Source organism: Chrysemys picta, chromosome 2 (assembly GCF_011386835.1).
Source record: "Chrysemys picta bellii isolate R12L10 chromosome 2, ASM1138683v2, whole genome shotgun sequence".
Classification (NCBI taxonomy): domain Eukaryota; kingdom Metazoa; phylum Chordata; order Testudines; family Emydidae; genus Chrysemys; species Chrysemys picta.
The window spans coordinates 408,108-478,694 of NC_088792.1; the positions used below are offsets into that span (position 1 = coordinate 408,108).

General features: G+C 52.9%; 1 protein-coding gene across 1 annotated transcript; it reads left to right on the forward strand.

Moving 5' to 3' along the window:
* The first annotated feature begins 42,040 nt into the window (after positions 1–42,040).
* Positions 42,041–60,481, forward strand: GBX1 (gastrulation brain homeobox 1). Its single transcript, XM_005289729.4, has 2 exons — positions 42,041–43,691; positions 59,661–60,481. Exons 1-2 carry the CDS (start codon positions 43,232–43,234, stop codon positions 60,179–60,181), a joined length of 981 nt encoding a protein of 326 aa, XP_005289786.1. The 5' UTR covers positions 42,041–43,231; the 3' UTR covers positions 60,182–60,481.
* Positions 60,482–70,587: the final 10,106 nt, after the last annotated feature.

Sequence of the window (70,587 nt, forward strand, 5' to 3'; positions counted from 1 at the left end):
GATAATCCTCGACAATGCCTCCGTAACATTTTGGATACGGGCTCCCGGCAGGCAGCATATCTCCCGAGATGAAATGTCAGGGCGACAGATGGGCGCCTCCGTCCCCCTCAGCAGAGAGTCTCCGACCACCACTACCCTATGTTTCCTATTCGCAGTGGTGGCAGCAGACCTCCCAGCCTTAGGGGTACAAGGCTTCTCCTCCTTTACTGTAGGGGGTGATTCCTTCTCTCCTGTATCAAGAAGAGCATAACGGTTACCTATTACCACGGCAGGAGGGTTCGGAGCAGGGGTGGAGCACTGCCTGCTGCCAGAAGAAACCTGCTGCCAGTGTCCACCCTGAGCCATCTCCTCCTCCACCAGTGGTGTGTCAGCAGTCCTGTGTACTGGGACAGCTACCTCAGCTGTCTCCACATGGACACTGTCCAGGAATTGCTCGTGGATTCGGATGCTCCTCAACCTAGCCACCTCCTCCTGTAGCTCCCCCACCTGCTGCCTGAGAGATTCCACCAGCAGGCACCTCTCACATTGGATGGTCCCCCCAGCCTGGATATCAGTAAGTGGAAATAGCAAGTTACAGTCTCTGCAAAACCACACCAGGATCTGGGTAGAAGCATCCATGCTCATGCGCTCTGTCTGGCGACAGGCGCAGGTGGAGGAGACAGAAGCAGTGCTGGCACAGGTGTTGCGGGTCTTCCTAACCATCGTAAGCCTCCCTCTGTCAAACTCCCGTCTGCAGCCCCCTGTCTGCACAGACAATCCAGGAAGTTTTTGGAAAGTGTAGGGGACCATTTCCTGGTGCAAGTGCTGGAGGAACCAACTAGGGGCAGAGCTTTTCTTGACCTGCTACTCACAAACAGGGAAGAATTAGTAAGGGAAGCAAAAGTGGATGGGAACCTGGGAGGCAGTGACCATGAGATGGTCGAGTTCAGGATCCTGACACAAGGAAGAAAGGAGAGCAGCAGAATACGGACCCTGGACTTCAGAAAAGCAGACTTGGACTCCCTCAGGGAACAGATGGGCAGGATCCCCTGGGAGAATAACATGAAGGGCAAAGGGGCCCAGGAGAGCTGGCTGTATTTTAAAGAATCCTTATTGCGGTTGCAGGAACAAACCATCCCAATGTGTAGAAAGAATAGTAAATATGGCAGGTAACCACCTTGGCTTAACAGTGAAATCCTTGCTGATCTTAAACACAAAAAAGAAGCTTACAAGAAGTGGAAGATTGGACAAATGACCAGGGAGGAGTATAAAAATATTGCTCAGGCATGCAGGAGTGAAATCAGGAAGGCCAAATCACAATTGGAGTTGCAGCTAGCAAGAGATGTTAAGAGTAACAAGAAGGGTTTCTACAGGTATGTTGGCAACAAGGTGATGATCAGGGAAAGTATGGGCCCCTTACTGAATGAGGGAGTCAACCTAGTGACAGAGGATGTGGAAAAAGCTAATGTACTCAATGCTTTTTTTTGCCTCTGTCTTCACAAATAAGGTCAGATCCCAGACTACTGCACTGGGCAGCACAGTATGGGGAGGATGTGACCAGCCCTCTGTGGAGAAAGAAGTGGTTCAGGGCTATTTAGAAAAGCTGGACGAACACAAGTCCATGGGGCCGGAAGCGCTGCATCCGAGGGTGCTAAAGGAGTTGGCGGATGTGATTGCAGAGCCATTGGCCATTATCTTTGAAAACTCATGGCGATCGGGGGAGGTCCCGGATGACTGGAAAAAGGCTAATGTAGTGTCCATCTTTAAAAAAGGGAAGGAGGAGGATCCAGGGAACTACAGGCCAGTCAGCCTCACCTCAGTCCCTGGAAAAATCATGGAGCAGGTCCTCAAGGAATCAATTTTGAAACACTTATATTGATAAATATGATAAAATGGAGATATCCTATCTCCTAGAACTGGAAGGGACCTTGAAAGGTCATTGAGTCCAGCCCCCTGCCTTCACTAGCAGTGTCCAAGTACTGATTTTGCCCCAGATCCCTAAGTGGCCCCCTCAAGGACTGAACTCACAACCCTGGGTTTAGTAGGCCAATGCTCAAACCACTGAGCTATCCCTCCCCCACTTAGAGGAGAGGAAAGTGATCAGGAACAGTCAGCATGGATTCACCAAGGGGAAGTCATGCCTCACTAACCTAATTGCCTTCTATGATGAGATAACTGGTTCTGTGGATGACGGGAAAGCAGTGGATGTGTTATTCCTTGACTTTAGCAAAGCTTTTGATACGGTCTCCCACAGTATTCTTGCCGCCAAGTTAAAGAAGTATGGGCTGGATGAATGGACTGTAAGGTGGATAGAGAGCTGGCTAGATCGTCGGGCTCAATGGGTAGTGATCAATGGCTCCATGTCTAGTGGGTAGCCGCTTTCGAGCGGAGTGCCCCAGGGGTCGGTCTTGCGGCCGGTTTTGTTTAATGTCTTTATTAATGATCTGGAGGATGGTGTGGACTGCACTCTCAGCAAGTTTGCAGATGACACTAAACTGGGAGGAGTGGTAGATACACTAGAGGGTAGGGATCGGATACAGAGAGACCTAGACAAATTAGAGGATTGGGCCAAAAAAAACCTGAGGAGGTTCAACAAGGACAAGTGCAGAGTCTTGCACTTAGGACGGAAGAATCCCATGCACTGCTACAGACTAGGGACCGAATGGCTAGGCAGCAGTTCTGCAGAAAAGGACCTAGGGGTCACAGTGGACGAGAAGCTGGATATGAGTCAACAGTGTGCTCTTGTTGCCAAGAAGGCGAACGGCATTTTGGGCTGTATAAGTAGGGGCATTGCCAGCAGATCGAGGAACATGATCGTTCCCCTTTATTCGATATTGGTGAGGCCTCATCTGGAATACTGTGTCCAGTTTTGGTCCCCACACTACAAGAAGGATGTGGAAAAATTGGAAAGAGTCCATCGGAGGGCAACAAAAATGATTAGGGGTCTGGAGCACATGACTTATGAGGAGAGGCTGAGGGAACTGGGATTGTTTAGTCTCCAGAAGAGAAGAGTGAGGGGGGATTTGATAGCTGCTTTCAACTACCTAAAGCGGGGGTTCCAAAGAGGATGGAGCTCGGCTGTTCTCAGTGGTGGCAGATGACAGAACAAGGAGCAATGATCTCAAGTTGCAGTGGGGGAGGTTTAGGTTGAATATTAGGAAACACTATTTCACTAGGAGGGTGGTGAAGCACTGGAATGGGTTCCCTAGGGAGGTGGTGGAATCTCCTTCCTTAGAGGTTTTTAAGGCCCGGCTTGACAAAGCCCTGGCTGGGATGATTTAGTTGGGAATTGGTCCTGCTTTGAGCAGGGGGTTGGACTAGATGACCTCCGGAGGTCCCTTCCAACCCTGATATTTTATGATTCTATGAAAATATCCCCCCAAGTCCCTTCACCCCCTTTCCTGGGGACACTTGAGAATAATATACCAACCAAATAGGTAACCAAGGTGAACACAGACCAGACCCTTGGGTTTCTAGGACACTAAAAACCCAATCAGATTCTTAAAAACAGAACTTTATTATAAAGAAAAAAAAGCAAAAGAGAGGCACCTCTATAAAATCAGGATGGAAGGTAATTTTACAGGGTAATCAGATTCAAAACACAGAGGATTCCACTCTAGGCAAAACTTTAAGGTTACAAAAACAGGAATAAACCTCCCTGTTAACCCAGTGAAAATTTACAAGCTAAAACAAAAGATAATCTAACGCATTTCCTTCCTATTACTTACAATTTGTAATCTTAGATGCTTAGTTCAGGTATGGCTTTAGGAGATGTATTTTCCCTGCCCTGGTTCCTCGCTGACCCAGAAAGAACAACAAAGGGACACAAAACAAAAACCTTCCCCCACAGATTTGAAAGTATCTTCTCCCCTTATTGGTCCTTTTGGTCAGGTGCCAACCAGGTTATCTGAGCTTCTTAACCCTTTACAGGTAAAGGAGGGATTTTATGCTATCCTTAGCTTTATGTTTATGACTCACCAGTAAAAAAATATACACTTTATTTCCAGTCTGAATTTGTCTAGTTTCAATTTCCAGCCATTGGATTGTGTTAGACCTTTCTCTGCTAGATTGAATTGCCTATTATTAAATTGTTGATTAAACACTGTAATCACGTCATCTCTTAAGATAAATCGATTGAGCTCTTTGAGTCTATCACTACAAGGCAGCTTTTCTAATCTTTTAATCATTCTCGTGGCTCTTTGCTGAACCCTCTCTTATTTATCAACATCCTTCTTGAATTGTGGGCACCAGAACTGGACACAGGATCCCAGCAGCGGTCACACCAGTGCCAAACACAGAGGTAAAATAACCTCTCTGCTCCTACTCGAGATTCCTGTTTATGCATCCCAAGATCACATTAGCTCTTTTGGCCAGAGCATCACACTAGGAGTTCATGTTCAGCTGATTATCCTCCATGACCTGCCAAATCTTTTTCAGAGTCACTGCTTCCCAGAATAGAGTCCCTCATTCTGTAAGTATGGCTCACAGTCTTTGTTCCTAGATGTATACATTGATATTTAGCCATATTAAAACACATATTGTTTGCTTGGGCCCAGTTTACCAAGTGATCCAGATTGTTCTGAATCGGTGACCTCTCCTCTTCATTATTTACCACTCTCCAATTTTTGTGTCATCTGCAGACTTTATCAGTGATGATTTTGTTTTATTCCAGGGCCACCAACTGATCCCTGTGCAACCCCACTGGAAATGGACCCACTTAATGGCAATTTCCTGTTTTACAGTTACATTTTGAGACCTATCAGTTAGCCAGTTTTTAATCCATTTAATGTTCATTTTATATTGTTCTAGTTTTTGTTAATCAAAATGTCGTGTGGTACTGTCACCGACCCAGCTAGGAACCCAGCTTTGGAACAGTCTCTGGGGGCCCCGTCACTGTGCCAGACCCCGTGGGGGTCCCACTCTACCTCCAGGGTGAGCCACACAGCTTCACCACCTCCTTAGGCAGGACCTCTGGGGCTGCAGCCTCCCTGTTCCACCTGTGAGCTCCATTCAGTGAGTCCTAGGGAGCAACGCACCTCCACTGCCGGCATCTGCAGGGACATTCACACAGAACTGACAGTCAGGTTTATTAGTCATCTGGAGCACAGCATATGAAATCTTTGCTTAGCATGGAGAAAAGAAAGTTATGGCACGGACCATCCTGGTCAGCACAGAGCCCAAAGCCCCATTCCTCTGACCTCTCTTTGTCCCAGTCCAGGTGGGCCAGATTTTTTCCCAGCAGCCCACACTTAACTTCCACTCCTCCTCCCGAGCTCTTTGCTCTCTGTCTGGGGAGATTCATCTCAGCCTCTGTGATGAATGAAGGGGGGGGGGGGGGAGGGAGGAGGGTGGCTCCCTTTTGCGGACCCAGCCAGCCAGTTAGCTATAAAATCCCTCTTAGTAGTTGTTTTCTACTAGCTTTACCTGTAAAGGGTTAAAAAGTCTCCCTGCATAGGTAAAAGGAAGGGAGTGGGCACCTGACCAAAAGAGGCAATGGGAAGGCTAGAACTTTTTAAAATTGGTAACAAACTTCCCCTTTGTCCGTCTGTGGTTGTTCTCCGGGGCGAGGGGAGAGAGCAGCGATGTTGTAAAAAGCTTTGGGCCAGGTACGAAAAATCATCAGATCACATCTAGAAACTACTCATTGAAACCCTAGAGATGTAAGTAGATCAGGAAATGTCTAGGAAGACGTGATTAAGTGTATTTCTTTATGGCTTGTGGATTCCTCTGTGCTAACCCCAGGTGCTTTTGTTTTGTTTATCTTTAAGCTGGACCTCAAAAAAGCTATTCTTGATTCTTAATTTTTGTATTTGCTCTTTTAAAATCTAGGAATAGCCTGAGTTTTCTTTTTTTTCCCGTTTTTTCATAAAATTTACCTTTTTTAAGAACAGGATTGGAATTTTGTGTCCTAAGAGGTTTGTGCACATGCTGTTCAATTAGCTGGTGGCAACAGCTTTGTTTTTCTTTCTCAGCTCTTCCTGAGGGTGGGTGTGTGTGTTGGGGGGGGCTTGAGGGTACCTGACAGAAAGGAATTCCCAAGTGTGCCTTCCTGGGCTCTCAAAGGGGTTCTGCAATTGGGTGGTGGCAGCATCTACCCATCCAAGGTCCGAGAAAAGCTGTAACCTTGGGAGTTTAATACAAGCCTGGAGTGGCCAGTATTAAGTTTTAGAATCCTTGCAGGCCCTCACCTTCTGCACTCGAAGAGCCAAAGTGAGGAAATCAGCCTTGACCACCTCCCCTCTGAGAGGGGAGAAAGTCCATATCTCTCTGGGTTGTTGGTTGCCAGGTAGCAATGTCTCAACAATTGGATTTGCTCTTGTTTTTCCAGAGGCGCACATTGATTTGACACCTAAGGCCCCAGACGCCTAGGAGCCATTCACACCTGTGTTTTATTCTGCCCAGAGAGCAGTTTCCCCCCTCCCTCCACTAGGTAACAATTCAGCATATAGGGGAAACTGAGGCACGCATGGCTTTATAAAATTACAAAAAATTCCCACTTTATCACAGGTACCAAGTCAAATGCTCTACAGTCTTCCAGTCCAGCCCCCTGTGCAAAGGGAGGAGCAAGTAAACCTAGACCAGCCCTGACAGGTGTTTGTCCAGCTTGTTCTTAAAAACCTCCAGAGATGGGGATTCCACAACCTCCCTTGGAGCCTGGTCCAGAGTTTAACTAGACTTATCATTAGAGAGTTTTTTCTACTATCTGACCTACATCTCCTTTGCTGCAGCCTAAGCCCATTGTGTCGTGTCGTACTTTCAGTGGGCATGGAGAATGATTGATCACTGTCCTCTGTATAACAACCCTTAACAGTCTTCACATATGTGATCAGGTGCCCCCTCAGTCATCTTTTCTCAAGATAAACACGCCCCATTATTTTAACCTTTCCTCATAGGTCAGGTTTTCTAAACTTCTTTAGTTGCTCTCCTCTGAACTCTCTCCAGCTTGTCCCCATATTTCCTAAAATGTGACAGCCCAAACTGGACACAGTATACAGTTGAGGCCTCACCAGGGTTGAGCAGAGCGGGACAATTACCTCCCATGTCTTACATACAACACTCCTGTTAATACGCCCCAGGCTGATATTAGTCTTTTTTACAACTGCATCACATTGTTGACTGTTATTCAGTTTGTGATCCACTATAAACCCCAGATCCTTTTCAGCAGTGTGACCGCCTGGCCAGTTATTCCCCACTTTGTAGTTGTGATTTGATTTTTCATTCCTAAGTGAAGTACTGTGCACTTGTCTTTCATTGAATTTTATCTTGTTGATTTCATGTAGCAAAGCACTGACTCACCGGCATGGCGCCTCCTGCTGGTCAGTCCGGGAATTAGCTCATTCAGCTCAGGAGCGCCCTCCTCTGGCCGGTTTCTATCCCTCAGTTACCTGCCCTGTTGTCTCCACAACCTCTAGCCCCGTGTCCCTCCTGGACCCCAGTGCCCCTTACCTTGGGGTGCTGCCCCACAGCAGTGTCCCCACACTCTGGGGCTCCTCTCCCAGGGGAACCCCAACCCCCTATACCCACCTTGCCTCAGTGGCTACTGCCGGTCATCATCTAGCTCCTTCTCTCAGGGGCAACATGCGTCTGAAATGGCTGCTCATCACTGGCAAGGGGGGTTTGACCTGTTGCCTTTTCTTGGCCTGGTCGCCTCCCTGCAGCCCTAGTACCTCCTCAGGACTTTGCTGCAAGGCCACAGCCTGGGAGGTCGCCAGGCCAGAGCTCCCCAGCTCAGCCTACCCTTTCCCAGTACTGCTCTCCCCAAGGTACCCCTGTCTCTACCAGGCAGCCAGGTCCTTCCTGCTCCACTGCTGGACCAAGACTCACTTCCTTTTCCCCAGCAGCCCTTCTTACACGGGCCCTGCTTGGCTGCCTCAAGCCTGCTCGTTACTGGCTCCCGGAGCAGCCCTTTCCCAGGGCTGTTGTTAACCCCTTCCAAACTGGAGCGGGGTGACCGCTCCGCTATACTCCCCCCCTCAAAATCCCATGCCTGGGAGTAGGGGGTCCTCTACCCTGTGCGACCTGGAGATGTCCCGCCAGTTGCCCTCGCTTCTCTTCACTTTCCTTCAACTGGGGGGAGAGGTAGATACGCTGGAGGGTAGGTCTAGGATACAGAGGGACCTAGACAAATTGGAGGATTGGGCCAAAAGAAACCTGATGAGGTTCAACAAGGACAAGTGCAGAGTCCTGCACTTAGGACGGAAGAATCCCATGCACTGCTACGGACTAGGGACCGAACGGCTAGGCAGCAGTTCGGCAGAAAAGGACCTAGGGGTTACAGTGGACGAGAAGCTGGATATGAGTCAACAGTGTGCCCTTGTTGCCAAGAAGGCTAATGGCAATTTGCTCTGTATAAATAGGGGCATGGCCAGCAGATCGAGGGATGTGATCATTCCCCTCTATTCGACATTGGTGAGGCCTCATCTGGAGTATTGTGTCCAGTTTTGGGCCCCACGCTACAAGAAGGATGTGGAAAAATTGGAAAGAGTCCAGCGGAGGGCAACAAAAATGATTAGGGGTCTGGAGCACATGACTTATGAGGAGAGGCTGAGGGAACTGGGATTGTTTAGTCTCCAGAAGAGAAGAATGAGGGGGGATTTGATAGCAGCCTTCAACTACCTGAAGGGGGGTTCCAAAGAGGATGGAGCTCGGCTGTTCTCAGTGGTGGCAGATGACAGAACAAGGAGCAATGGTCTCAAGTTGCAGTGGGGGAGGTCCAGGTTGGATATTAGGAAAAACTATTTCACTAGGAGGGTGGTGAAACACTGGAATGCGTTACCTAGGGAGGTGGTGGAATCTCCTTCCTGTACCACAGTATTCTTGCCGCCAAGTTAAAGAAGTATGGGCTGGATGAATGGACTGTAAGGTGGATAGAAAGCTGGCTAGATCGTCGGGCTCAACGGGTAGTGATCAATGGCTCCATGTCTAGTTGGCAGCCGGTTTCAAGCGGAGTGCCCCAAGGGTCGGTCCTGGGGCCGGTTTTGTTTAATATCTTTATTAATGACCTGGAGGATGGTGTGGACTGCACTCTCAGCAAGTTTGCAGATGACACTAAACTAGGAGGCGTGGTAGATACACTAGAGGGTAGGGATCGGATACAGAGGGACCTAGACAAATTAGAGGATTGGGCCGAAAAAAACCTGATGAGGTTCAACAAGGACAAGTGCAGAGTCCTGGTGGTGGAGTCTCCTTCCTTGGAGGTTTTTAAGGCCCGGCTTGACAAAGCCCTGGCTGGGATGATTTAGCTGGGAATTGGTCCTGCTTTGAGCAGGGGGTTGGACTAGATGACCTCTTGAGGTCCCTTCCAACTATGATATTCTATGATTCTATGATTCTATGATACCTGTTGGGTTCCGGGAAGTGGGCGGCCGAAGCCCGCCCGCTGCTAAAGGATTCCCCCGCCCCAGCCTAAGGGGAGGACCCACAGGGCCTAAAACCCAAATGATTACGGGGGACAACTAATGTAAAAACAGGGACAGTAGTGCGGTCACAGGGTCAAAAGAAGGGAACCTGACGGGGACACCGAGCAGAGAACCCCGGACAGCGCCCACTGCTCCTCAAAGGCGTCAAGGGAGCCAGTGGACGCCGCCCAGAGGAACTCTGCCCGGATACGTGAACGGACAGAGGATCGGAAACAGGCCCCACAGGAATCTCCTTCCTGTAGCGGGGTGGTTCACCAATACGAGCCCTGACAGGGTTAAAGCCACCCCTGGGAGAGGGCTGAGAGAAAAGCTGGGCTGATTGGGAGGCAGCCTCAGCTGGAGGACACACCCCAAACAGACCCAGCTGGCCCTATAAAGGTCAGGGCAGCCAGGAGTTTATAGGCTCTCTCTGGTCTGAGAGGAAACAGGGCCTGGCTGCTTGCCTGCAGAAAGGGTACTAGGAGTGAAGCAGGGCTGGGGAAAGCCAGAGGCGCTCCTGGCTGGCAAGTCCCCAGGCTGCAAGGCCTGGTTTAAGGCCTAAAATGGTACTGGGTGGTAGAGGAAGGCAGCAGGTCCGAACCCCCTTGCCTGTGATGAGTGGCTTATACTGCAGTCTGCCCCAGGGAGTGGGGCTAGATGGTGACTGGCAGTAGCCCAGACTGAGGCGAGGTGGGGTTAGTGGGTGGGGGTTCCCTTGGGTGGGGAGACCCAGAACCTGAGAGTGTGGGGTAGGGTTACCATACGTCCGGCTTTTCCTGGACAGGTCTGGCTTTTTGGGCCTCAAATCCCCGTCTGGGAGGAAATCCCAAAAAGCTGGACATGTCTGGGAAAATAGAGAGGGAGGGCCCGGCAGTGCTCGGCTGGGGCCGGGGCTGGGGGTTCTTGGCCGGAGGCCGGGAGCCAGCGCCCCAGGGCCCAAGCCGGGCGGGAGATGCCGGGGCCAGAGCCTCTTGGCCTGGGCCGGCCGGCCGGCCGCCAGAGGGAGACGCTCGGCCGGACAGGGCCGTGCTGCGCTGCGCCACGCCCCAGCCCCAGCTTACCTGCTGCCTCCCTGTTTCAGGCTTCCTGCGAACATTTGATTTGTGGGAAGCAGGGGAGCAGGGGGTGGAGCGTTCAGGGCAGGGGGCAGAGTTGGGGCGGGGACTTTGGGGAGGGGCGGAGTTGGGGTGGGGCTGGGGCAGGGAAGGGGTGGGGCTGGGGCCCCGTGGAGTGTCCTCCTTTTTTAAAATTAAAATATGGTAACCCTAGTGTGGGGGTACTGTCGGGGGGCAGCAACCCAGAGAAAGGGGCACCGGGATCCGTGAGGACACGGGGGCCAGCGGTGAGCAGGACACCGGCCTGCAGCGGGTGCTCCAGGCTGGAAAAGAGCTAATTCCCAGACGGTACCAGCAGGAGGCGCCGCAGGGGTGAGTCCTCCCGCTTACACTTCCTTGGAGGTTTTTAAGGCCCGGCTGGACAAAGCCCTGGCTGGGATGATTTAGTTGGAGTTGGTCCTGCTTTGAGCAGGGGGTTGGACTAGATACCTCCTGAGGTCTCTTCCAACCCTGATATTCTATGATAACTTCAGGCCCAGGTCTTCCTTCTCCTTGTGGGCTTTCTGCAGCTCCCCGTCACCTGTCCAGTGGGCCTGTTCCACGTCCGTCAGCCGCGTACATAGGCTAGCATCCCGTGGCCCCTCTAACCTCGGGGTCTGTGTCCCCGTCATAGCCTGCTCCCTCACAGCCTGGGTCCTGACCTCTCGCTGGGCCCCCTCTGTTTGAGTTCCTCTGTCTGTGACCTCCCGTGGGGCATGGTTCCCCGGCAGGTCTACCACCATCACCGCAGCGTCAACCCTGCCGGCCTTTGACCCCCCTGGGTCCTTAGGCACCTCTTCCTTCACCCCTCGTCCTTTGAGTGGGCAGTGCCTCTTAATATGGCCCTGCTCATGGCAGCCAAAGCAGGCTTCCCGCCTCTTCGCTACCTTGGGCCTTCGCCTTGCGCTGGGCACTCGCACTGCAGGTGTCCTTGTCGCCCACAGGCCCAACATGTCCGTTGCCACCTGGATTTCCTCACCCAGCGGGCTCTCCGGTGGTCTTGCCCCTCCCTCAGTTCTGGGTGAGGCTTCCTGCCCCCATCCCAATAGAGACAAGTCTTCCACACATGCCTTCGCCTTCCGCTGGCGTAACAAGCCCTTCCCTCTGTTGCTGGCCTCCTGGCCCTGGCACTAGGCTTTTCCCACCACTCTCTGTGGTCTCCTGGATTCCTTCCTCAGGAGTCTTACATGGGCCCGCTGTTCATCAAGCACTGCCCCATCTGTTCCTGCAGGGCCCAATACATCTCCCGTTGTCCCTCCTGGCTCTCCTGGATCACCTGTACCAGGGTATCTAGTTTTCCCTGCTACTCACCAGTCCCCTTTCTCTGGGGCACCGATGCTGGAGTCCAGCCAGGGACGGCATAAGAGCCCTCTGTGGAAGCAGAGCAAGACCTGACAGGAATTGAAAGGGAATTTTAAATGCAAACAGTTTGTTAGGCTAACTGTAATTTTAATAATGCAAGATTTGTAGAAGCAAGAGTTGTGTAAGGCAAGTAAAAAAAAAAAACCTGTAAAAAGTTGTTGCGACCTTGTGTAAATTGTATGTAGACTAAAGTTTAAATAAGCAAAAAACACAAAATATTAAAATAACCTATGTATAAACAAAATGCAGCTGTTGCTCATTATTGTTTGTAACAAAAGGTATAAATGCTTGCTGTAATTGTTTACCTGTTAAGAGACCTCTTTAGCTTTTTTTTTACGCAATTGCTTAAAAAAATAAAGTATTTAACTTGCTGTACCCAAACAAAAAGTGAAAACTTTGTTATTCTCCGACAATTTGGGGGCTCGTCCGAGATGGCAACGCCCGCAGAGGCACCAGCAGCTGCTACGAATCGTTCCCCTTTGAACCCCATGGCGCCACAATAAAGGTAGGAGACCTTTTGAAATCTCTATTGGGGTGTCGGAGAAAAACTGTCCGTGGGGCCGTCGGTCCCTGTTGGGCTCACGCCATCCGAACTTATTGACTGTGCAGCAAAATCAAATGCAAAGCGGTTCTGAGAATTTGTTTTGCCGCCCCCAATAAGGTAATTTTATGCGGTTCTGGGAAACTTAGTTTGGCCGCCCCCATATGCATAAATAATGTATTAGGTATACACTGGTGCTAAGGGGTTTTTACTGCCTCAAGGGGGGTTGTTACCACCTCATAGTGTATTGAGTCTGGACATAAGGTATAAATGCATCGTGGTATTTAAAAATAAAGGCCTTGGGGTGTGTGTGTGTGTGTGTGTGTGTGTGTACACCAGTGTAAATAAAAGTTACCACAAGACGCCCAGAGTACGCTGCGAAGTCTTTTGGCTCGTAACCAGAACTACTCTAACGCAAGCCTGGTAACTAAAGGATCTTTTAAAAGGTCCGACCCACGGTGGGCTAACTCGGCCTGGCATCATCCGGCAAGAAAGCTACCTGGGTCTAGGAGTGTGTGAACCCATCTTCCCTCCCCTTTCCTCTCTCATCCACTGTAACCCCTAGGTCCTTTTCTGCAGAACTGCTGCTTAGCCACTCAGTCCCTAGTCTGTAGCAGTGCATGGGATTCTTCTGTCATAAGTGCAGGACTCTGCACTTGTCCTTGTTGAACCTCCTCAGATTTCTTTTGGCCCAATCCTCTAATTTGTCTAGGTCACTCTGGACCCTATCCCGACCCTCTAGCATATCTACCTCTCCTCCCAGTTTAGGGTCATCTGCGAACTTGCTGAGAGTGCAGTCCATGCCATCCTCCAGATCATTAATGAAGATATATGCCGCAGGCCGCCTGGTGGGAGGAGCCAGGAAGGCCACGCGCCAGAAGTAGAGAGGTGGGACAGGAAGGGGAACTATAAAAGGCTGGCCCAGTTGCTCAGTAGGGAAGAAGCCACCGGAGATGATAGATGCTTCTTCCCTGCTGCTGGAGGTGAGCACCAAGGAGAACGGCTGTTGCCCCAGGGACCAGCAGGAGCTTCCAGGGAGCCCCAACGCTCTCGATGCAGAGTAGCTGCTACTGCTACCCTTGGCAGTGTACCTAGAGGAGATTGAGAATGACCTCTCTGCCTCAGATCCGTACCTGGATCCCGCGAAGGAAGCAACCCAGGGGAACCAAGCAGTAGTCTGGTGGGGAACAAGCCGAAAACCAGGTCAGCGTGTTGCAGGCAGGTCCCCGCTGACCTAGTGGCAGACTGCTCCACCACTGGGTTGGGACACGGTGGATTTGGGTGGGCCTGCGTCCCCCCTGCCAACCCACCCCTGGGGTGGCAGTACTCCCCCTCTGTAAGCCAGAAGCCTGTGCTCCTCAGATCAACTCGTTGCCTGAGCCCCATAGATTGCATGTGGCACTCACCCCAAACCTGAGACCCATACACTGTGTGTTGCTTGCCACAAACCCGTGCCCCATAGACTGGACTGGGGCTACAGCTTTGCCTGATTGAAGGTCAGATCCCTAACTGTTTCATAGATTCATAGATTCTAGGACTGGAAGGGAACTCAAGAGGTCATCGAGTCCAGTCCCCTGCCCTCATGGCAGGACCAAATACTGTCTAGACCATCCCTGATAGACATTTATCTAACCTACTCTTAAATATCTCCAGAGATGGAGATTCCACAACCTCCTTAGGCAATTTATTCCAGTGTTTAACCACCCTGACAGTTAGGAACTTTTTCCTAATGTCCAACCTAGACCTCCCTTGCTGCAGTTTAAGCCCATTGCTTCTTGTTCTATCCTTAGAGGCTAAGATGAACAGGTTTTCTCCCTCCTCCTTATGACACCCTTTTAGATACCTGAAAACTGCTATCATGTCCCCTCTCAGTCTTCTCTTTTCCAAACTAAACAAACCCAATTCTTTCAGCCTTTCTTCATAGGTCATGTTCTCAAGACCTTTAATCATTCTTGTTGCTCTTCTCTGGACCCTCTCCAATTTCTCCACATCTTTCTTGAAATGCGGTGCCCAGAACTGGACACAATACTCCAGTTGAGGCCTAGCCAGCGCAAAGTAGAGTGGAAGAATGACTTCTCATGTCTTGCTCACAACACACCTGTTAATACATCCCAGAATCACATTTGCTTTTTTTGCAACAGCATCACACTGTTGACTCATATTTAGCTTGTGGTCCACTATAACCCCTAGATCTTTCTGCCATAGTCCTTCCTAGACAGTCTCTTCCCATTCTGTATGTGTGAAACTGATTTTTCCTTCCTAAGTGGAGCACTTTGCATTTGTCTTTGTTAAACTTCATCCTGTTTACCTCAGACCAGGGGTAGGCAACCTATGGCACGTGTGCCGAAGGTGGCACGTGAGCTGATTTTTCAGTGACACTCTCACTGCTTGGGTCCTGGCCACTGGTCCGGGGGGCTCTGCGTTTTAATTTAATTTTAAATGAAGCTTCTTAAACTTTTTAAAAACCTTATTTACTTTACATACAACAATAGTTTAGTTATATATTATAGACTTATAGAAAGAGACCTTCTAAAAGCGTTAAAATGTATGACCAGCATGCGAAACCTTAAATCAGAGTGAATAAATGAAGACTCGGCACACCATTTCTCAAACGTTGCCGACCCCTGCCCCAGACCATTTCTCCAATTTGTCCAGATCATTTTGAATTATGACCCTGTTCTCCAAAGCAGTTGCAATCCCTCCCAGTTTGGTATCATCCGCAAACTTAAGTGTACTTTCTATGCCAATATCTAAGTCATTAATGAAGATATTGAACAGAGCTGGTCCCAAAACAGACCCCTGTGGAACCCCACTCGTTACGCCTTTCCAGCAGGATTGGGAACCATTAATAACAACTCTCTGAGTACGGTTATCCAGCCGGTTATGCACCCACCTTATAGTAGCCCCATCTAAATTGTATTTGCCTAGTTTATCGATAAGAATATCATGCGAGACCGTATCAAATGCCTTACTAAAGTCTAGGTATACCACATCCACAGCTTCACCCTTATCCACAAGACTCGTTAGCCTATCAAAGAAAGCTATCAGATTGGTTTGACACGATTTGTCCTTTACAAATCCATGCTGGCTATTCCCTATCACCTTACCACCTTCCAAGTGTTTGCAGATTTCCTTAATTACTTGCTCCATTATCTTCCCTGGCACAGAAGTTAAACTAACTGGTCTGTAGTTTCCTGGGTTGTTTTTATTTCCCTTTTTATAGATGGGCACTATATTTGCCCTTTTCCAGTCTTCTGGAATCTCTCCCATCTCCCATGATTTCCCAAAGATAATAGCTAGAGGCTCAGATACCTCCTCTATTAGCTCCTTGAGTATTCTAGGATGCATTTCATCGGGCCCTGGTGATTTGCAGGCATCTAACTTTTCTAAGTGATTTTTAACTTGTTCTTTTTTTTTTTTATTATTATTTTATCTGCTAAACCTACCCCCTTCCCATTAGCATTCACTATGTTAGGCATTCCTTCAGACTTCTCGGTGAAGACTGAAACAAAGAAGTCATTAAGCATCTCTGCCATTTCCAAGTTTCCTGTTACTGTTTCTCCCTCTTCACTAAGCAGTGGGCCTACCCTCTCTTTGGTCTTCCTCTTGCTTCTAATGTATTGATAAAAAGTCGTCTTGTTTCCCTTTATTCCTGTAGCTAGTTTGAGCTCATTTTGTGCCTTTGCCTTTCTAATCTTGCCCCTGCATTCCTGTGTTGTTTGCCTATATTCATCCTTTGTAATCTGTCCTAGTTCCCATTTTTTATGACTCCTTTTTATTTTTTAGATCATGCAAGATCTCGTGGTTAAGCCAAGGTGGTCTTTTGCCACATTTTCTATCTTTCCTAACCAGGGGAATAGCTTGCTTTTGGGCCCTTAATAGTGTTGGCTGCTCTGCTTAAAGGTCGGGGAAACAGCCTATCGCAGCTCGGCCGGATTGCAAGCCCGAGTCTTCACTGACAGCATAAGCGCCAACTTTCTCTGGCGCCGGTGGGAGCCTGCGCCCCGCCCCATTCCAACCCCATCCCCAAAGTCCCCACCCTAACTCTGCCCCTCCCTATCCCTATTGGATCCCTTCCCCGAATCCCCGCCTCTTCCCCCAGCGCACCGTGTTCCCCCTCCCTCCCTGCACCACAAATTAGCTGTTTCGCAGCACAAGCGCTGGGAGAGAGGGGGGAGAAGCAGGACGCGGCGGCGGGCTTGCAGAGAAGGCGGAGGTGGAAGTGAGCTGGAGCAGGGGGCAGGGTGGGGGCCACGGCGAGCTGCCAGTGGGTGCTCCAGCCCCGGAGCACCCACCGAGTCGGCGCCTATGACTGACAGCTGCCCCGTCCTTTCTAATAGACAGCTGCAGCTCCCCCTGGGCTCCAGCCAGAGCCCAGATTGTGTAGGGCCCGCCCCGCTTGAAGGACGAGCCCCGTGTGAATTTCTAATTCCCCCACTCTTGTTCTGCTGAGAGAAGGCTTTAGCAGGCCCAACTCGTGAGGAGGCATGGCCCCACTTGGATGCAGACGCGAAGGGAGGGCCCTGCCAGCCTACACCAACCTAAACCTCCCTTGCTGCAATTTAAGCCCATTGCTTCTTGTCCTATCCTCAGAGGTTTTAAAAAAAAAAAAATCTCCCTCCTCCTTGTAACAACTATATTGGCCCCTTACTATTCTTTCTGTCTCTCCTTCGCATTGGGATAATTTGCAGTTGTGCCTTTTAATATTGTCTCCGTGAGAAACTGCCAGCTCCTCTGAATTCCTTTTTCCCTTAGGTAAGTTCCCACAGGAAGAAAATCTACCAGTTCTCGGAGTTTGTTGAAGCCAGCTTTTTAAGGGCCATTATCCTTATTCTGCTGCTGTCACCCCTTTCTTTCCTTAGAATCATGAAATCTATCACTTCCTTATCCCTTTCATCCAAATTGCCTTCCACCTTCAGATTCACTACCAATTGCTCCTTGTTGGTCAGAATCAAGTCTAAAATGGTTGTCCCCTTGGTTGCTTCCTCCACTTTCTGAAACAAAAAGTTGTCCCCAACAAGAACTTTCTGAAAATTCTGTGTTTTGCTGTATTACTTTCCCAACAGACGTCTGGGTAGTTAAAGTCCCCCATGTCATGAATTCACAGGTTTGGTGCTAACACCTCTGGAATAGTCCCTGGAAGGAATCTCTTAAGCGTGTTGTGACGGTGCTGCCCGTAGGTGTCAGCTGAGGCCACTCAATCAGGGTGAACTGCAAACAAAACAGGGCAAACAAACCCCAAACGCTGGTGGATATTCCAATACTTAGATTTACCAACCAGCCCAAAACAGCTTCTATAGTATCTCACTGGTTACTTAGAAGTTTAAACAACACAGTTCCCTTAAAGTACCCAGCCTTAGACCTCCATCCAGACACATATGTCAGATATGATGATGGTAATTACTGAAAATCTTATATCGTATAAATGAAAAGGTTCTTCCAACCCCAAAGGATCAGCCACGTACCCAGGTCCAATTATAACTTAGATCGTACCCAAAATACACACTATAGCCAATTCTTATTAACTAAGCTAAAATTTATTAAAAAAGAAAAGAGAGAGAGTGTTGGTTAAAAGATCAATATACAGACAGACTTGAATTCAGTTCTTGAGGTTCAGATCCATAGCAGAGATGAGCTTCTAGTTGCCAAAAATCCTTTTAGAAATACTCCATAGGTTATAGTTCAATGTCCATGCTCAGGGTGACTCCAGTCAGGATCCTTGTGGCTTAAGGTTTCCTCCTCTGGAAACCCAAAGCAGATCTAAGATGCAGAAGGATCGTGTCCCAGGCTTCTTATACATTTCCAGCAGCCTTTTGGCCTGAGAAAACAATAGGCTTAACTCTCCTTCTCTCAAACATCCTGGCAATTAGCACAGGGTAATTTATCCATTAAACAGTTCAGATACAGGTCACCACAACCTTCATAGAGACAATAATACTATTTCACTCAAGTATCTTCCTAAATGTTAATATTCCTTTTTTGATCTTTGAATCAAAGCTATAGCAATAGATAAGACTTGTTTGCTTACATCACAGGATGGGAGCAAACATCTCCCCTTGAGATTTCTAACAATGCAGGCTGCATTTCAAAGCTCTATTAATTTACATATCTTCCTAACCAGTCTCTAAAGTTTGGCCAGGGGTCAGGTCAGTCTGTGAGTTAATTAACTCTTTCTGGCCCTGTTTGGCCCTGTTACCTTCCAATGAAATATTATATTACTCTCATAACGTCACACATGTTAACCCCGTTTGGGTCGCACACTCTGACTGGCTTCACCACCTCCTGGCACCCACCCTTGGAGCCTTCAGCACTCCTGCTTCATACTGACACCTAGGGAAGACTTACACACCCAAAGGGAGCAATGCACACCCAATTTAATCTGGAGTGACTCCCAGCCAGCAGTGTAAAAAACAGAAGGATTTATTAGTTGTCCAGAGCCCAGTGCGCTTCCTTAGCCACCATCCAGAAGAGACTCCTGGTTCCAGCAGCCCACACTCAACAACCCCACCTGACCCTCCTCAGTCCTTTGTTCATCACCTGACCTCCTCATTAGCTCTTTGTTTTCCCGCTGGTCACAACCGGCTGGCTTCCTGCAGAGGGGTCCACTGTCCATGCTAAGTACCCTATGTCCGGGTGTGACGGGGTGTGCATACCCTGCACTGGACAAGAGTGAGGTCAGCATGTTTCGGTGGGAGTCCCTGCTGACCTAGTGGCAGACCACTCCGCCACTGTCAGGGCCCTGGGTCAAGGCCGGTGGAGTCGGGTGGGCCCGGGCCTCCCTACCTAGGCTGCTACCCCCCTGGTGGGGGCCCCTTCCTCCTTCCTGGATGCTGGCCATTGGGCCCCACTGCCCAGTGCCTAGGGGCTGTGATATTGACTCTGGCCATTGGGCCCCACTGCCCCGTGCCTAGGGGCTGCGACATTGACTCCGGCCATTGGGTCGCACTGTCCTGTACCTGAAGGCTGTTATGGATCCTGGCTGCTAGGCCATATTGCCCTGCGCCCGAGGGTGGTTATATTGACTCTAGCCGCTAGGTCACGCTGCTCTGAATCAACTCAGGATTGAATAAGGACTGGGAATGGCTGAGCCATTACAAACATTGAATCTATCTCCCCTTGTAAGTATTCTCACACTTCTTATCAAACTGACTGTACTGGGCTAGCTTGATTATCACTTCAAAAGTTTTTTTTTGACGTAATTGACTCTGGCCACTAGACTGCACTGCCCTGAACGGGAGGGCTGCTGTAATTGACTTAGGCCATGCTGCCCTGTTCGCAAGGACTGCTGGGAGTAACTCTGGCTGCTTTTGGCCTAAAGGCTGTTGGGGAGACTGTAACAGCAGTGGTATCACGCCCTGCCCCCACCCCGAAAGGGGGATGGGGTGTGTATACCCCGTGACACTGGGCCATTGTCTTCTGGGACTCTCCAGGGCAAGGGGCCCAGGCCCCAGATAGCTAGATGACCGTCACAGCTGGATCTCTACAAAGAGTAAACAACCTTTTCCTCACACCTAGATAACAATGCAGCACATAAGGGAAACTGAGGAACACACAATATTAATCCAAAATATTATGAAAAATTCCCACTTCGTCACACCCCATGACTACCAGAACTTGGGTTTTGAATATTTCTGTTGTGTTCTAGAAATACCTGATCCACTGCCTCCTCCTGATATCACCCCTATTTTTTACCCCTTTATCTTTACTGCGAGGCTGTCAGCTGGTCTGCCTCTCACCTCCTTCTGGTCCTCAGAACAAGTGTATATATTTTTGATGTATAATGCAACACCGCCTCCTTCCCCTCCACCCCCCGCAACCTCTCCTTCCTGAACTAGCTATACCCATCTATGCCAATACTCCAGTCGTGAGATTTATCCCACCAAGTCTCTGTGTTGCCAATTAGGTCACAATTTAGCTTATGGACAAAGACTTCCAGTTCATTCCCTGTACTCCTCCTATTTTGGTATAGACATTGTAGGACGTCACTCAATAGTCTCCAAAGGGAGGAGACACTGAGGTAGTAGAGAAGCGGTAGACTCAGCGAGTGATAGACGCTGTCATGTGTGATTCAGACCAGGGGTCTAGAGCCAGGAGGAGCTGCCTAAGGAGAGCCAGTGTGGCCAGACTTCTCATGTTGTTTTGCAGATAGGGCAGGCTGTTTGCTGGGGCTTTCTATAGGGTCAATTAGTGTAACTGGTCTGTGATGCTGGAAGACCAGTTGCCAGAACCCCAGGCCAATTCCCTTGTGTATTAGTATAGATCAAAATGATTGTTAAATGTATAAGAGTGTATTTGGTGTTTGAATGGCGTGAAAACTAGTGGGATGTTATTTCCATTGTTTTCACTTATCTGTACCCGTTACAATGCAGTAGCAAACATTGACATTGTGTGTATAGCCCTGTAACTAAATAACCCATTGAACGAGAAAGAAGCCTTGTGGAATGCAAATGAAGAACTTTGACAGAAAAGAGCTAATTTCAAAGCCAAGTGGTCATTGTGTGTGATGACTGGAGGTCACAGACTCCAAGGGCATTCCTCACTCTGTCATCAAAGGCAAAGCCCACGGGGGTCGTGACCCTGTCAGCTTGTTTTCTGTGAGAAGCAACTATAAGTATGGATTTAAGGAAGGATCCTGCATCTCTGGACTGTCTGGACACTTACAGGGCAGGGTACCAGAAGCAAAGTGGAGATCCCCAGAGACAATCTGGGCACCCTGAAAAGACTTTTGGGAAACTGGCAGTTTATTAGATCACTGCCACCATTTGGAATGACAAGTTGTGACTCACCTGTGCATATATTTTTCCTGCTTTAACCTCTCAATAACTCTCATTTCCTTTTTTTAGCTAATAAACCTTTAGTTAGTTTACTATAGAATTGGCTACCAGTGTTGTCTTCAGTGTAAGATCCAGAGTAACAGTTGACCAGGAATCCATTCTGAAGCACTTGGAGGAGAGGAAGGTGATCAGAAACAGTCAACATGGATTCACCAAGGGCAAGTCATGCCTCACTAACCTAATTGCCTTCTATGATGAGATAACTGGCTCTGTGGATATGGGGAAGCGGTGGATGTGATATACCTTGACTTAAGGAAAGCTTTTGATACCGTCTCCCACATTATTCTTGCCAGCAAGCTTAAAAAAAGCGTGGACTGGATGAATGGACTGTAAGGTGGATAGAAAGCTGGCTAGATCGTTGGGCTCAACGGGTAGTGATCAACAGTTCAATGTCTAGTTGGCAGCCGGTATCAAGCGGAGTGCCCCAAGGGTCTGTCCTGAGGCCGGTTTTGTTCAACATCTTCATTAATGATCTGGATGATGGGATGGATTGCACCCTCAGCAAGTTCACAGATGACACTAAGCTGGGGGGAGAGGTGGATACACTAGAGGGTAGGGATAGGGTTCAGAGTGACCTAGACAAATTGGAGGATTGGGCTAAAAGAAATCTGATGAGGTTCAACAAGGACAAGTGCGGAGTCCTGCACTTAGGACGGAAGAATCCTATGCAACGCTACAGGCTGGGGACCGAATGGCTAGGCAGCAGTTCTGCAGAAAAGGACCTAGGGGTCACAGTGGACGAGAAGCTGGATATGAGTCAGCAGTGTGCTCTTGTTGCCAAGAAGGCTAACGCCATTTTGGGCTATATAAGTAGGGCACTGCCAGCAGATTAAGGGAAATGATTATTCCCCTCTGTTTGGCACTGGTGAGGCCACATCTGGAGTATTGCGTCCAGTTTTGGGGTCCCCACTACAGAAAAGATGTGGACAAATTGGAGCGAGTCCAGCCGAGGACAACAAAAATGATTAGGGAGCTGGGGCCAGGGCCGGCTCCAGGCACCAGGCAACCAAGCACATGCTTGGGGCGGCATCTGGTAAGGGGCGGCCAATCTTGGGGTGGCGGGGGGAAGCGCGGCATTCCATGGGGGGGGGGGAGGTGCTCTGGCGGTGCGGCGCTTTTTTTTGCTGCTTGGGGCAGCAAAAAAGTTAGAGCCGGCCCTGGCTGGGGCCCATGACTTATGAGTAGAGGCTGAGGGAACTGGGGTTATTTAGTCTGCAGAAGAGAAGAATGACGGGGGGGATTTGATAGCAGCCTTCAACTACCTGAAGGGGGGTTCCAAAGAGGATGGAGCTCGGCTGTTTGCAGTGGTGGCAGATGACAGAACAAGGAGCAATGGTCTCAAGTTGCAGTGGGGGAGGTTTAGGTTAGGATATTAGGAAAAACTTTGTCACTAGGAGGATGGTGAGGCACTGGAATGGGTTCCCTAGGGAGGTGGTGGAATCTCCTTCCTTAGAGGTTTTCAAGGTCAGGCTTGACAAAGCCCTGGCTGGGATGATTTAGTTGGGGATTAGTCCTGCTTTGAGCAGGGGGTTGGACTAGATGACCTCCTGAGGTCCCTTCCAACCCTGATATTCTATGGTCAGGGGTAAGTGACTGATCTTTTGGGACTGGAAGCAACCTGAACATGGTGTGTTTTGGTTTGAGTGACCTTTCAGCACAAAGTTCAGTTTGTCGGGGTGGCGAAATAGACTGGCGAGTCTAAGGGGACTGTCTGTGACTCCATGGTAAGACTGGTGAGTGATTCCTTTGTTACTGGCTACTTATAGAACACACCACCAGCTTGGGGTATCTGCCCTGTTTTCTGACAGCTGGCCCTGAGGTGGGCACGCGGTGTGTTTGATGACTTGTCCTTGAAAAGGGTGGACTGGGACAGGCCAAGAGACCTTACAATTCCTTCTGTGGCCATCAGGTTTTTGAGTGCCTCCTCAGTTTTCTCACTGACCACGCCTTTCCCATTAAAGTGTGTAACGATGCTGCATTTGGTTGGACACTTCTGAGAGTATCAATTCAGGACAAATTGCTTAGATTAGGGCAGTTACAGCCCAAGGCTGGGGTTTCTCCACTTCTAAGGCACCAAACCAGCCAGACAGAGAGAACTTTGGTCTCACCCCACTGGCTAAACATAAGTCATACAAGCAATTCCCTTAGACACTCCAGTTTCCCAGTATCACCACCAGTGCCACTCGTTATGGGGACGAATGGTTATGAAAACCAATACCCCAGTAAAAGAAAAAGGTTCTCCTGATCCCAAAGGACCAAGCCCCAGACCCAGGTCAATATACAAATCAGATCTTACCCACAAATCACGCTGTTGCCAATCCTTTAGAATCTAAAATCTAAAGGTTTATTCATAAAAGGAAGAAGATACAGATGAGAGTTAGAATTGGTTAAATGGAATCAATTACATACAGTAATGGCAAAGTTCTTGGTTCAGGCTTGTAGCAGTAATCGAATAAACTGCAGGTTCAAATCAAGTCTCTGGAACATCCCCAGCTGGGATGGGTCCTCAGTCCTTTGTTCAGAGCTTCAGTTTGTAGCAAGGTTCCTTCAGAGGAAAGGAGCAGGACTGAAGACAAAATGGAGGAGTTTCCAGGGCCTTTTATAGTCTCTACCCTGTGGAAGGACACCCCTTTGTTCTTACTGTAGAAAATCACTGCAGTAAGATGGAGTTTGGAGTCACATGGGCAAGTCCCACGTCTATGAATGATTCAGCTTTTTGCAGGCTGACGCCATTGTTTACATGTTAGTTTGAACATTCCCAGGAAAGCTCAGATGTGGATTGGCATCTCCCAAAGTCCATTGTCAGTTAAGTGTATTTCTTGATAGGACTATTCTCAGTAAGTGCCCATTCTCAAGAAACTGCCCAAATGCTTCACTGAGGCTACTTGGAATCAAACACATGGAGATACAAGTACAGAGCCAATATTTATAACTTCAACAGCTAGATAGTGTAATCCTAACCAGCAAACCATAGCCTTTTCATAGATCCCTCACACGACAACCCTTGTACAATATTTGCTGCAAATCTATAACAGTGGTTGAAACAATGATCTATACGGTCACCGTTTATGTCAATAACGTCACAAAGTGTAAGTCACGTCTGTCCCTGTGCTCCAGAGACAGGCCCCCAGTGCTCAGCCAGGAACAGCTCCGTTCAGAGGTCCCAGCAGCCAGTGTCTTAGCTGAGGCATCATAGGCATCATAAGCTGCCCAGCGTTTCTCAGATGTGGTTACTGGGTCCGCATGCGGCCGCCAGTGGATATTTTTGCGGCCAAGACAGCCTCCGAAGCACGGGCAGAGATGGAGGGAGCAAAGCCGCCACCCCTCCATGCAGCGCCCAGCGGTTGCTTCTGAATAGCTGTTACTAAGGGCAGTGAGATGCGCCGCCTTGGTGTTTGCACTGGCGCTGCCAGCAGGGATCGGTGCCCTGCACCATTCAGCCTCCTGGGGGCTCTGGGCAGCGCCTCTGGAGACACAAGGGGTCGGTGTGTACGGTCCCGGAGGTGGCTCTTGTCAGTGGAGCAGGTGACTGGGGCGTTTGGTTGCCAGGGCGCTCGCCTGGGCAGCTCTCCCGCCCGGCCAGGGCACTGAGAGTCTAGGATACTGCAAGCGGCCGGTGAGTTCCCGACCCACCTTCCCCCGGGCAGGATCTCACTGAGGGGCCAGGGGAGGCAGGGACAGAGAGACAGATTTGTCAGAGCGGCCACCAGCAAGAGTTGGTGGCCACACACTGAGGCCACCAAAACTGTGTTGTGAGAACTCCATAGAATCAGAGGGATAGAAGGGACACCAAGGATCATCTCATCTAACCCCTGCCAAGATGGATGGTTTAGACACAACAAATCCTCCAAGACGGATGGCTCCAGCCTCCTTTGGAAAACCTCCAGTGAAGGAGCTGCCACAACCTCCCGCAGGCGTCTGTTCCATTGTCCTCCTGTTCTTACAGCTGGGAAGTCTGTCCTGAGATTTAATCTAAATCTGCCTGTGATGCTACTCCCCGTATTCATTATAGAAATATTGTTATATGAATATGGCATAACTAAGATGTTTTATGCAAGATGGGTCATGTAAGGTATCATTGGGAAGGTTGTTTTACTGAACATGATTATCCTATTTGTGTACATGTATCACTTCTGCGTCTGAAGTTAGGAATACTGACTATGTAACAATTACAACTGTGGTTACACCTTGGAAACGCCCACCAGACAGTATGCAATTGGCCTGGATGCGCCCTTAGGAAAAACAAAGGGGCTTTGTAGATGCTGATCTCTCATCTTCCTGGAGTTCCTTCCTGTGAACGTTACATATAAACCTAGTCTCTTGGTTGCTTTAACACTGCAAGGTCATGTGATAATATCACCTAGTACGGAGTACCACCTTGGACACTGATGGTATTTTTCCACTGGAAACAAAGGATTCTCGCCTTATGTAAATCCAACTTAAGGCTGGGAAGTGAGTCAATCAGGGCTCTTCTCCATTGCCTTCCTGCGCAAGAAGGGAGACTGCTGAAAACACCTGAAGAAACAAAGACGCTAAGCTGAGGAAAGGCGAGGGCTGAGTCCAGGCTGTGACAGGGGTCTAGCCTGTGAAGAGAAATAATTGGAACTCTGAGCTGCAGAAACTCTGCAACCTACCTAAAGCAACATTCAGGGTGAGAAATTACTATTTGTAACATGTTTCTTTAGTGTATTAAGCTTAGTTTGCGTGTTTTGGTTTATTTGCTCAGTTATCTGCTTTGTTCTGTTTGCTGTCCCTTATAATCACCTAAAATTTACCTTTTGTAGTTAATAAACTTATTGTTTATTTCAAAACCCAGTTTGTGCAATTCATATTGGGGGTGGGGGAGCAAAAAGCTGTGCATATCTGCCTCCAGATTGAGGGAAGGGGCGGGTTTTATGAGCTTGCGCAGTACAGCTCTCTATACAGCGCAAGACATTATTATTTTGGGTTTACACCGCCAAAGGAAATGTGCATGTGAGTGCTGGCTAAACCCTGAGCTAATCATCCCACCCAGAGCTGATTTCAGTCTGTGTCTGCAGCTGGGTGCGAAGGCTTGAGGACCTGGCACAGCAAGGCCAGCGTGAGGAAGCCCAGGCTGGTGGAATTAATGGGCTCAGTGGGACCCTAGTATATCAAGTGGCATCCCGGATGGGAGGGTTCAACTTGTCACATTGCTATGCTGTTGTTTGAACCCACTGTCTATTGTCCTGCCCTCTTGGCCAGAGAGAACAACTTTTCTCCATCTTTTTTATGGCAGCCTTTCAAGTATTTGAAGATCGCTATCATGCCCCCGCCCCCTTCATCTCCTCTTTTCCAAACTAACCATACCCAGCTCCTTCAGCCTTTGCTCGTATGGTTTGCATTCCATCGTTCTGATCATCTTTGTTGCTCACTGCTGGATCCTTTCCAGTTTCTCTACATCCTTTCTATACATTGGTGACCAAAACTGGACACTTCACCTGAGGCCCAACCAGTGCTGAGTAGAGCGGTACTATCCCCTCCCGTGACTTGCAGGCTATGCCTCTGTTAGCGTAACCCAAAATTGCATTTGCTTTTTTTTGCAACAGCATCACATTGCGGACTCACGTTGAGTTTGTGATCCACCACAACTCCCAGATCCTTCTCAGCCGTGCTGCTGCCCAGCCAGTTTTCCCCCATTCTGTATTGGTGCATTTGGCTTTTCGTCCCTAGGTGCAGCACCTCACATTTGTCTTTGTTAATTTCATTTTGTCACCGATAGCTCAGTTCTCCAATTTAGCAAGATCCCTCTGAATTTTTTGCTCTATCCTCCAAAGTGTTGGCAACCCCCACAGCTTTGCGTCATTTGCAAATTTGATCAGTCTGCTCTCTATGCCTATATCCAGGTCATTAATAAAGATGTTAAACAACACCGGACCCAGAACAGATCCCTGTGGAACCCCACTCAAGACCTCCCTCCAATCTGACATCATTCCATTCATAGCCACTCTTTGTTTGTGGTCATTTAACCAATTATTTATCCACTTAGGCCGTGGGTACGCTCGAAACTCCAAAGCGCTGCCTTGGGAGCGCTCCCACGGCAGCGCTTTGAGGTACGAGTGTGATCACGCGCCAGCGCTGGGACAGAGCTCTCCCAGCGCTGCAGGTACTCCACCTCCACGAGGGGATTAGCACTGTTTACACTGGCGCTTTGCAGCGCTGTAACTTGCTGCACTCGGGGGGGGGGGGGGGGGTTTCCACACCCCTGAGCGAGAAAGTTGCAGCGCTGTAAAGCGCCAGTGTAGCCATGGCCTTAGTGGTTGTTCCACCAAGCCCTCATTTCTCCAGCTTACTTATCAGACTGTCCTGTGGGACTGTGTTTAAAGCCTTGAGGGGCTGCAATTTGTCCTTCTGCAGGTAGTTTTTTTTCTTTGCTGCCTATCTTTGATCTTTCAGTACTGAGCCCAGATGGGAATCCTAGCCTCCCACAGTGCATATCGGTAACATGCCATCACTGCCTATAGCTTGACATTCCCGTGATCCTGAGGAATCTGCCTTGTGGCCAAAGTGGTCTATTCTTTGCCTGCCTTGGCCACAGCGGCTGAGTGAGAGGTCTTTGTGGTCTTCGATTTTTCATGGCTGCAGCAACAAGCAGGGAGTTTGCACTGAGTGAAATTTGGTATTGTGCCCGGATGAGGCTTGTTGTTTCTGCACGAGATTGCTGGTGATGAGGCAGGTGTCTCCAGCTGGATAGAGTAAGCCCTGGCCGATGGGCAAGGAAACCCCCATCCGCAGCTTTCAGCTGAAGCACGTCAGAGGATCCAGTTTTGGGGTGGGAACGTCAGCAGTGTCCAGCAGGAGTGTGCGCACCTCCTGGAACTGGCAGAACATGTCTGGTGTGGACACCACTGAAGGGGTGATGTTCTTATCGGGCGATGTCCTGTTGGCAGGGCTGGCATGTGCAGCTGTGGACACCTCCTCAGCACAGCTGGCATCATGGGGCGTGGCTCATCTGCCATTTCCAACTCCAGTGTCAGTGCTGGTGGCAGTGCTGGTGCCAGTGGCGATGTTGGTGCTGGAGCTTGTGGTGGGAACACTGGCTGTACAGGTGGTGTGATAGCCTGGCATGGGGCTGCCAGTGCCAATGGCTCCGGGTTCTGTGGCAACAGTTGTGTGCTGGCAGCAGAGTGGAAGGGGCCAGTGGTGAGCCCGGCTTAGAGGACCCAGGTCACGCGGGGCTCCTAATGAATCTTGTGTTGTGGGCCATGCCAGGCACTTCAAAAATCACCCCTGGGAATCCCTCGGGGGAACTGAAGAGGAGGCAGAGAAGTCAGGACGAGGTGATTGGAGTGTGGGGAGCTGCTGCTGGTGAGGTTCCTTCCCTGGCTTGTCATTAAAGGAGCCTGAACTATCAAAGCTGTCTATAGTGGTGCTGCACGGGACAGCCTGTTGTGTGTAGGACACGCATGGGGGTATGGGCACAGTCACAGTGCCACGGAGCTTGAGTCATTGTAGGGTCACCTGGCCTGGCATTGGGAGCCTTCCCAGGGCCTGTGACCCGTTCTCTTGTGAACCATCTCACCTGAGCCCTCTGCGTGCTCCTCTGCCCGTTCCACAAGCCAAGGAAGCTGTTCGGGCACTGGACATTGGGTGCCAAGCAGGGGTGGGGGATGGATGCACAGCGCACTTGGAGCATCCGCCGGGCTTCGGGCGTCTGTGCTGGTGCTGAGGTCAGTGCAGATGGCGGCGAGGCCATGGACAGGCGCCAAGCTCCTTCCTGGATGTTGATGCGGAGGACAGGGCTCACTTGGAGATTAGATTCATAGATTCTAGGACTGGAAGGGACCTCGAGAGGTCATAGAGTCCAGTCCCCTGCCCACATGGCAGGACCAAATACCATCTAGACCATCCCTGATAGACATTTATCTAACCTACTCTTAAATATCTCAAGAGATGGAGATTCCACAACCTCCCTAGGCAATTTGTTCCAGTGTTTAACCACCCTGACAGTTAGGAACTTTTTCCTAATGTCCAACCTAGACCTCCCTTGCTGCAGTTTAAACCCATTGCTTCTGGTTCTATCCTTAGAGGCTAAGGTGAACAAGTTTTCTCCCTCCTCCTTATGACACCCTTTTAAATACCTGAAAACTGCTATCATGTCCCCTCTCAGTCTTCTCTTTTCCAAACTAAACAAACCCAATTCTTTCAGCCTTCCTTCATAGGTCATGTTCTCAAGACCTTTAATCATTCTTGTTGCTCTTCTCTGGACCCTTTCCAATTTCTCCACATCTTTTTTAAAATGCGGTGCCCAGAACTGGACACAATACTCCAGCTGAGGCCTAACCAGAGTAGAGCGGAAGAATGATTTCTCGTCTTGCTCACAACACACCTGTTAATACATCCCAGCATCATGTTTGCTTTTTTTGCAACAGCATCACACTGTTGACTCATATTTAGCTTGTGGTCCACTATAACCCCTAGATCCCTTTCTGCCGTACTCCTTCCTAGACAGTCTCTTCCCATTCTGTATGTGTGAAACTGATTTTTCCTTCCTAAGTGGAGCACTTTGCATTTGTCTTTGTTAAACTTCATCCTGTTTACCTCAGCCCATTTCTCCAATTTGTCCAGATCATTTTGAATTATGACCCTGTCCTCCAAAGCAGTTGCAATCCCTCCCAGTTTGGTATCATCCGCAAACTTAATAAGCGTACTTTCTATGCCAATATCTAAGTCGTTGATGAAGATATTGAACAGCGCCAGTCCCAAAACAGACCCCTGCGGTACCCCACTCGTTATGCCTTTCCAGCAGGATTGGGAACCATTAATAACAACTCTCTGAGTACGGTTATCCAGCCAGTTATGCACCCACCTTATAGTAGCCCCATCTAAATTGTATTTGTCTAGTTTATCGATAAGAATATCATGCGAGACCGTATCAAATGCCTTACTAAAGTCTAGGTATACCACATCCACAGCTTCACCCTTATCCACAAGGCTCGTTATCCTATCAAAGAAAGCTATCAGATTGGTTTGACATGATTTGTTCTTCACAAATCCATGCTGGCTGTTCCCTATCACCTTACCACCTTCCAAGTGTTTGCAGATGATTTCCTTAATTACTTGCTCCATTATCTTCCCTGGCACAGAAGTTAAACTAACTGGTCTGTAGTTTCCTAGGTTGTTTTTATTTCCCTTTTTATAGATGGGCACTATATTTGCCCTTTTCCAGTCTTCTGGAATCTCTCCTGTCTCCCATGATTTTCCAAAGATAATAGCTAGAGGCTCAGATACCTCCTCTATTAGCTCCTTGAGTATTCTAGGATGCATTTCATCAGGCCCTGGTGACTTGCAGGCATCTAACTTTTCTAAGTGATTTTTAACTTGTTCTTTTTTAATTTTATCTGCTAAACCTACCCCCTTCCCATTAGCATTCACTATGTTAGGCATTCCTTCAGACTTCTCGGTGAAGACCGAAACAAAGAAGTCATTAAGCATCTCCGCCATTTCCAAGTTTCCTGTTACTGTTTCTCCCTCTTCACTAAGCAGTGGGCCTACCCTGTCTTTGGTCTTCCTCTTGCTTCTAATGTATTGATAAGTCTTCTTGTTTCCCTTTATTCCCGTAGCTAGTTTGAGCTCATTTTGTGCCTTTGCCTTTCTAATCTTGCCCCTGCATTCCTGTGTTGTTTGCCTATATTCATCCTTTGTAATCTGTCCCAGTTTCCATTTTTTATATGACTCCTTTTTATTTTTTAGATCATGCAAGATCTCGTGGTTAAGCCAAGGTGGTCTTTTGCCACATTTTCTATCTTTCCTAACCAGCGGAATAGCTTGCTTTTGGGCCCTTAATAGTGTCCCTTTGAAAAACTGCCAACTCTCCTCAGTTGTTTTTCCCCTCAGTCTTGATTCCCATGGGACCTTACCTATCAGCTCTCTGATCTTACCAAAATCTGCCTTCCTGAAATCCATTGTCTCTATTTTGCTGTTCTCCCTTCTACCCTTCCTTAGAATTGCAAACTCTATGATTTCATGATCACTTTCACCCAGGCTGCCTTCTACTTTCAAATTCTCAACGAGTTCCTCCCTATTTGTTAAAATCAACTCTACAACAGCTTCCCCCCTAGTAGCTTTTTCAACCTTCTGAAATAAAAAGTTGTCTGCAATGCAGTCCAGGAATTTGTTGGATAGTCTGTGCCCCGCTGTGTTATTTTTCCAACATATATCCGGATAGTTGAAGTCCCCCATCACCACCAAATCTTGGGCTTTGGATGATTTTGTTAGTTGCTTAAAAAAAGCCTCATCCACCTCTTCCACCTGGTTAGGTGGCCTGTAGTAGACTCCTAGCATGACATCTCCCTTGTTTTTTACCCCTTTTAGCCTAACCCAGAGACTCTCAACACTTCCGTCTCCTATGTCCATCTCTACCTCAGTCCAAGTGTGTACATTTTTAATATATAAGGCAACACCTCCTCCCTTTTTCCCCTGTCTATCCTTCCTGAGCAAGCTGTACCCATCCACACCAACATTCCAATCGTGTATTATCCCACCAAGTTTCAGTGATGCCAACAATGTCATAGTTGTGTTTATTTATTAGCACTTCCAGTTCTTCCTGCTTATTGCCCATACTTCTCGCATTTGTATATAGGCATCTAAGATACTGGTTTGATCTTTCCTCCCAGTTTTGTCCTGACCCTCCTTTCTCTCTGACAATATAGCCCACACTCCCTCTCGTTTCCGACCCATCTCCCCGGTCTCCATGTTCCCCACTTACCTGTGGGCTTTGCTCACCTGTCCCCGTCGAACCTAGTTTAAAGCTCTCCTCACTAGGTTAGCCAGTCTGTGTCCGAATAGGGTCTTTCCTCTCCTCGAAAGGTGAACGCCATCTCTGCCTAGCAGTCCTTCCTCGAATAGCATCCCATGGTCTAGGAAGCCAAAGCCCTCCTGGCGACACCATTTTCGCAGCCAGGCATTCACCTCCATGATGCATCTGTCTCTGCCCAGGCCCCTACCTTTGACAGGAAGAATTGAAGAGAATACCACCTGCGCTCCAAACTCCTTCACCCGTACTCCCAGAGCCCTGTAGTCCTCTTGATCCGCTCAGTGTCACACCGCGCAGTATCATTTGTGCCCACATGGATGAGTAGCATGGGGTAGTAGTCAGAGGGCTGGATAATCCTCGACAATGCCTCCATAACGTCTCGGATACAGGCTCCCGGCAGGCAGCATACCTCCCGAGATGAAATGTCAGGGCGACAGATGGGCGCCTCCGTCCCCCTCAGCAGAGAGTCTCCAACCACCACTACCCTACGTTTCCTATTCGCAGTGGTGGCAGCAGACCTCCCAGCCTTAGGGGTACGAGGCTTCTCCTCCTTTACTATAGGGAGTGATTCCTTCTTTCCTGTATCAAGGAGAGCATAACGGTTACCTATAACCACGGCAGGAGGGTTCGGAGCAGGGGTGGAGCACTGCCTGCTGCCAGAAGTAACCAGCTGCCAGTGTCCACCCTGAGCCATCTCCTCCTCCACCAGTGGTGTATCAGCAGTCCTGTGTACTGGGACAGCTACCTCAGCTGTCTCCACATGGACACTGTCGAGGAATTGCTCGTGGATTCGGATGCTCCTCAACCTAGCCACCTCCTCCTGTAGCTCTCCCACCTGCTGCCTGAGAGATTCCACCAGCAGGCACCTCTCACATTGGATGGTCCCCCCAGCCTGGATATCAGTAAGTGGAAATAGCAAGTTACAGTCTCTGCAAAACCACACCAGGATCTGGGTAGAGGCATCCATGCTCAGGCACTCTGTCTGGCTACAGGCACAGGTGGAGGAGACAGAAGCAGTGCTGGCACAGGTGTTGCGGGTCTTCCTAACCATCGTAAGCCTCCCTCTGTCAAACTCCCGTCTGCAGCCTCCTGTCCGCCCAAAAGGATGCTGTATTGCTCCTCCTTCACCTGGAGAACTCCCTTGCGAAACTCCCTGTTAGCAGCCCCTGTTCGCAAAAGATCCTGAGCTTTTGCCCATTTAGTGGAGGGGGGTCACTGAGAGCCCATGTGATCAGTGCGACTGACAGGTGCTGAGGCTAGAGGTTTTAGTCCCTCACTAGTTGTGCACCCACAGCCTTAGCTGCAGGTCCTACGAGATTCTGGGTATGGTGCAGAAGCCTGATACACTGAATACTCAAGGAGCTGGCTGAGGAGATATCTGAGCCATTAGCAATTATCTTCAAAAAGTCATGGAAGATGGGTGAGACTCCAGAGGACTGGAAAAGGGCAAATATAGCACCAAGTGTAATGATGCTCTTTGGTGGGACACTTCTGAGAGTACCAATTCAGGACAAATTGCTTAGAGCAGGGCAATTAAAACAAAACAAAAATAGAACTGGAAGGGACCCTGAAAGGTCATAGAGTCCAGCCCCCTGCCTTCACTAGCAAGACCAAGTACTGATTTTGCCCTAGATCCCTAAGTGGCCCCCTCAAGGATTGAACTCACAACCCTGGGTTTAGCAGGCCAATGCTCAAATCATTGAGTTATCCCTGGGGTTTCTTCACATCTAAGGCAAACCAAACCAGCCAGACAGAGAGGACTTTGGTTTTACCCCACTGGCTAACCGCAAGTCTCACAAGCAATTCCCTTAGACACTCCAGTTTCCCAGTATCACCACCAGTGCCACTCGTTATGGGGACGAATGGTTATGAAAACCAATACCCCAGTAAAAGAAAAAAGTTCTCTCGATCCCAAAGGACCAAGCCCAGACCCAGGTCAATATACAAATCAGATCTTACCCACAAATCACGCTGTTGCCAATCCTTTAGAATCTAAAATCTAAAGGTTTATTCATAAAAGGAAAAAGATCTACATGAGAGCTAGAATTGGTTAAATGGAATCAATTACATACAGGAATGGCAAAGTTCTTGGTTCAGGCTTGTAGCAGCGATACAATAAACTGCAGGTTCAAATCAAGTCTCTGGAACATCCCCAACTGGGATGGGTCATTCAGTCCTTTGTTCAGAGCTTCAGTTTGTAGCAAAGTTCCTCCAGAGGTTAGAAGCAGGATTGAAGACAAACTGGAGGAGTTTCCAGGGCCTTTTATATCCTCTACCCATGGAAGGACACCCCTTTTGTTCTTACTGTGGAAAATCACAGCAGCAAGATGGAGTTTGGAGTCACATGGGCAAGTCACATGTCCAGGCATGACTCAGTTCTTTACAGGCTGATGCCATTGTTTACATGTTAGTTTGAACATTCCCAGGAAAGCTCAGATGTGGATTGGCATCTCCCAAAGTTCATTGTCAGTTAAGTTATTTGACTGGGCACTTACTGAGAATAGTCCTTTCTCAAGAAGCTGACCAAATGCTTCACTGAGGCTACTTAGAATCAAACACATTGAGATACAAGTACAGAGCCAATATTCATAACTTCAACTGCAAAAATAATATTGTCACAGAGTGTGGGGGACTCAGGGCCCTGCACCCCCGGCTTCCTGCGATTCACCGTGACTCTCAGCCAGCCAGTAAAGCGGAAGGCTTATTGGATAAGAGGAACACAGTCTACAGCAGAGCTTGTAGATACAACCAGGACCCCTCAATCATGCCCTTTTGGGGAGCACAGGGAGTTTAGACCTCAGCTTGGGGTTCCCTGCGTTGCACCTCCCAGCCCAAAACTGAAGATGTCCCAAAACCCTCCAGCAGCTCTCTGCCCCCTCCCCTCTGCTCCTCCTCTCCTTTGTTCAGTCTCCGGGGCAGAAGGTGTCACGTCCCCCACCCCCCCCCTCCTGGCTCAGGTTACAGCTCAGGTACCTCAATGTAACTCCCAGGCTCCATTCCCAGGTCAAACCCGCCCCGCTCCCTTCTCGTCACAGATACACACGTACAGACAGCAAATCATAACCAGCAAATCATAACCTTTTTATAGATGCCTCACACGACAACCCTTGTACAATATTTGCTGCAAATATAGAACAGTGGTTGAACAATGATCTATACGGTCACAGTTTATGTCAATAAAGTCACACCAAGCTATAAAAAGGGAAATAAGGACAACCCAAGGAATTACAGCCCAGTCAGCTGAACTTCAGTACCCGGAAAGATAATGGAGCAAATAATTAAACAATCAATTTGCAGACATCTAGAAAATAATAAGGTGATATATAACAGTAGCATCCTTCAGTTTTGAGAGACCATTGGTATGCTCCCGGGAGGTAAAGAATTTACTCAGTTGGTTTTATGGCAGCCACAAAGGAGGCTGAAGAAACCCACTCGAGAGAGAAAATATCTGTCACATTTAAAGGTGGTGTTTCAGCCCTTTGGACTCTGCCTTCTGCAAGCTCTTTTCTCCTCTGCTAAGCTGGACGGCTTCCTCTCATAACTCTGGAGAGCGCTGTTAAGCTCTTGTTTCCAAAGGCTGCTGTCTTGAGTGCGATCTTCCCAGTTGTCCACATCCATGTCCATTTCTTTGAGGTCTCGCTTGCACACATCCTTGAAACGCTGGGTTGGGCATCCTTTGGGTCTTTTTCCAGATGCCAATTCATCGTAGAGGGTGTCCTTTGGGATGCGCCCATCATTCACTCGGCACACATGCCCAAGCCAGCAGAGGGGTCTCTGTTGGAGGCGTGTTTGCATGCTGGGTATTGCTGGCCCATTCAAGCACCTCCGTGTTGGTGACTCTGTCCCTCCAGGAGATTCCAAAGATTCGACAAAGGCACCGCATATGAAAGCTGCTGAGCCTCTTTTCCTGATGAGAGTCCAAGGTCCATGTCTTGCTCCCTGTGATGGGGCGCCTGCCCCACACTGGGCTCTCAGGGGTTAATAGAGCCCTAGGGAGGCTGCGCAGGAGGCAGCCAATCACAGAAGGGCTTATAGAAGCATCCAATCAGGGCCGGGCAGGCCCATATAAGAAGAGCTGCAGTGTAGAACAGCTTCAGTCACTCCCTGGAGCTGGAGGAGAGAGGTGGACTGGCTGCCTTGCAGGCAGAGGGCAGCAAGCACCCTGGACAGAGCAGAGCTGCAGGCAGAGACCGGGGTAGCTAAAGGCAACTCCTGGCAGGCTGCAGGGATCTGCAGGCAGAGGCTCTGAGGCAAGGGCAAAGAGGGTGCTGGGGTCACAGGGAAGTGGCCCAGGGAGAACTACAGGGGAGTTGGAGGGGACACAGCAAGTAGTGGCCATCTTCAGGGACCCTGGGGTGGGACCCAGAGTCGTGGGCAGGCCCAGGTCATCCCCCCCACTTGCCACTGAGGAAGTGGCTGGACTGAGGGACTGCGATACTGTCCCCCGGAAGTGGGGAGCACAGAGTGTGGCACAGCCAGAGGGCTGTGTCATGAAGAGGACGCCACGGTCTGGGGAGTGACGTGGATCACTGGAGCAGGAGTGACGGGCACCAGAGGAGGGTGCACTGGCATACAGAGCTATCCCCAGGACAGCCAGCAGGAGGCGCCACAGCGGTGAGTTGAACCCCGTCACACTCCCACACAAAAGTGTGCTGATAACACATGCATGATACGCACAGAACTTTGTGTGTTCTGTCAGTTTGTTGTTTTGCCAGACCTTCTTGTTCTGTCTAGACACTGTTGTGGCGGCTTTTCCAATGCGGATGTTGAGTCCGTTTCAAGTGAGAGGCTGACTGCGATAGTGGACCCCAGGTATGTGAACTCGTTCTTGAGGGCGGGTGCTTCCTCAACTCCTTGGCACATTGTTAGTCTTTATAATAAACCTGAAGTCTTGGCAGGCTTTAGAAAACTGCCCATTAGGTTTGGAGACGGGCGTCTGTGTCGGCTGTCACTGCTGCATCCTCAGCAAAGAGGAGGTGATGGATAAGGGCCTCCCACGTCTTGGTTTTTGGTCTGAGTCTTGCAAGATTGAACAGCTTTCCACATGACCCTGTGTGCAAGTAGATTCCCTCCACTGAGGAACCAAAAGCTTGTTTCAGTAGCAGGGAGAAGATCACAAACAGATTCAGGGCAAGTACACGGCCTTGCTTAACTCCGCTATGAATCTGGAAAGCCTCAGAGACTGACACTGTATTGGACTTTGCCGTACATGTTTTCATGGAAGGATTGAATCATGCTTAAGTGCTTGGGGGACACCCAATCTTTTCTAGAAGCGCAAATAGTCCACTTCTACTGACAAAGTCAAAAGCCTTCGTGAGATCGATGAAGGTTATGTAGATGGACTTTTTTTTTGTTCTCTGCATTTCTCTTGTAGTTGTCTCAGCGAGCAGATCGAGTCCTTTCCGCTCTGAAGCTGCACTGTGATTCAGGAGAGATTCTGTCTGCAAGGGTCTGAAGTCTGTTCAGGACAACTCGGTCAAAGGCTTTTCCCATAATACTAAGACGGGAAAGCTGCCAGGTACTAATATTTTACTATCTTTCCAGCAACTCCTGCAGCGGATCAGGTACCAGATGTATTGGTTCTTCTCCTCTGGACTTTACCAGTAACACCGAGAGGGGGATAGGTCCTGATGCATGGGCAACTCAGGGTCTCTATATCATTTGCCCATAGGGTGACCAGATGTCCTGATTTTATAGGGACAGTCCCGATTTGTGGGTCTTTTTCTTATATAGGCTCCTATTACTCCCTACCCCCGTCCCGATTTTTCACATTTGCTGTCTGGTCACCCTATTTGCCCAGGCTTGCACCGTGGAGAGGTACTCCAGCTTCACCTCAAGCGTCGACCCAACATGGGAGGCAGGAGTCACCGGTTCTAAGCTTGATAAGTAACAGTCAGCATAGATCTGTCAAGAAGAAATCATGTCAAACCAACCTTGACAGGGTAACAAGCCTTGTGGATGGGGGGGAAGTGGTAGATGTGGTATATCTTAGTATAAAACGTCTTACTAAAGTTATCTCGCATGACCGTCTCATAAACAAACTAGGGGAAAAAAACAATCTATATGGAGCTATTTTAAGGTGGGAGCATAACGTGTTGGAAAACTTTTCCCAGAGAGTAGTTATCAGTGGTTCACAGTCAAACTGGAAGGGCATATCAAGTTGGGTCCTGCAGACATCGGTTCTGGTTCTGTTCAATATCTTCATCAATGACTTAGATAATGGCATAGAGAGTACACTTATAAAATTTGCGGACAATTCCAAGCTGGGAGGGGTTGCAAGTGCTTTGGAGGATAAGGATTAAAATTCAAAATGATCTGGACAAACTGGAGAAATGGTCTGAAGTAAATAGGATGAAATTCACTGAGGCCAAATACTCCACTTAGGAAGGAACCATCAGTTGCACACGTACAAAATGGGAAATGACCGCCTAGGAAGGAGTCCTGCAGAAAGGGATCTGGGGGTCATAGTGGATCACAAGCTAAATATGAGTCAACGGTGTAACACTGTTGCAAAAAAAGCAAACATCATTCTGGGATGTATTAGCAGGAGTGTTGTAAGCAAAACATGAAAAGTAATTCTTCCGCTCTACTCTGCAATGATTAGGCCTCAATTGGGGCATTGTGTCCAGTTCTGGGCCCCACATATCAGGAAAGATGTGGACAGAGAAGAGCAACAAAAATTATTAAAGGTCTAGAACACATGACCTATGCAGGAAGATTTAAAAAATTGTTTGCTTAGTCTGGAAAAGAGAAGACTAAGCAGGGACATAACAGTTTTCAAGTACATAAAAGAAGGAGGGAGAAAAAATGTTGTTCTTAACCTCTGAGGGCAGGACAAGAAGCAATGGGCTTAAATTGCAGCAAGGGCGGTTTAGGTTGGACATTAGGAAAAACTCCTTAACTGTCAGGGTGGTTAAACACTGGAATAAATTGCCCAGGGAGGTTGTGGAATTTCCGTCATTGGAGATTTTTAAGAGCAGGTTGGACAAACCCCTGTCAGGGATGGTCTAGATAATACTTAGTCCTGCAATGAGGGCAGGGGACTGGACTAGATGACCTCGCGATGTCTCATCTAGCTCTATGATTCTATGAGCACTGCAACCTATTGTGGCCTCACCAAAGCACACAAGAACATAAGAGTGGCCGTACTGGGTCAGCCCAAAGGTCCATCCAGCCCAGTGTCCTGTCTTCCGACAGCAGCCAATACCAGGTGCCCCAGAGGGAATGAACAGAACAGGAATCATCAAGTGATCCATCCCCTGTTGCCCATTCCCAGCTTCTGGCAAACAGAGGCTAGGGACACCATTCCTGCCCATCCTGGCTAACGGTCACGTGCATGTGAGCATCCAATTCTGGCTGGGTAGGTGAGCCGCAGGCACAGCGAGCTGAAGCCCTTGTTAAGCTCATGCTGGCTGCACAGCCTGGGAACCAGGAGGGTGCAGAGGGAAAAGGCGTGGCACAGACAGACCTAGGAGGTGTGTTACTTCTGTGCAGGGCCGGCTCCAGGCACCAGACAAGAAAGCACGTGCCTGGGGCGGCACATTCCGACCAAACTTGGGACGGCACATTCCAGCCACCCTGCTGTGGTTCTTTTTTTGCTTTGATAGCCTGGTCTGCAGTTCCGGAGCCTCCGGCTGGCTCCCTGCGCTCCTCCAGTCCCAGCCCTGCAGGGGCACAGACCCCGGCCTGGGAGGGCATGAACTAGCAATCCCCGCCACTCACCGTGCCCCAGGATGTGCCACTCCCCGCCGCCTGCACCGGCCTCCGCCTCCCGTGCTGCTCTGAGCCCGGCCTGGCCGAGCTGCCTTTAAAGGAGCGGCTGAGCCAGCACCTCCTGCAGCCCCCGGGAGAGGCACCTCAAGGCCGGAGGGGGAGAGCCCGTCTCGCCCGGCTGCGAGCGGACTGCAGCGCCTGGCTGCCCGTGGGCGGAGGGAGCGGGCGGGCGCCGCCCTTCACCCCCCTGGGAGCCATCTTGACCACCCTCTGTGCGCTCCCTGCGGCTGCCGTTTTTTTTTCCCCCTTGGGGCAGCAAAAAAGTTAGAGCCGGCCCTGCCTCTGTGTGCAACCAGCTTCTCAATATTTCACTGAAGTGGTCCTGGGTGGTTTCTGCTGAGAGCGGAGAATGAACCGATGCTCATGGTCATTGCGGGATGCTAGTAGGGGAATTAACCCGAGCGATATGTAAAATGTAGACTTGGAGGCTGCAGAACTGTGGAGGTGAGACTTGTCCCCGGAGGAGGGTCTCGCTGCTAACTCAAGCAACGGTGAAAAAGGAATAACTAATTGCCGGGACTCTGACTGCCCTGGGAGCAGATATGAAGCCTAAACTCTAAAACCGTCTCCTTGAAAGTTGAAATACAATTAAACTCTTTGCACTGGCCTACTTGCAGCCTGCCTCCTGCTGACTGCCTGTAACTAACTGGGTGGGAGGGGTGAGTTCCTTGTGCTTTGAGCTGGTTACTCAGCAATGCCGGTGCCTTTACAAGCGCAGGGCTGCGGGAGAGGAGCAGGCTACAGACAATGGGGTATGTGCACACTGCAGCTGGGCCTGACCCTCCCAGCCCTGGTAGACCGGGGCAGCTAACCCGCTAAAAACAGCAGCGTGGACCGTGCGCTGGGCTGCAGCTCAGGCTGTGCCAGTGACCAAACCCCTCCCCCCCCCCCAGTCTGACTGGGACAGAGACGCTGAAAGCTAGTGCCAATTTCTGAGTAGCCCGTGCAGCTGCCATCCTAAGGCCCAGAACAGGTCACGACTGCTTTGGGGCCAGGGCCCTGCAGGGCAAGCAGCGTGGGGCCCCCAGAGCCGCAGGCCAATGTGTAGAGGCCAGAGCTGCTGAGCCGGTGGGGGGATCTTTGTTCTTGGTCTATGCATTGGGAGGCCCAAGCAAGGCAAGAACCTGCCCCCCCCGGGGGTGCTGGGGGGGCTCATAGAGGGTGCTGGGGGGAGCCACAGGATGGGCCATGCTGCTGGGAGCTGCAGTTCCAGGGCTAGGAACAAGCTCTATGCCAAGTACTGTGCCTGCTGCAGTCCTTAATTACTAATGAAAGAGGCACTTGAGTTCAAGCTGTTTTTTTACTTTCATAACTGACATGAGATGCCAGGCCCAGAGGGGGACCCAGCCCTGCCAGGCCCAGAGGGGGACCCAGCCCTGCCAGGCCCAGAGGGGGACCCCGTCCTGCCAGGCTCAGAGGTGCCAGGGCTCTGAACGGCCAAGGCTTGGCACACACTAAGCACCAGGCCACACCCTGCCGTGCACCAGGTGCAGGCACAGGGCCCGTGGGTGAGAGGAGCTCCTGGGGTCGGCACTGCCCAATGGGCCATGGAGGCACAGACCCTCCTGGAGGGGCTCCTGCCGCAGAGACAAGACAGAGCTGGGGGTGGAGTCTACAGGGCAGGCCCCTGCCAGCGCTTTGCTGGGGGCTGGAGCGGCCAGGCTCCATGTCAATCAGAAGGGGGATTATCCCGCAGGTTGGTGCTGGGCTGTGACATCCCCCCAAGCCTAGGGAACAGCCGCCCCTAGACCGGCCAGCAGGACCCACCCCTGCCTGCACTGAGCCGGGGGAGCCGGGGCTGGGGGCCCCTTGCCGATGCAATGCCTGGGGGGCTGGACCAGCCCCTTCTCCCCTCTCGTTCTGTGAAAGCCACCGCCCCCTTGGGCAGCTGGGAAAGGCCGAGCACCCCCTCCCCGGGTGGGTCAAGCTATGCTCCTGCCCCGTGTCCACAGGGCTAGTCCCCTCCTGGGGCCTCGGGGGGAGAACAGAGCGGGACCGGGCGAGCCTGGGACGGTCCTGGGTGTGAGGGGGTGAGACCCCGCCCTTGGGGGGGGATAACGGGACCCCCGTGAGAGGGCCCCAGGCTGGGCACCCCGGGGGCGGGGGCTCCAGTTCCCTGCGGAGGGGGCTGGCAGTGGCGAGTAATTAACATGCCCGACCCTCCGCGCTAATCAGCCTGGGCGGGGTCCGCCGCCTCCCGCAATCAGGGGCCGGTTCAGGAGCCTGCGCGGCCGGCTCAAGGGGGCAATCAGCGCCAATCAGCGCCAATTAGCGGGGAGGCTCCAGCTCCGATGTTCAGCCACCGGTGTCGGCCTGGCCTCGGCTCCGGAGCGGCTCCCCGGGGGCCCGGCCCGGGAGTTCGCCGAGTCCCGCGGGCAGCAGTTCGGGGGGGCGGCGAGTTCCTGCGTGCGGGACTCGGGGAGCTGCCCCCCTTATCCCGGCCCGTTACCCCGCAACCATCCCCCCTGCCCGTTACCCCCTCGGTCTCCCCGGCCCCCCCATTCCCTCCCCCCGGCCCATTCAGTCCCAGCCAAAGCGCCGCAGAAAGCCTTGACAAGTGCCCGGGCGAAAGCATCTGTCTGGCCGCGCCGCCCCCGTCCCGCCCGCCCCAGCCTACAAAAGCGCCCTTGTGCGGCTCCCTTGTGCTCCGGCCTCAGTAATTACCGATCATCAATCAGCGTTAATCACAGCTGATTAGGCGGGAGGGGGGCGGTGCCTTCCCAGGCCGGGCGCGCCGGGGGCCGGGCCCTGCCCCCCGAGCGGGCTAAGGGGGAACTCAGGCGTGGCGTGAGGAAGATGGATGAGTCCGGAGGGCGACACCCCGCCCCCACCCCCCCGCACTGAGCCGGGCTGCGGGGAGCCTCGGAGCGCGCCGCCACTCCAGCCCTCGAAGGCGGCGGGCAGGCAGCGCTGCCGGGGCTCCGGGGCACGGCTGTGGCGCAGGATCGCGGGGGCGGCGAGCCCGGAGCCCGCAGGACCGGGGGGGATCGTGAGGAAGGGACCCGAGGACCCAGGCACCGCGCAGCGCAGAGGGGGAGTCCGCCGGAGCACCGCGCGCAGCGCAGAGCCGGGACACCGCGCGCCCCGCGCAGAGGGTTAGCCCGGCGGAGCACCCCGCGCAGCGCAGAGCCGGGACACCGCGCGCCCCGCGCAGAGGGTTAGCCCGGCGGAGCACCCCGCGCAGCGCAGAGCCGGGACACCGCGCGCCCCGCGCAGAGGGTTAGCCCGGCGGAGCACCCCGCGCAGCGCAGAGCCGGGACACCGCGCGCCCCGCGCAGAGAGACAGCCCGGCGGAGCACCCCGCGCAGCGCAGAGCCGGGACGCCGCGCGCCCCGCGCAGAGGGGGTGCCCGCAGCGCAAAGGCTGGGCACCGCGCGCCCGGGAGCAGCCGGGCGGCCCGGCAAGTTGGCGGCGGCCGGAACCCGTGGGGAGGTGGGGGCGCAGCCAGCCCGGGAGGCGCTCCGCGCCCGCTCGCCATGCAGAGACCCAGCGGCCAAGGGGCCGCCTTCTCCATTGACTCGCTGATCGGGACCCCGCCGCCGCGCTCCGGCCACCTGCTCTACACCGGCTACCCCATGTTCATGCCCTACCGGCCGCTGGTGCTGCCCCAGGCGCTGTCGCACGCGCCCCTGCAGTCTGGCCTCCCCCCACTCGCCCCGCTGGCCTCCTTCGCCGGCCGCCTCACCAACACCTTCTGCGCCAGCCTGGGCCAGGGGGTGCCCTCCATGGTGGCGCTCACTACGGCGCTGCCCAACTTCAACGAGCCCCCCGACGGCTTCTACCCGGCGCAGGAGTTGTCGGCTGCGCGCACCAACCCGGAGCCGGGCTGCAGGCGGAGCGCCGAGAGCTTGGAGGCGGAGGAGCTGCCCCCGGCCCGGGACAAGGGCCCCCCCGAGCCCCCGCTACACTTCCCGGACCCCTTCCCCAACCTGGCAGGTAAGAGCCGGGCTGCCGCCGCCAGCCCCGTCCTGGCCAGCGGAACTTTCTGCGGGGTGGGCGCTGACCCCTCTCACGGGTGCTGCAGCCGGGACCGGAGCGTCCTCCTGGAGCAGAGCGGAGCCGCCAGCCCTGTTCCGTGGGCAAAGTGCGGCGCCCTCCCGGCCCTCTGGGGGTAGCGTTACAGCCTGGGCGAGAAGAGGATCGTTACCCCTCATCGGCTCCGGCTCCTGAGCTACGGGGGCAGGAGGCTGCCGGGGTGGGGAGCGATGGGGTGTAGACGGAGCGGGAGAACTAGGGGTGGAGGGAATAAGGGGTCTACAGGTAAAGACCCGGGAAAGGAGGTACGGGGGAGGGGCTCTGCGGAGGAGACATCCCTGGACCAAACAGAGCCGGAGTTGGGGGAAGCGACCTGGGAGGGGCAGGGACCAGGACTGAAGGATGGGGGGGGCAGGGACCCTGGGAACGGATTGCGCCGGCGTTGGATGCGGGTGGGGGGCTGTAGTGGGGACCGAGGGTCCAGAGGGGAGCGATTGGCGAGTGTGGAGGCCCTTAGGAGAAGGGGGCTGTGGGGTGGACTAATAGGAAGGGGCAGGTGGAGCCGGAATTAGGGGGTTAAGGGGGGCTGCAGGGGGAGGGGGCAGGTGGAGCCGGGGTAGGGGGGCAAGGGAAGCCGGTGCTGGAGGTGAGGGGGAGCTTCAGGGGGAGCCGAGGTTGGGGTGCAGGGGGCCGGGCAGACCTAGGTGTGTGGGGAAGGGGTCTGTAGGCGTGGATTAACTCGGGGGGGGGCGTGGGGCTGCGGGGGGCAGGGCCCCGGGGGCTGGTGGAACCGCGGTTGGGGGAGGGTTGCTTCAGGGGCAGGTAGACGTGTGGGGGGGGAGCGGCTGATGGGGCGGGAAGGGGGTTCCCGGCGGAGGTCCCCTCTGCTGTGCTTGGGGCGGGAGGTCTCCGATAACCACAGCTGTGTGATTTGCAGGGGGGGGGGGGTTTGCTCCAGAGGAGGCGCCGGCTCCGGGTCTCTCCCCCTTGGGCCCCAGCCTTCCCCGGGTGTGACTCTGCCCCAGGCTGGCGGGCCGGGGAGGGGTCTCCGGCTTGAGCTGGCTCATCCCCCCCCTGCCCTGGCCCGAGCTCCCCACAGGCGGCCCTGGGAGTAGGTGTGGCCGGGTGCGTCGAGAGTTGGCGGCCTAGGGGGACCCCAGAGGGAGAAGGGGAGGTGAGCGCCGCTCCCCTCGCGGGTCCCAGGCCGGGCTCGGCCGCCCGGGCTCGGGACAGACCCGGCTGTAGCGGCCCCTCCACTGGGGGCTGCCCAGGCGTGTGACGCACCTGCCCCAGCAGCCCCCGGTGGGACGGGACCCACGTGCGCGGCGGTTGCTCCTGGACTGTGGGGTCCCCTCTCTGCAGGACAACAGGAGTCGGGACCCACGTTCCCGCGTGTGTGCGGGCAGCCCAGAGCCGGGTGTTTTCATTTATTTAAATGGGGAGGAGTGTGCGCAGGTGGGGGTCTGTGCCAAGGGGTGTCTGGATGGGGGGGGTGTTGGGTGTGCTCAGGGGGGTGGCTGTGCCGGGGGTGTCCGGAAGCGGGCATGCGCAGGGGGTGTTGGGGCGGGTTGGGGGTGTCCGGCGGGGATAGAGTTCGGGGGGGCGTAGGTGGGTGGCTGTGCCGGGGGGTGCGCCAAGGTGTGGCGTCATGGAGGGATTTTCGGCCGGGGTGGGTCTGCGCGTGCGGGGGTATTCGGGGTGCGCGGGGCCCGGGAGGGCAGGGGGGTGCCCGGCAGGGATAGAGTTGGGGGGTGCGCAGGTGGCTGTGCCGGCGGGGGGTGTCGGGTAGGTGGGTGTGCCAAGGTGTGGCGGCATGGGTTGGATTTCCAGCCGGTGTGTGTGTGTGTTTTGTGGCGGTCGGGACGGGAGGGGGGTGTCCGGCGGGATGGGGTTCGGGGGTGCGCCGGTGGCTGTGCCGGGGTGTCCGGCGGGATGGGGTTCGGGGGTGCGCCGGTGGCTGGGGGGGGTGGCGGCCTGGGAGGATTTCTGGCCGGGAGTGGGTCTGCGCGCGAGGGGGGATCCGGGGTTTGCAGGGTGGGTGTCGGAACGGGAGGTGTCCAGCGGGGAGCGCTAGGGGTGTCGGGGTTTGCAGGTGGGATGTCTCGGGGTCACCCCCTCGCAGCCGCCGCCCGCAGCCAGCTGAGCGGGCCCAGCCGTGCGCCCTGCAGAGGGTACCCGGAGTCGGGGTCACCCCACTCCCAGCACCAGGGCGCGGCGCTCTCCGAGGTGCTGCTCCCCGGCGGCAGCGGAGATCGAGCCGTGACCCGGACTGGCGGTGCCGGGCGCCCCGCGGGGATGGAGGCAGCTTTCCCACAGCACCGCCGCGAGCGCCCGGCGGGTCCAAGTCCCCCCTGCCTCCAACAGAGAGACGGGACCCACAGGCCTCCTGCAACCGAGACCGGGGGGTCTGGCAAACCCAGGCACCGCAGAGCGCGCCCGGCCAGCCCCTGGTCAGGGCTGCAATCACCGCCCCGGGGAGCCCCCAGCAAGGGGGCCCATCCCGCGGGGTGTGGGTCTAGATCTCAGCAGTGGAGCCCCCTGAAGGCCGGGGGAGCCTGGGGCCGCCTCTCATCAGTTTTCCCCTTGTGTCAGGAAACAGGTGATCGTCTGCTGCTACTTCTCCCAGCCAGGTGCTTCCCTGCCCCCCTCGGCCCCAGGAGCCACCTCTACCCCCCAGCCGGGAGGCGGCCTGGCTGGAGTAACCTGGGGGTGCGCGGAAGGGCTGCCTAACTCATTGGTGTCCCCTCTGACCTGGCCCAGTCTCTCTCCCGAGCCGTGTGTTCCTGCCTCTCGGTCTTTGCATCGCCTGTCCTCAATTCTGGTGTCTCTGAGACCCAGTGACCGGCGCTAGGCACCTGGCCTCGGCTCGTGTGCTGGCATTAGGGCACTTTCCCTAGGAGTCTCCAGCCCGTCCCTTAGCCCCCTAAGGTTACTGTCGCGTGTGTGGCCACGGCTGGACATTGGGCGCAGGGCTTCGGGTGCCTCTCGGAGCAGCGGAGTGAGACCCCGAGGTGCACACGTTGTTAGCAACAGGCATTTCCTAGCTTGATCAGTGCAAAATGCCATCCTGACCGAGCAGGGCGGATTTGACCGGGGAATGGAGCCTGGGAGTTACATTGAGGTACCTGAGCTGTAACCTGAGCCAGGAGGGGGGTGGGAGACGTGACACCTTCTGCCCAGGAGACTGAACAAAGGGGAGGAGGAGCAGATGGGAGGGGGGAGAGCTGCTAGAGGGTTTTGGGTTCTTCAGTTTTGGGCTGGGAGGTGCAACGCAGGGAACCCCAAGCTGGGGTCTAAGCTCCCTGCGCTCCCCAAGAGGACTTGATTGAGGGGTCCTGGTTGTATCTACGAGCTCTGCTGTAGACTGTGTTCCTGTTATCCAATAAACCTTCCGCTTTACTGGCTGGCTGAGAGTCACGGTGAATCGCAGGAAGCCGGGGGTACAGGGCCCTGAGTCCCCCACACTCCGACACCATCCCTGCCGCTCCCAGCTGGGTGGTTCCTCGCTCTTCTCCAGTCTTCCCGCAACCTGAGTAAATTGACTGTCATGTGCAGGCTTCCCCCTCCAGTTCCCCCTCCTCTGCAGATCGGTGGGGTTAAGCCCCGGGCCCAGGCCCAGTCCAGCTGATCTTTTATCCTGTCTCTAGGGTCTGCCCTTCTCTGGTTTCCGATCTGTGACTGAGCCTCCGCTCTCATCCTGCCTTTACTTAGCTCCCTTCAGAGCATCATCAACAGGCCTTTGAATAATCCAAACAAACTGGCAACCTGTTCTCCTTTAGCCACAGTTTTACACGCACAAAGATTTGATACCCGAGGCATTTTCTAATACATTTTCTCTGCAGAAGTTGGGCAGCCTTGTATCAGGGTGCAGGGGCTGGGTGCTCTGGACCCCTGGGAATGAAGTCACACGGGCCCTCTGGCAGTGTGACTCCCCTGGGGCGCGCTCTCACCAGGGCAAGCCCCCTCCTCCTGGGTCTGACCTCGGAGCATTCAGCCCCTGTTCATGCCATGAGTCCACCTGGATGGGACATGGGGGAAGCTTCACACGCCCCCCAAAGGGCCCTGCACCCCAACTCCGCAGTCAGCAGTGACTCTCGGCCAGCGTGTAAAACATTAAGAAAACACCCCCACACACACACGCACACACACGCTTTGACCCTGGTGTTGCAAGTTCCTCTGTTTATAATTCTCTTTTAAATACATTGGTTGAAAGTGAAGTAAGGCTCACGGGTCTGGAATTCCCTGAATCATGACTTGCACCTTTTTCAAAGATGGGTATAAAATTGGCTCCTCTTCAATCCTCTACTGTGGTTAGCTGCTTTTGTTAGCAGCTTAGCTACTTCAGGTCTCTTGGGTATATAAAGATCTTGTTCTGGTGACTTGTTGCTCTTTTTTTACCAGTCCCAGCACCTCCCCTTTTACACCTTGGTCTCTGACAGTCTTCTAAAAATCTAAATAAATTGTCAGCTAGTTCCCTTTATCTATTTACTTTATTGACATGTTCAGATAATTCTAAGAGATCAGCAAAATTAGAGGTCTAGAAAACATGACCCATGAGGGAAGATTTAAAAAATTGAATTAGTTTGGTCTGGAGAAGAGTGAGAGGGGCCATGAGAACAGTTTTCAAGTACATAAAAGGTTGTTACAAGGAGGAGGGAGGTAAATTGTTCTCCTTAACCTCTGAGGATAGGGAAGAAGCAATGGGTTTAAACTGCAGCAAGGGAGGTTTAGGTTGGACATTAGGAAAAACTTCCTACCTGTCAGGATGGTTAAGCACTGGAATAAACTGCCCAGGGAGGTTGTGGAGTCTGTCACTGGAGGTTTTTAAGAGCAGGTTGGACAAACACCTGTCAGGGATGGTCTAGATAATGTGTAGTCCTGCCGTGAGTGCAGGGGGCTGGACTAGATGACCTGGCGAGGTGTCTTCTAGTCCTATGATTCTAAAACATGAGTTTCCTTTGAAGACAATGTGCTGGTTAGACCCTCTCCTAATGTGATCTACCAGGTGTTGTAATAGACTATTTTTAATTATAATTTCATCCAGTTTCCCAGGTACAGATGTGAGGCTGACTGATCTGTAAGATCCTCTTTTAAAATGCAGTTGCTCCCCTCCGGTAGTTGGCGACAGTAACTGGCTTTTAATAAGAGGTTGCATATTTTGCTAGCAGCTCAACACTTCCTATTCAAACGCCTTCAGAATTCGGCGATGGAGCATCTGGGCCTGGGGACTTGTGGCATTTGTAAATGATCAGGTTGGTTCAGCACTTCTGCTACCTTGATCTCCGCGAGCACCTCAACTTTATAGTGAGAAAAGAGCAGGGCCAGGGTGGGAATCTCCACAGCATTCTCTGCATGGAGACCGATGCAAAGAAATCACTTCGCTTCTCAGCAATGTTTTTGGCTTCTTTAATTGCTCCCTTTAATCCCCAGTGATCCAGTGGACCCCCCCCCCCAGTTCTTCACAGGCTTCTGATGGACATAAAGAATCTCTTGTTTGTTTTTGCACCTGTTTCATGTGTCTCCGTGATAGTTCTCTGGCCCCATCACCTTAGCGCCTCCTGGGTGTGGCAGGGCGGGGCTCCCCACGTCACAGATGGGGAGTGAGGCACAGTGACTTGCTCAAGGTCCCAAAGGAAGTCTATGGCTGAGTAGGGAGTTGAACGCTGGTCTCCTATATTCCAGACAAGGGCCTTAACCACTGGCCCATCCTTTGCTCTTTGCTGTCAAGCCTCACTTTGGCCCTTCTAGCGCCCCTCTCGCCAGCTGTAGCGTATGCTCTTGTTCGGTTCACTGGGGCAGGCATCAAGGATTTTGATGTGGCCCGAATAGCCTCCCCCCCACCCCATTTAGCCCTATTGGCTTCCTCTTCGCTTCTCGCTCCCTTTTGTTCTGCAGCTGCTTTGCCTTCAGAGCGTCTCTTATTGTCTTGGGTTTCTCCGTAGCATCCATGCCCCAGCAGGGATTTTACTGCCTCTGCAGCTGACCCGGGGGCTGCTTTGTTCTATTGCAATCCCCCGTCAGCATCACTTCGTGGGGCCTCACCTCCTCCAGGCGCAGAACCTCATTCGACTGTGGTCACTGGGAGCGGCGCTGCTTCCGCCACTTCTGGACTCGGCGCCTGTTGGTTCCGTCAGAGTGTTGGGACAGCGAGTGCCCAGAACCAGCCGCTCCGTGGAACAGTGGCCAGAAGTGTTACCCAGGGCATCGGTCCGGTCACCTGGGCTCTATGAAAGCACCAGCATTGTTAATCTAACCTCTGTTCCGCTAGGCCTCTGCCCACGTCTGTGCTGGTAGCTGGAGCCCCCGTTCTCATCAGAACCCGCTGCTGTGGGGAGCCTTTGGCTGGAGCCCTTCTCCCAAGAGTGGATCTCTCTCTTTCTTGCCCCCTCTCTCCCTCCTGTGTCACTGGTACCCGCATGTCCCATTGCGCCAGGCCCCTTGAGGCGCCCTGTTGCGCTGCATGTCAGGGGTGAATGGTGGTGCGAACGGTGACTGCCGTTTGACCATGAGGATCCTTTGGCTGGTCCAGTCTGTAGGTTTCCTCTGGCTGGGGAAATGTTAAATATTTGTCATAAGCAGATTCAATGGAGGTGAAGTTCCAGCCATGGACCCAAGGGGCAGAGTTAAGGTGGAAAGGAACAAACCTTAGAGAACCCCTTATCTCCAGCCAAGCCCTCAGGACTGGAGAGGGACAACTGGGTTATGATTCTGCAAACAGCTGCATCCCATTCTTTCCCTCCCCACTCCTGCTCCTCCCACCCAGGCTGGGTCCCCAAACCGAGTGTGGGGTTGTTTAGCTTTTCCTAGTGACTGTGGTGGTTGCACACACGTTGCTGGGCCCCTGGGTGGCAGGTTGTCTGGCCTGTGTTAGACTGAGACTTTGGGGTCCATGGCCCTGATGTCCAGAATGGATGGGGCAGAGGATGTGGCTTAGGGGGGAGTCCTCGGTCCCACCCCCCAGCAGGGAGGGGGTAAGACAAGGTCTGACCTGTTCACAGCTTGTGGCTTCTTGAAGGCTGTGGATTGTAGAGGTTGAGGTAGGGGCTGCCCAGCCTTGGCGTCAGAGTAACCTGCATCTCCTTCGCTGACAGGCCTCTGGGTGCTGCTGGCTGGCAAGGGGAGCATCTGTAGCTCAGGGAGAGGCAGCCATGGCTCCTGGCACCGGCAGTATGTAGTACCTGGCTCAGAGAAGGTTGGAAGCTCTTTTCATAGAATATCAGGGTTGGAAGGGACCTCAGGAGGTATCTAGTCCAACCCCCTGCTCAAAGCAGGACCAATTCCCAACTAAATCATCCCAGCCAGGGCTTTGTCAAGCCTGACGTTAAAAACTTCTAAGGAAGAACATAAGAACATAACATAAAAACGGCCGTACCGGGTCAGACCAAAGGTCCATCTAGCCCAGTATCCTGTCTGCTGGCAGTGGCCAATGCCAGGTGCCCCAGAGGGAGTGAACCTAACAGGTAATGATCAGGTGATCTCTCTCCTGCCATCCATCTCCACCCTCTGACAAACAGAGGCTAGGGACACCATTCCTTACCCATCCTGGCTAATAGCCACTGATGGACCTAGCCTCCATGAATTTATCCAGTTCTCTTTTAAACCCTGTTCTAGTCCTAGCCTTCACAACCTCCTCAGGCAAGGAGTTCCACAAGTTGACTGTGCGCTGCGGGAAGAAGAACTTCCTTTTATTTGTTTTAAACCTGCTGCTTATTAATTTCATTTTGTGGCCCCTAGTTCTTGTATTATGGGAATAAGTAAATAACTTTTCCTTATCCACTTTCTCCACATCACTCATGATTTTATATACCTCTATCATATTTCCCCTTAGTCTCCTCTTTTCCAAGCTGAAAAGTCCTAGCCTCTTTAATCTCTCCTCATATGGGACCCGTTCCAAACTCCTAATCATTTTAGTTGCCCTTTTCTGAACCTTTTCTAGTGCCAGTATATCTTTTTTGAGATGTGGGCATATCATTGATTTATATAAGGACAATAATATATTCTCAGTCTTCTTCTCTATCCACTTTTTAATTATTCCTAACATCCTTTTGCTTTTTTGACCGCCTCTGCACACTGTGTGGACATCTTCAGAGAACTATCCATGATGACTCCAAGATCTTTTCCTGACTCGTTGTAGCAAAATTAGCCCCCATCATATTGTATGTATAGTTGGAGTTATTTTTTCCAATGTGCATTACTTTACATTTATCCACATTCAATTTCATTTGCCATTTTGTTGCCCAATCACTTACTTTTGTGAAATATTTTTGAAGTTCTTCACAGTCTGCTTTGGTCTTAACTATCTTGAGCAGTTTAGTATCATCTGCAAACTTTGCCACCTCACTGTTTATCCCTTTCTCCAGATGATTTATGAATAAGTTGAATAGGATTGGTCCAAGGACTGACCCTTAGGGAACACCACTAGTTACCCCTCTCCATTCTGAGAATTTACCATTAATTCCTACCCTTTGTTCCCTGTCTTTTAACCAGATCTCAATCCATGAAAGGACCTTCCCTTTTATCCCATGACAGCATAATTTACGTAAGAGCCTTTGGTGAGGGACGTTGTCAAAGGCTTTCTGGAAATCTAAGTACACTATGTCCACTGGATCCCCCTTGTCCACATGTTTGTTGACCCCTTCAAAGAACTCTAATAGATTAAGTCACAGAGGGTCCTGTGGCACCTTTAAGACTAACAGAAGTATTGGGAGTATAAGCTTTTGTGGGTAAGAACCTCACTTCTTCAGATGCAAGCCTTGATGACTTGCATCTGAAGAAGACTAACACGGCTACCCCTCTGATACTCTAATAGATTAGTGAGACATGATTTCCCTTTACAGAAACCATGTTAACTATTGCTCAACAGTTTGTTTTTCTATGTGTCTGACAATTTTATTCTTAACTATTGTTTTGACTAATTTGTCCAGTACCAAAGTTAGACTTACCAGTCTGTAAGGATCACCTCTAGAGCCCTTTTTAAATATTGGTGTTACATTAGCTAACTTCCAGTCATTGGGTACAGAAGCCGATTTAAAGGACATGTTACAAACCTTAGTTAATAGTTCCGCAACTTCACATTTGAGTTCTTTCAGAACTCTTGGGTGAATGCCATCTGGTCCCGGTGACTTGTTAATGTTGAGGAGATTCCACCACCTCCCTAGGTAACCCATTCCAGTGTTTCACCATCCTCCCAGTGGAAAAGTTTTTCCTAATATCCAACCTAAACCTCCCCCACTGCAACTTGAAACCATTACTCCTTGTTCTGTCATCTGGTACCACTGAGAACAGTTTAAATACATCCTCTTTGGAACCCCCTTTCAGGTAGTTGAAAGCAGCTATCAAATCCCCCCTCATTCTTCTCTTCTGCAGACTAAACAATCCCAGTTCCCTCAGCCTCTCCTCATAAGTCATGTGCTCCAGACCCCTAATCACTTTTGTTGCCCTCCACTGGACTCTTTCCAATTTTTCTACATCCTTCTTGTAGTGTGGGGCCCAAAACTGGACACAGTTCTCCAGATGAGGCCTCACCAGTGCTGAATAGAGGGGAATGATCATGTCCTTCGATCTGCTGGCAATGCTCCTACTTATACATCCCAAAATGCCATTAGCCTTCTTGGTAACAAGGGCACACTGTCGACACATATCCAGCTTCTCGTCCACTGTAACCCCTAGGTCCTTTTCTGCAGAACTGCTGCCTAGCCATTCGGTCCCTAGTCTGTAACAGTGCATGGGATTCTTCCGTCCTAAGTGCAGGACTCTGTACTTGTCCTTGTTGAACCTAATCAGGTTTTTTTTTGGCCCAATCCTCTAATTGGACTAGGTCCCTCTGTATCCTGTCCCTACCCTCCAGCGTATCTACCACTCCTCCCAGTTTAGTGTCATCTGCAAACTTGCTGAGAGTGCAGTCCACGCCATCCTCCATATCATTAATGAACAAAACCGGCCCCAGGACTGACCCTTGGGGCACTCCGCTTGAAACCGGCTGCCAACTAGACATGGAGCCGTTGATCACTACCTGTTGAGCCCAACGATCTAGCCAGCTTTCTATCCACCTTATAGTCCATTCATCCAGCCCATACTTCTTTAACTTGCTGGCAAGAATACTGTGGGAGACTGTATCAAAAGCTTTGCTAAAGTCAAGGAATAACACATCCACTGCTTTCCCCTCATCCACAGAGCCAGTTATCTCATCATAGAAGGCAATTAGGTTAGTCAGGCATGACTTGCCCTTGGTGAATCCATGCTGACTGTTCCTGATCACTTTCCCCTCCAAGTGCTTCAGAATTGATTCCTTGAGGACCTGCTCCATGATTTTTCCAGGGACTGAGGTGAGGCTGACTGGCCTGTAGTTCCCCGGATCCTCTTCTTCCCTTTTTTTAAAGATGGGCACTACATTAGCCTTTTTCCTGTTATCCGGGACCTCCCAGCTCATGAGATGCCAAGGGGTGCGGATGTCTGGAGCGCAGAAGCGAAGGGTGGTCAGAGGGCAGCAAAGCACAGGGTAAAAGGTGGCGCTGATGGGCCTTGGGGAGACCTTGACACCCTTTTGTTGACTCTCGCCAGGGTTTTCAGGCAGGTAATGGAGCTGTTGGGGTGGGACTCATCCGGCTAAGTAACCAGTGAGTCACATGGTAACTATTCTGTGTGACTAGTCGGGGGGGGGGGGCGGTGCCCCCACGGTGCCCAGAGACGAGTTGGGTGTTGTCCTGAAAGTACAGGGTGAGCTGGCACCTGCCCCAGGTGCTTGGGTGTGAACGGCAGCTGTGATGGGGCCCGGCAGGCGGGGATGGGCTAGTACTGTTGGGTCTCCCAGTTACTGAGCTTGGGTGTGGCTGCGTCGTGTGTAGGTCTGAGGGTGAAGCGGCTCCTACCTCCGTGATGGAGTGTTGCTGAATCGCTGTCCTGGCTCCACAAACTCAGCTGCTTCTTGGCCCCCAGAGCGTTCCCTGGAGTTGGGCCTGGCCATATTTCTGGGGCATGGAAACTCTGATGGGGCCTGCTCTGCTCAGAGCTCTGCTGACTGCAGGACAACCCTGTTTCAGGAGAAGATGGGGCTGGAGAGACTCTCTCAGAAGGGATGTGTCCAGCCCAGCTGCTAGGACCTGGGATGCTTTCGGCTCCTCCACGGCGGGATATTAGCACTAGCAGACAGCTGCCCCAGCCTAGTTGCCCCATGGGTGGTGGTGAGGAGCTCAGGGGGTCAGCGAGGGCTGCAGAAGGGGAATGGAGACTTGTCCCTGGACAGGGGTTGTCTGGGGCCCTGTGCTGTGACCTCAATCATCTCTGCTTCCTGACTGGGGGCTCTACGGGCTCTATCGTCCTTGCTGAGTTAACTTGGGGGACTGGCACCCAGGTCTGGGCACCTGGACTGGCCTTGCCCGGGTGGGAGGCCTGGTCTACAGCTAAAACTTAGGTCAGCCTAGCTACGTCACTCTGAGGTGTGAAAAACTCACAGCCTCAAGACAGAGTTCAGCCATCCTGAGCCCCGGTGTAGACACCGCTAGGTGGGTGGAAGAACTCTGTCAGTCTAGCTACCGCCTCTGCCGGGGATGGAGCAGGTACAGCAATCGGGGAAAACCCCTTCCATCGCTGTAGCAAGTGTGTATACTACAGAGGCAGAGCTGCAGTGACTGCGGTGTAGACAAGGGCTGAGGGATCATTGACTTGTGCCCTGTTTCTTTATGGGTCGGAGAGCTGCTGATGAGGGAACGCAGAGGGGAAGCAAGGAGAGTGGTGGTTGTGTCCCAGTGAGACTGAGCTGGCGTGGGGCTTAGGCGTGTGTCTGTTGGCTTGTTAATATACCCGTTAAGTCTAATAGAACCTCGGTTTTACACTCCCAGTCCAAGGATGGGTTTAACATTAACACCCACCCTGCAGAACCCTCCCTGCGTTCCTGTTCTTGCTGGGGTTGCACTGACTGATCTGTGTCACTCGGACGTCTCTGGACACATCCCAGGGCTCTGAGTTGTGGGAAAACTTGTTTGTCCTTCTGGGCACACGGGGGAATTGTGGGAAGGTGTTTGTCACGGAGTCACCGGGCCGATGCGCTGGAGCTCTGTATGAAGCCAGTCAGGACTCTGTCGCCAGGGCACGAAGTTTACATGGCTTTCCCCTTCCTGGGTCTGACCTTGGAGCATTTAGCATCCCCTTCTCACGCCGTGCACTTCCCACAGTGAGTCTGCCTGGGCGGGGCTATTGGGGAAGCCAGAGGGCCCTGCACCCAACTCTGCAGTCAGCTGTGACTCTGACAGCCGGAAAAACAGAAGGTTTCTTAGTCAACATGTACACAGCGTAGAACAGAACTTGTTAGCACAGAAATCAGTGACTTTCTGCCAAGTGCATCATGGGGAAACCCTGGGCCAAATGCCCAGGACACTCCCTCCTCGAGTCCCCCACAGCAGACTGAACTGGACCCAGCTGCCTGGCCTCGGACATCCCCATTGCTCCTTCTCTGGTCTTTGTCTTGCTTCCCAGGCAGTGTCACCTGGTCACATCCCACTTCTGGCTCTCAGGTGAAGGGCACCATCCATGGCTTACGTGCAGGCAGCTGGAGCAGCCTCGCCGGCCCCCGAGGGTCTCAGGAAAAGTCACACCTTTATCCCCACTACCTAGCCATTGGTGCAATACACAGGGAAACTGAGGCACACAGTATTCATGCAAAACAGTAAGACTCACATACGACACAATAAGGAGGAAAACCCCCCAGTGATCTAGCCTGTCTCCTCCCTGCAAAGCAGGCAGCTTCCCAGCCTGAGAGAAAGCAGCCCGTGGCCTGCTGGGGCCATAGGCTAACCCCGGTGCAAAGCTGCCACCACCCTCCAGTGAGAGGGTTTGGTGTGTGGAAAGAAGGTGGTTGGGGCAACACCCATCCCAGCCTGGGCTAATTCTGCAGTGAGAACAGCCTGGAAGCTCCGGTCTCTGCTGGGTTTGTATCCGAGTCAGCGTTGTGCAATCTGGAGCAGTGCAGGAGCGGCTCTGGGCACTGGACCAGCACTGCTGGCTCCGGCAGAGGCTCAGCTCTGGCCTGCGTCTGTGGAGCTTCTGAACTCCTTGACCCGGGGCTAAACCCAGGCCTGCTCTGCTTACAGATGCTGCCAGCAGGGGCTGTTGGTCGGCCAAGCCTCAGGAAGGGTTTATGAACTCCCCAGAGCTCGCCCTGTGCCTGGGCATAGATCCCCTTGAGCCAGCAATGGGGAGAAAGCAAAACCCTGTCTGCAATGAACTCTCTGCTTTTCCTTAGCTGCATTACTTAACACGCTGTGAATCTGGCACCGCTCCCCCTGCAGAACAGACGGGGATTGTCTCCCAGGAAGGCGCTGGGAGTAGAGGGGGTTTAGACGGAACATGCGCAGTTCGAAGCTGCAGGGAGTGGGGTACGCTGCCAGGGTGACTCTCCTGGAAGCCTGGCCAGCTCCGTGGTGCTGTCGCTTCCCATCCTGCCGCTGCCCATGTGCGGAACCAGCAGAAATCCTGCGAAAACCCAACATCTAGCTTGACCGTTCCAGCTTTTGGCAAAAGTACATTTCAGATTTCCACCATTGACTGTTCATGCTGTGCTGGGGAGAGACAAAAGCCACTTGCTTTTGGGTCTGTTCCTTGATCCGGGACTTTATGTAGCTGTAACCAGAGCACAACCTGCAAACGCTAGCTAGAGCAGCACTTCTCAAACGTTTTAACGGGGCCGCCAGGGCTGGCGTGAGACTGGCTGGGGCCTGGGGCCAAAGCTGAGTCTCCACTGCCTGGACTCAGGCGTCGGCTTCAGCCCGGAGTGGTGGGGCTCCGGTTACAGGCCCCTTGCCTGGGGACAAAGCCCTTGGACTTCGGCTTTGGCCCCCCTGCCTGGAGCAGCAGGGCTCAGGTGGGCTCGGGCATCGCTCCCCCGTCCTGGGGTCTTGTAGTAACTTTTTTGTTGCAGTGCAATGACGTTTGAGAACCCCGGGGCTAGAGCACCGGAGCTGTGCGTGGAGCTGCACCGGTAGTTACAGTGCAAAGGGCAGAGGGTCTCCACAGCCGCAAGAGCGGCTACTCACTCTGCAGCGTCGTTATTGTTCCGGGAAGGAATTTCCCAAACTTTAGCGAATGGGAATTTAACAGATTTCCTGACTTGTTTGCACAAATCACACATTAAAAGAGAGCCCCCTCTGTCCAGAGAACGCTGTTTCGCCAGGATTAGGTAACGGAACATGCAGAAGAAAACCAGGGCTTATAGTGGAGCACAGACTTACTAAGAGTAAACGATCCGATGCAGTTGTGAAAAAGGCTAGTCGGATTCTGCGGTGTGCGTGAACGGGAGCGTCGTGCGTAAGACACGGGAGGTATTTGTCCCACTCTGCTTGGCCTCGTGGGAACTCCGCTGGAGTCCGGGGTCCGGTTCTGGGTGCTGCGCTTTAGGAAAGTGGATAAATTGGAGACAGTCCAGAGGAGAGCAGCAAATCTGTGAGGAAAGGTTAAAAAACTGGGTGAGTTTAGTCTTGAGAGAGGAAGCCTGAGGGGGGCTGACGACAGCCCTGAGATGGGTTATTACAGCCTGTTATAACGAGGATGGGGATCACTTGCTCTCTCAGGGCAGGACAAGCAGCAATGGGCTTGGTGTGCAGCCAGGGAAATCTAGCCACTTTCCCAGTATCCAGGAGAGTTCAGCTCTGGAACAGGCGGCGCTGCGAGGCTGTGGAATCCCAGCACTGGGGGTTTTAAGCCCAGGTTGGACAGGCCCTGTCAGGGCTGGTTTACGTGGGTCTGCGTCAGTGCAGGGGCCAGCGGCGATGACCTCGAGCCCAACGTTTCTAGGGTTCGATCTGCAACTGAAGTACATGACGAGCGCCGCTTACTTCCCTGTAACGTGGTAAAGTCAAGCTAAACCCGTGGTCCCCAAACCTTTTCTGTCATGTCCCCCCTTACCCATAATGGAATTTTTGTCTCCCCCGCCCCCCTCTCCCCCCACAGGGAGTTACAGGGCCAGAGCCACAGTCGAGGGCTGGGAGCTGGGGCTGGCACTGGGGCCAGGGGCGGGGCCAGAGTGTAGCTGGGTGGGGCTCCCTCCCTACCCCCCTTGGGGGCTGGCCCAGGCCCTGCCGCGCCCCATAGTCTGGGGACCGCTGAGCTGGCCAGACTCTGCTCCGCACCAACGCACCCAGTGAAGAACCTGCTGGAGGCTGGCTCTGGAGCCGCACAGCTGGGCCTGGGGTATTGTTCGAGTGTCCGTGACCCAGCACCAGGGAGGCACTCTGGGAGTGTGGCTAACACGAGCTGGAATAGCGAGCCCTCGTCTCAGCAAAGGCAGCCCAGAACTTCGGCCCGGCTGAAGGGGATGGGAAGCGACACCCATTTATTGCCTGGGAGCTGTATCTTGCTGGGACCGATAGCAGCAGAGCTGGACGTTGCAGTAACTGCGGGGGAAAGTGACTCTCCCAAAGCACATGCGCTGCCCCCCAAGCGTGCAAATGCTGCAGAGCCCCGACTCCAAACGGGCTCATCTGGTGAGCCTCGGATCTGCTGAGTCTGGGCTGGAGCCTGGGGACTTCCAGGCAGACGGGAGTTCTGCTCTAGGCGCGTGGGCAGCAGGGAGAGGGGGCACCAAACCCAGAAATTGTCCCTCATCTTTCCCTCCCCCTCCTGGCGTGGGCTGCATGGGGGAGGCTGTGCCTGCACTGGGGCGGGGGGTAGGAGGGAGTGACAGGGTGAGCTCTAATGCAGACAAGGCATCGTTATCTTTCCACGGGCCTGGCTCAGAGCAGGTGGCTAAAGTGCTGGGGGCTCCCCTGCCCTTGGGCCCCCTGTTGCTCCCCACAGGAACACTGGTGCAGACAAGGGTCTGAGCGGGGGGTGTTGGCCCAGCAAGTCTACCTGGGGGGTTCCCAGCAGGCGTCTCCAGAGCAGACTGGCTCCCTCGCCCCATGCAGGTGCCCTGGTTAACGCTGTTTGTCTTGGCTGCAGATGGCAAGGTGTACAGCTCCGACGAAGAGAAGCTGGAGGTGAAATCGGCAGAGACCCCGTGCAGTGAGAGGGAAGAGGAGAGCTCCGCACCTGACAGCGAGGATGAGAGCTTTCTGGATGGGAGCAGTGCCAGCTGCCTGGGGTCCAAGCCCAAACCCAAGAGCAGCTCCGGTGGGGAGCAGGCCCCCCCCGGCTCCAACCCGGGGAAGAGCCGCCGGAGGCGCACGGCCTTCACCAGCGAGCAGCTGCTGGAGCTGGAGAAGGAATTCCACTGCAAGAAGTACCTGAGCCTGACGGAGCGCTCGCAGATCGCCCATGCCCTCAAGCTCAGCGAGGTGCAGGTCAAGATCTGGTTCCAGAACCGCCGCGCCAAGTGGAAACGCATCAAAGCCGGCAACGTCAACAACCGCTCTGGTGAGCCCGTCCGCAACCCCAAGATCGTGGTGCCCATCCCCGTGCACGTCAACAGGTTCGCCGTGCGCAGCCAGCACCAGCAGATAGAGCAGGGCAGCCGGCCCTGAGCCCTGCCACGTGCTCCGGGCTCCAGCTCAGAAACTCTGTGGGAGGAAAACGCCAAATGCCCCTGGCTGCAAACTAGCAGGCGCATGCCATGTCTGGCAGAGGGGCCTGCCTTGCATGGCCGAGTGGGCCCAGGGCTGACCAAGCTCCCACTCCCCACGCTGCAGCAAAGGGAGACGCTCCAGTGCAGACCCTTGGGGCAGTGCTGCAGGGGGAGTTTTAACTATTTGTGCTCCAGCCGCTGCTCACAAACCTCTGTAAATATCCCTTATTTATTCTGTGTAAAGTCTGTACATATGGAATCGTGTGTGTCTGTCCGTCTGTCTGGGGGAGTGCGGGGCTGCCTCCGGGAGGGATGGGGCTCTAGCTGGCGCTGGGCTCCTGTGTGCAATGATCAGTCTGTGGGTTCTCCAGGCCCCCTACCTCCGCATGCCCCCTCTCTCTTCCCCCATCCCCTCCTCCCTGCAGCAGGGCAGGGTTGCACAGAAGGGGTGGATGGCGTACGTATTCTCACTGTCCATAAGGTATCACTGTGACTGGCTGCGTCTGTGCCCCATCCATGTATAGTCGTGATTTCAATAAATTATTTTCTATGGAAAGGAAACAAGATTCGTCCCTGCCTGCCTCCCTGAAAGGAGAAGCTCTACCTGGATACCATGCCACGTGCTGCAGAGGTGGCTGGGGGATGGGAGGGGGCAGAGGGGGAAGCAGCTCTCAGCCAACGTGTGGACATGCTGGAAATGCCCCACACTAACCGCACGGTGCAAAATCAACAGGGTGCATATTACATGGGTTAAAACCTGGCTGATCTCCAAAGGTAACTGGTCCCAAGGAGCTTCCTGGGTGAGATCCCACAGGATGGGACTGTTCTTGGGCGAATGCTAGTTCAAATCTTATTAATGATCTAATGAAGAACATAGCCAATTATTGCAGGTGCCACAAAGCCAGCCAGAGTGGGAGGCGCTGGGGTAGGTCAATGACACAGCGCAGTCGGGATTGCTCATGGAAACAAACTGGGCTTTAATACACCGCAGTGCAAGGTACCTGGAAATAAGGTGTCACCGTCCCCAGGCAGGGGAACTAATCATGAAACGATGGATTTTCCATCCCTGACAAGTGGGTGTTTTGCTAACAGACCTGCTCTGGGAATCAGTTGCGGGGAGTCCTAGGGCCTGCTCTATGGCAGCTCAGCCGAGATCTCTACAGTCCCCACTGAGCTTGGGGCATCTCTAAGGTCACAACTAGGAACAAGGACAGTGGGTCATGCCACTGGGGGGAGGGGCAAGTCTTTGCTGGAAATCCCTTGCAAAGGGCTCCGGACAAGGTAGAAACCAGCTGAGTTGGGCTCCTGGGGGCATGCTGTGGCTAACCTTAGAAAGGCTAATGAGAGGTATAAGCAGGGGCCTTTCCATTACAACTGGGAGGTGGGATTACCTGTTGGTGCAGCAGGAGTGGGACCATCACGGGATCCTGTCTCCAGGGGTGGGATTGACACTGGCACAAGGCTGTTGCTTAGCTGGAAGGGGCTCAGAAGAGCTACAAGGATGAGTCAAGGGCTGGAGAACCTGCCACTTAAGGGGACTGTAGAAACTTCCTCTACCAGAAGGAGATTCAGAGGTGACTTGATCATGGTTGACTAACACCGTCAGGGCACGAGGCTTTCTGCTCACAGACTGCGCTTCCCCCTGCGGGCTGAAGGCAGAGTGAAACCTGGGGGCTGGAGCAAAACAAATTCAAGGCAGACACTTTCAAGTGAGGGTAACTCACCAGTGGGTCAGCTGAGCTGGGGCCAGGGGCTTCTGTCACCCTGTTCTGCAGCACGGCTGTCTGGGAAGGGGCCATGGGATGGATCACTTAATGATTCCCTGTTCTGTCCGTTCCCCCTGGGGCACCTGGCATTGGCCACTGTCGGGAGACAGGACACTGGTCTAGCTGGCCCTTTGGGCTGACCCAGTGTGGCCGTTCTTATGGCCGTGCTCTGCCTCAGAGGGCGGGGGAGGGGAGCTGGATGCAGGTGTCACCGGGTGCAAGTTGCTGCCTTGGGCTCTACAGGAGCCCCGATGGGATGCTCCGAATCGTCTCTTGTGCCCTGAGACTGGTAACTTGATGAACGTGTCCAGGTAGCCGGCCCTGCACTGGGGCGGATGAGAAAAGGGGGAGTCGCTTGTTTTCCTCAGAGGCTAGTAACCCCCATGAGGGTCATAGATCTCAAGCCCGAGTGACCATCCGCCCCAGTCTGTCTGGCCTCCCACCGAGCCCAGGGCTGCTGGCATCCAACCTGAGCTGGAGCGGGTCTCTTAGGGAGCAAGGCCCTGCCCCTAGACTTCCCCCTCAGGCAGCAGCCAGTGCTCCCCACAGCCCTTCTCCAAATGCTCCCCTTTGGGGCGAGGAGCTGGGTGTGCTGGCGAGGCCTGATGTCGCCAGCTGAAATGCCCACTCCCAGTGGGGCGGACGCACGTCTGAGGCACGCTTAGCCGCGTTCCTGTCAAACATCTCTGTGGGCATCCAGCCACTGAGTCCTACAGCCGAGAGGCCAAAGGACACATTTGCATGGAGCTCCAGGACGGGCACGCAGGTGGCTCAGCCCAGGGTCATTAATAACACATTACCTGATGGCCAAGAAAGGCAGCTGTACTGGTTTAAAACCTGACCTGGTTCAGAGGGGAAGTGAAGGCAGCTGTTTAAAAAAAAAAACATAAATGGCTGAAAGGGGACGTTGATGCTAATGATTATCAATCAGAGACTAGGAACAGCCCCACATAGCTAAGGAAAGCAAAAGGCCACAAGGCGAAATCACTGGCCAGCAGCGAGAAGGACTGTGAGGATTTTTTGATGTGCATTAGGAACAAAAAGAATCCTAGCCTTGGTATTGGTTCAGTATGAGGTGGAACCGGTGGCGTTGGCAATAATAATGCAGCAAAGGCAAACGTTCAATAAATATTTCTGTTCTGGATGTGGGGGAAAACCAGGGGTGTAGTTATGCCATACGCTATTGACGGCACTCACTCCATTTCACTAATAGCTCAGGAGGATGTGAAAAAGCAGCTACTAACCTTAGACATTTTTAAATAAACAGGTCTGGATGACTTGCATCCAAGAGTTTTAAAAGAGCTGGCTGAGGCACCCGCTGACCCATTAATGGTGATTTTCAATAAGCCTTGGCACTGTGGGGAAGTTCCAGCAAGTGAAAATTGTGCCAATATTTCAAAAGGTTAAATGGGAGGGCCCAGGTAATTATAGGTCTGCCAAGCTAACGTTGAGCCCTGGCAAGATAATGGAGTGGCAGATAAGGGACTTGCTTAATAAAGGATTAAAGGTGGGTAATGTAATTAACATCAATCAACATGGGGTTATGGAAAATAGACCCTGTCAAACTAACTTGATAGCTTTTTTTGGTGAGCTTACAAATTTGGTGGATAACGGTAACTGTGCTGATGGAATAGAATTAGACTTCTGTAAGGCATTTGATGTGGTACTGCACAACATTTTGATGAACGAACTAGAACAATACATTAAACAGCTCAGTGATCAGGCTGAGACTGTTGTCCCTGAGCAGGTGGGGGTTCTACGGGGGGGGGGGGGGGCGGGTCCTTGCCCTACACTAGTTAACATTTTTATCAATGACCTGGAAGGAAACATTAAAGCACGACTGATAAAGTTGGGCGATGACACATGGATTGGGTGGGGCTGCGGGGGTCAATAATGACGAGCACAGGTCACTGTGTCAAGCTGTCCTGCAGTGGCCCAAGAGGGTGAGGACCAACCTCAGGGCAGATTGCTGGGAACCAGCGCACAAACCCCAAATTGGCTGTGAGTTCTATACTTAGATTTCACCAACTATCAAGTGTAAACTCCTCAGGCACTATCACAGGGCGTCACAGACAGTCCCCTTTGGTACTCCGATCTGGCTCGCCACTGGTGAGCCTGCCTTTGTGACAGCAGGTCCCTTCCACCAAAACTCACAGCGAGCTTCAGGTTACTCCCAGTTCCAGCAGAGCGGTCACTTACCCCAGGTCAGCTGCGCTTTAGATCTCACACCAAAGATAATGCTTGTAGCCAATCCTATAATAAACTAGCTACAGCTTTATTAGATTGGAAAAGAAAATGAGCGTTCTTTACAAGTGAAAGCAGGGAAACATACACACACAAACGAGTTACTGTCACGGATCCACAGGCCCGCTGCTCTGCAGCAGTCTCTGGGAGGACCCCTTCAGGGAGCCAGACCCCCTTAGGGTCGCAGTCTTTCAGTAGGGCAAGCCACATGGCTTCACTGCCTCCCGGGACTGAACCTCGGAGCCTTCAGCACCCCTGCGCCACGCCGTGAGCTCCCTTCACACAGGTGAGCTAGAGAGGTTCCACCTATGTGTTTGTCAGTGGAGACATGAGGCTGTTGGCATGAGCTGGCACCTGGTCCGCCAGTCTCACAGCTCGGTAAACTGGGCACCAGCAAACAAAAGCATTGTAATGCAGTTAAATGTAAATCCATACATCTAGGAACAAAACACGTGACCCGCACTTACAGGAGGGGGGACTCTGTCCTGGGAAGCAGGACTCTGGAAAAGTGTGGGGGGGGTGTCAATCAGAAGAACATGAGTTCCCAGTGCAATGTTGCAGCCAAAAGGGCGAATGCGATCCTGGGACGTTTAAACAGGGGCGTGGGACGTGGGACGTTATTTTACCTGTGGACGTGGCACTGGTGCGACCGCTGGCGGAATCCTGGGCCCAGGTTTGGTGCCCACAATTCAAGAGGGATGTTGATAAATTGGAGCGTGTTCAGAGCCCAGCTATGAGGACGGTTAAGGAATTGGAATATGTGCCTTAGACTCAAGGCGCTCTGGCTACTTAGCCTATCAAAGAGCAGGTTATGGGTGACTGGCCCAGTAACGACATGAGGACAAACGATTAAATAATGGGCTCTTCAGCATGGCAGACGAAGGTCTAACATGAGTCGTTGGTTGGACGTTGATGCTGGGCAGATTCAGGCAGGAATTAAGGCGAACATGTCACAGTGAGCGTAAGGAACGGTTAGAAGGGTCGTGGTGGATTTGCCGTCTGCCAGCTCTTTAAAAACGCTTGGCTGCGAGTTAGCCAGACCCGCTCATTTGAAAATACTCTAACTTTTGTAGCTGCTGTTTACCCCCGTCCCGCGACCCTAGAAGACTGGAAGGAGGGTTAGCTGTCCTGAAGTGGCAAAGAGTCTCTGAGCAGCCACCTATCGCTGCGGGAGTCTGAGCAGAGCGCACAGCGTGAGAGACAGAAATGCTGGAACCCAGCAGCTCAGCTCAGAGGCGGCGTGGCCCATCCTTGTGGAACAGCGGGACCCACTAAAGGGGTACCCCAAGGAGCCCCTCTAAAGGCCAGGGCACAGCACAGACCCTGCAAATCTGGGCCACAATCACCATCGCCGCTGGCTCTTGCTCTGGGCAAAAGGAGGAAACCTTTCCTGGGATCTGACCATGCTCCGATCCAGCGTCCGCCTGCCATGCCCTGCCCTTGGGGGAACATGATCCCTGGCTGCTCCAGCGGGGGCCAGCAATACGGCCTGAAGGGACAGCACCCCTGCGGCCGAGGGCAGTGGCTTTGGCTTTCCCTTCATCACTCTCCACTGCATTTGGCTGAGGAAATTGATTGGACAATGCCTGCAGCTTTGGGGGTGAGTGAAGGCGGCTCCAGGTGCAGCTCTGCGAACCTTGACAATCAGGTGGGCTGGGAGCACAGACTCCTGCCCAGCGAAGTGAATGTCACCCTCCTGCCAGGCAGGATCAGCAGCAACAAGGTCCAGGGTAAGTATGGGGGCGGGGTGTGTGTGTGTGTGTGTGTGTGTGTGTGTGTGTGTGTGTGTGTGTGTGAGCTTCAAATTACAAAACAAAACCAGCTTGCGCCCCCCCCCCCACAATCTGGGGAACTAGGCAGCTCCCGCTGGGCGCCACTAGGCAATACTCCCCCTTTAACACATCCCTCCCCTACATCCCACTCGGCTGCCTGAGGCCTGTGACATCCCAGAGGCCAGGGCGCAGTCAGGCGGGGTCAGCCCCAGCCCTGTGAGGGGCAGGTAGTGGGGCGACTTCTCAGCCTCGGGCTGCCGCTGTGTCCCCGGGCCAGTCCCACAGCACCTTGCCCGGCTGGCAGTGACCACAGCTCTCCCATTTGCTGGGGTGAGGGTGCTTGTGCTGCTGCATCTTTTGCCACAAGGCCTTTGTTAACCACGATGCCATGAGCTAAGGGGTTCGTAGTGATTTCTGCTCTCTCACTGCCCCTGCCTACTCTGCACTGCATCTCACTGCAAGCGTAGCTACATGCCGGAAACCCCAGCCCTGAGCAAACAGATCAGCAATGGCAGGTTAGCAGTTACCAAGAAGAAAGACCCCAGGACTATTCAGCTTTCTGTGAACACTGGAGGAGCAAAATACCATCTAGGAACCTCGAACACTCTCCTCACTGCCTATTCTAATATCCCCCTGTCACGGAGTCCCCGGGCGATGCTCTGGAACTGCTCCCCACAAAGCCAGTCAGGACTTTGGGGAGCCTCCTCTCCCTCGGAGCAGACTGTCTTCAGGGCAAGAAGCTCACACGGCTTCACCTTCCTGGGTCTCTCCTGGGAGCATTCAGCATATGCCCCTCCGTGCGCTTCCCACAGCGAGTCCACCCAGGCAGGGTCCTGGGGAAGCCAGAGGGTCCTGCACCCGCACTTTGCAGACATGACTTTTAGCCAGCCAGTAAAACAGAGGTTTATTAGATGACAGGAACACAGTCTAAAACAGAGCTTGTAGGTACAGAGAACAGGACCCCTCAGCCGGGTCCATCCTGGGGCCCAGTGAGCCAGACACCCCCGTCTGCCCTCACTCCCCATCCCCAGCCAGCTCCAAACTGAAACCCCCTCCAGCCCCTCCTTTCTGGCCTTTGTCTCTTTCCCGGGCCAGGAGGTCACCTGATCTCTTTGTTCTCCTACACCTTTAGCATCCCCTTGCAGGGGGGAAGGGCCTGGCCATTAGTTGCCAGGATACAAAGTGTTGGCCATTTATGCACACTGGAGACTTAAGAAATTCATAGGGGAAACTGAGGCACCCACAGCATATTCAGAGGCAACATTAAGAACAGTCCCACTTCATCACACCCTCTCCCCCACTTTCTGTTGGCTACCATGCCATGCTTAGTGAATGAGGTTAAGATTATGGTGACACCCCCCTCCCCAGTCAGGGTATATTAAATACAGTTCTGCGGCCTGTCAGTCACACAATAAGGATAACAACATTTCATTCCTCCTGCTTCCAGGAATTAGGTGAATTTTATCCCAAAATGGCCAAAATTGATCTTGGCAAAGTAGGTGTGTCTAGGCAAATAAGATCTGCTCACAAGGTCCTTTTCTCTAGTTCATCAATCGATGGCCGGAGAGCGAACTCATGGAGACCATCAGATTACATCCGTAAAGCCGCAGGCCTCTACCAAGGCTACTGAAAGCCTGGGCCACAGGCCCACACCGTAGCACTTCCTGTAGGGTGCATGAAACGACAGCGACAGAAACCAAACAGCTCCTGCACCCGCAGAGCTGCCTGGCCTGGTGGGAGCCGTCTGCACTGCGCTAAGCGGTACGGAGATACGCACAGCACAGCTGGGGCCATGTTCCTGCCTGAGGCGGTAACAGCAGCACACAAAGAGGGTGCCGAGCCGCCCTTTGAAATGCATCATCCAACCTGCAGCCCCAGGCTGTGTAAGGGGCTAAATGCTGCCGTAGGGGAACAGCAACTGGGGGGGGGGGGGGTGTGGGCGTGGTTATGCTAATGAGATGGTGTCAGCCAAGCACGGCTGTGGCTATGGTAACGTGATGATGTCACAGACTCATCTGTTTTAGGGCCAGCAGGAACCACTACAACTGTCCAAGCCAAGCTGTGGCACCGCCCGAGCAGGAGCCCCTCGCCAGCGATTCCTGCACCCGAGCATCACCTCGGCTTGAGCTGGAGCGGGGCCGAGAGAGCAGGACCGAGGGGAGATGCCAAGGCCCAGACCCAACTCCAGCCCTAGGGCGGTTGGCCCAAAGTCTGACTCTTACAGATTTGTGCCTCTTGCCACTCTGAATTTGTCTACCTTCAGCTTGCACCCATGGGATGACATTCTGCCTTTTCCTCCAGCTACGACCTGAAACCTCCTTCCCACGCAGCCAAGTCACTTCTGATCCTGCTCTCAGCTACACGAAAGAGCTTGTGCTTCTTTAGCCTCTCACCTTCAGACAGGTTTTCCAGCCTTCCAACCCCCTTGTAGCGCCTTCCTGAGCCTTTCGTGGTGGGCTAGCGGGGCTCCCTCTGGCTCATGGGATGCCCTGTCCCCTCGCTCCACCTTTCCAACGGTTCCATGTCGTGTTTGACGGGCGTACCCAGAACTGGACACAGCATCCAGGCCCGGTTTCACTAATGGCATAGACAGACGTAACATTGCCTCCTTGCTCCTTCTTACTAGTCCTTGCTTATTGTCATGGAGTGTTGGGGGAGACAAGGCCTTGCACCCCGGCTTCCTGCGATTCACCATGACTCTCAGCCAGCCAGTAAAGCAGAAGGTTTATTTAGATGACAGGAACAGAGTCCAAGACAGGTCTTGCAGGTACAGATAACAGGACCCCCTCAGTTAGGTCCATCTTAGGGGGCAGGCAAGGAGGCCAGAGCCCCGTTGGGAGGCCAGAGCCCTATCTGGGCTCCCCTCCATTTCCCCAGCCAGGTCCAAACTGAAACTCCCTCCAGCGTCTCTCACTCAGCCTCCCCCCCGGCTCCTCCCCTGCCTTTGTCCAGTTTCTCGGGCAGAGGTATCACCTGGCCCCAACCCCCTTCCTGAGTTCTCATGTTATGTGCTCAGGTATCATCCCTCAAGTAAAGTCTCCCATCCCCAATGTCTTGGCAAAACTCCCCTGCAACCTTCCCAGGCCAACACTCCCCACTCAGCATTCAAAGACCAGATTAAGAACATTCCCACTTCGTCACACCTCTCCCCGCTTCGAGACTGAACTAAGCAGGGTCACTTCAGCCAGTGACCTGGGGAAGTTCGAACCCACCAACGTTCCCAAGGATGCCCCAGCAGCTCTCCCTGTTCTTGGTGAGAATTACACCAGGCCCTTCCAGTTTCACACCCCTTTTAGGTTGGGGTGATTCGGCTCTCTTGGTTCAGAGCCCCCCCTTTTGACCTTGGCCACCCTCTGGAAAGGCTCCTCTATGATGGGCAAGGGTCCTAAAGCCGTTTTCTTCTTGTCCTGGGCCTTCCTCCCCCTCTGACAGGGGTCACAGGATTGGCAGTACTGTCAGACATTAACAAAGACCCCAGGCCAATAAAAGCTCCGTAGCAGCCTCTGCTGGGTACGCCAGGTTCCCTGGTGCCCTGAGAGGGGAATGTCATGGGCCCGGCACAGCAGCTGGTGGCGATACTTCTGGGGTACCACCAGCTGCCTCCTGATCCCCCCTGACTCCATTTCCCTGGGGGAGCCCATTCTCGGTACAGGAACCCCTTCTCCCACAAGAACCTTTTCTGGCCACCTCTCCCCATGGTCTGTACCGCCCTGAGGTTGGCCAGGTCCCTTATCTTCCGCAAGGAGGGATCTTTCTGCAACTCGGCCTGGAACTCAGCAGCTGGGACAGGGATGGGGACCTGCTCTCTCTTGTTGGCTGGGTCTGAAGCCGCAGCCTCCCTGAGCCGTGTCCCTGGGCACTCCCTCCACACCAGGGTAGGGTCCTGCGCCTCGGGCAAGGTACCTTCCCCGTTGTCAGGGCGCAGTGCCCCTCGCAGGCTCTGACTACGGGTCACGACCAGGGCACCCTGGGAGCTGCTTGGCCAGGCCTCCAGGTCCCCCCCCCCATTAACACCTCAGTGGGCAAATGGTGGTGCACCCTCACTTCCTTGGGGCCCTCCTTGGCCCCTCCATTTCAGATGTACCCTCACCACGGGCACTTTGACTGGTGTCCCGCCCACCCCCATCAGGTGTTGGGCATCACCCAATCTGGAGCGACCACCTCGGGCCGGGCCAGCGTCACCTCGGCGCCCGTATCCCAGTATCCATTGACCTTCCTCCCATCCACCTCCAGGGGAACAAGGCACTCGCTCCGCAGGGACAGCCCCGCGTCCACCCTGTAAACGGAAAACCTTGAGTCCGGAGCATCCAGCCCCCCAGAGGAGTTGGCCTGGGGCCCTCCGCCCTCCTGAGCAGTTGATAAGCTGCCAGCCCCCCTTGCCTGGGAAGCCTGCCCCTCGTCCAGCTGGGTCTCTACCCAGTTAACCCTGTGTGGGTTGGGTCTGCTCAGTCTGTCCCTGAGCTTGGGGCACTGGGTCCGTATGTGGCTTCTCTGGTCACAGTAATAGCAGCTTATGTCCCGTGGGTCCCCTCGAGCCGGTCGGTTGTCCCTGATGCTGGGCATTCCCCGTGGGAGGGGATTCC

What these genes read in the sequence shown, in the direction of transcription:
- GBX1 (XM_005289729.4), top strand. Translation starts at nt 43,232, where the DNA reads ATGCAGAGACCCAGCGGCCAAGGGGCCGCCTTCTCCATTGACTCGCTG. An exon ending in CCCCTTCCCCAACCTGGCAG is followed by an intron (nt 43,692 to 59,660) that starts GTAAGAGCCGGG and finishes TCTTGGCTGCAG; the next exon opens with ATGGCAAGGTGTACAGCTCC.